General features: G+C 40.0%; 2 protein-coding genes across 2 annotated transcripts in view; both read left to right on the top strand.

Moving 5' to 3' along the window:
- Positions 1–25,539: 25,539 nt before the first annotated feature.
- On the top strand, positions 25,540–31,082 carry LOC308282861 (interferon-induced protein 44-like; the record flags this gene model as incomplete). Its single annotated transcript, XM_080723249.1, has 7 exons — positions 25,540–25,589; positions 25,684–25,708; positions 27,967–28,165; positions 29,760–29,912; positions 30,361–30,532; positions 30,735–30,823; positions 30,912–31,082. The coding sequence occupies exons 1-7, from the start codon at positions 25,553–25,555 to the stop codon at positions 31,080–31,082; spliced, it is 846 nt and encodes a 281-aa protein (XP_080579375.1). The 5' UTR covers positions 25,540–25,552.
- Positions 31,083–59,049: 27,967 nt separating this feature from the next.
- LOC308284395 (tetratricopeptide repeat protein 39A) overlaps positions 59,050–72,089 on the top strand; it is a 16,331-nt gene continuing 3,291 nt past the window's right edge. The window contains exons 1-12 of the mRNA XM_080724999.1: positions 59,050–59,275; positions 60,285–60,389; positions 62,480–62,611; positions 66,500–66,558; positions 66,957–67,024; positions 67,520–67,584; positions 67,880–67,979; positions 68,084–68,149; positions 68,813–68,921; positions 69,912–69,979; positions 71,071–71,130; positions 71,432–71,593. Of these exons, the coding sequence (XP_080581125.1) occupies positions 59,241–59,275; positions 60,285–60,389; positions 62,480–62,611; positions 66,500–66,558; positions 66,957–67,024; positions 67,520–67,584; positions 67,880–67,979; positions 68,084–68,149; positions 68,813–68,921; positions 69,912–69,979; positions 71,071–71,130; positions 71,432–71,593 (1,029 nt within the window). The 5' untranslated portion in view covers positions 59,050–59,240. The remainder of the gene's footprint in view (positions 59,276–60,284; positions 60,390–62,479; positions 62,612–66,499; positions 66,559–66,956; positions 67,025–67,519; positions 67,585–67,879; positions 67,980–68,083; positions 68,150–68,812; positions 68,922–69,911; positions 69,980–71,070; positions 71,131–71,431; positions 71,594–72,089) is intronic.

Here is a 72,089-nt window from a genome sequence, read left to right as displayed (position 1 = left end):
TATGGAAAAAATAAAAAATATGATTGTTAGTTGTGTGTATAGAACATCAGGATCCAACATTGAAACATTGATGTACAATATGGAAAGGTTGTTTTCTAATACACAACAAAAGGTACATTTTACCTGTGGAGATTACAACATTGATTTGTTAAATCCCAACAAGCATAAATTGACAGATGAATTTAGTTAATTAATGTACAGCATGGGTCTCTTTCCATCAATTACAAAGCCAAGTAGAAGAACATCTCATTGTGTCTGATTGATAATATATTTACAAATAATATGGAAGAAAATATTGTGAGTGGTTTACTAATGAACGACATTAGTGATCACCTGTCTGTATTTATAATACTAGAAGCTGGGCCGCCCTTCGGGCGGCCCAGCGTCTAGTCGGCGACCTGGCCAACTCGGGAACGATGTAAATAGGGAATGAATCCCCCGCCCTTTAATGCAAACCCCATTATACCTGTTGTCATAGAACCCGTTTTGACCATCTGTTTGCCTGTGTCCATTTATGCCCATATATGGAGATATCTGTATCTGTCTGTCTGTCGGCGTCCATTTTATGTCCATATATGGAGATCACTGCAGATATAGTTCTGGGTCCATTTTATGCCCATATATGGAGATATCTGTCTATTTGTGTACATTTTATGCCCATATATGGAGATCTCTGTATCTGTCCGTCTGTGTCCCTTTATGCCCGTATATGGAGATATCTGTTTATCTGCGTCCATTTTATGCCCATATATGAGATCTCTGTCGCTTTTTGTTTGTTTCTTCTTTAAGCATGTAAATAGGGAATGAATCCCCCGCCCTTTAATGCAAACCCCATTATACCTGTTGTCATAGAACCCGTTTTGACCATCTGTTTGCCTTTGTCCATTTATGCCCATATATGGAGATATCTGTATCTGTCTGTCTGTCGGCGTCCATTTTATGTCCATATTCATTTTATGCCTATAGTAGTAACAACAAGTACTCAGAAAGTCCTTGAATAACAAAGGGCCTGCAAAATGCCTGTAAGAAAAAGAATGCACTATATAGGACATTTATAAAACATAGGACAAAAGAGTCAGAGCTAAAATATAATTATAACTAATATTATGAGAGTGTGTAAGAATAATTATTATACAAAAATGCTAGAGAATAGCAAAAATAATATCAAAGGTATGTGGACTTTAAACGGTATTATTAAAAACGGACAAACCAAAACAAGCTTTCCAGACCATTTTAATGATGGTGATACAACAATTAGTAATATGAATGATGTGGTTGGTGGTTTCAATGAGTTCTTTGTTAATGTGGGTCCAAAGCTTGCACAAGAAATTACGAATGCACTGCCTGAGAAGAATTGTGATGACTATATAGAGAGAAATCCAAATTCAATCTATTTAGGAACTGTAGAAAAGAAGGAAATCATGGATATTGTAATTAAGTGTAAAGACAAAACCTCCACTGATTGGAATGACTAGAGGTTCGCGGCCCTTCGGGCCGCTCACATCTAGAGATCGTGCCTGCTTCGCAGGCGCTCACAGCTACGTTGCAGCAGTGATCCAGCTGATACGGCCCTGCAATGCCTACTTCATGGGGGCCCAGTCCGGCCCTGCAACGCATTCTGTGTGGGGGCCCAGTCCGGCCCTGCAACGCCTACTGTGTGGGGGCCCAGCCTGGCCCTGCGCCACCTACTGTGTGGGGGCCCAGTCCGGCCTGTTCGAAGTGGAGCGGTGAATCTGAGCAGCTATACCCTGTGTGTGTACTGTACTGTACTGTACTATACCGTACTGTACTGTACTGTACTGTACTGTACTGTACTATACCGTACTGTACTGTACCTTACTGTACTGTACCTTACTGTACTTTACTGTGCTGTACTGTACTGTACCTTACTGTACTGTACTGTACTGTACTTGACTGTACACTACTGTACCTTACTGTACTTTGCCTTACTGTACTGTACTTAACATTGCCAGCCAAATTTAAATATGAATGTGCGCTTATAACGCCAGGAAATAGCTATATTTAATCATCATAATCACATCAATTTACCAAGCCACGTTGAAATACCATACCACAAAATGACCACTAGAGCGAGCCATAGACCATAGACTGTGGAAGCCCCCATGTTAACCCATGTTAAAACCAAGGTTCACAACATTCAAGGATGGGACGATGACGTCGATCCCCATTGACATGAATGGGAGACCCGCGGGCCGCCATCTGAGCTCAATACTGTTCAATTCGTGCTTGATCGTCTAAAACCACCATCGGTATGAGCACCGGAACGTATACAGATGCCACACAGAAAGTTTCCGAATCAAAATCCGACCTAGTGAAGCTGCGTGAGGGTCGAATGGTTTGCATTGAGCCTAGCGGCTAGCAGAGGCCTACGTAAACAGGAAGCTATGGCTTAAAGGTGACGTCATAATCGTATCCTTTTTTTCACGGTTTACGTCTGTATACTAGCCGAAGGTAAGCTAACCGTTCCGCTCCGTCTATTAACCCAAATTAAAAGCTTAAACAATGCTTTTATATAAAAGTCGATTTAAGTCGCTTGGCAGGGAACTCCATAATGAGATAGTCGATCTAAAAGTCGTCCGGCTCTGACTGAGTTAACTGTACTCTACTGTACTTTACTGTATCTTACTGTACTGTACTGTACTTTATTGTACTCTGCTGTACCTTACTGTACTGTACTGTACTTTACTTTACTGTACTCTGCTGTACCGTACTGTACTTTAATGTACTCTACTGTACCTTACTGTATTGTACTTTACTGTACTCTACTGTACCTTACTGTACTGTACTTTAATGTACTCTACTGTACCGTACTGTACTTTACTCTACTCTACTGTACCTTACTGTACTGTACTTTAATGTACTCTACTGTACCTTACTGTACTGTACTTTAATGTACTCTACTGTACCTTACTGTACTGTACTTTAATGTACTCAACTGTACTCTACTTTACCTTACTGTACTTTACTGTACTCTACTGTACCTGACTGTACTTTAATGTACTCTACTGTACCTTACTGTACTGTACTTTAATGTACTCTACTGTACCTTACTGTACTGTACTTTAATGTACTCTACTGTACCTTACTGTACTGTACTTTAATGTACTCAACTGTACTCTACTTTACCTTACTGTACTTTACTGTACTCTACTGTACCTGACTGTACTCTAATGTACTCTACTGTACCTTACTGTACTGTACTTTAATGTACTCTACTGTACCTTACTGTACTGTACTTTAATGTACTCAACTGTACTCTACTTTACCTTACTGTACTTTACTGTACTCTACTGTACCTGACTGTACCGTATTGTACAGTACTTTGCTGTACTCTACTGTACCTGACTACCGTATTGTACTGTACTTTGCTGTACTCTACTGTACCTTGCTGTACTGTATCTTACTGTACTATACTGTACCTTACTGTACTGTGCCTTACTATACTGTACTGTACCGTACCTTACTGTACTGTAACTTACTGTACTCTACTGTACCTAACGGTACTGTACTGTACATATCTGTGTTCTATATCTATGAATTTTATATGTTCTAGATCTATGAATTCTATGTTCTAGATCTATGTTTTTGATTCCATGGTGTTCTAGATCTCTCTCTCCCTGTGCAGCTGACCCCCCCCCCCCCTTGTAACCTGAGACTTTGGTGATGATAATGACACTTCGCTACATCTATGTTCTAGATCTATGTTTTTGATTCTATAATGTTCTAGATCTCTCTCTCTCTCTCTCTCTCTCTCTCTCTCTCTCTCTCTCTCTCTCTCTCTCTCCCCCCCTGTGCAGCTGCCCCCCCCCTTCCCTCTTGTAACCTGAGACTTTGGTGATGATAATGAGACTTTGCTCTACAGAGGATTGCACAATATGTATTGCGAAATAAGCATATAAACACAAACTGTACGGTAATTATGCATTTTGAAAAGATGACATCAACTCTATTGCTTCCAGCATAGCATGCACTATGTATTTCTGCATAATGTGCGGTGTACCGTATTGTACAGTACTTTGCTGTACTCTACTGTACCTGACTGTACCGTATTGTACTGTACTTTGCTGTACTCTACTGTACCTTGCTGTACTGTATCTTACTGTACTGTACTCTACTGTACCTTGCTGTACTGTATCTTACTGTACTGTACTCTACTGTACCTTACTGTACTGTGCCTTACTATACTGTACTGTACCGTACCTTACTGTACTGTAACTTACTGTACTCTACTGTACCTAACGGTACTGTGCCTTACTATACTGTACTGTACCGTACCTTACTGTACTGTAACTTACTGTACTCTACTGTACCTAACGGTACTGTACTGTACATATTCTGTGTTCTATATCTATGAATTTTATATGTTCTAGATCTATAAAAGTTTGGGGTCCGTGTGTCTGTCTGCCTGGCTTAAGTATGAGCGAGTACAATAAGTGTTTTGCCATTGCATGGCAGGCACACTTAACTAGAATTGACAGAGTAAATTTTTACAAGTGTGCCTGCAGCTCACTAAATGTGCAACCTTGTGTAGAGGTTTGGACGGTGAGACCATCCGCCAAGTCGTCTGTGTTTCGTTTTGAGAGGGTCGTTACCCCTGAAAAACGCATTCTGGCACGAAACGGTTACATTTGGCGCGTTTGTGACGCCTCCTATGGGTCGAAGTGGAAATGCTTTTAGGGATCTGTTGAGTATGCCACCCGCAACCTGTGGTTAAGATTCAGTGTTGACTCGACCTTTGGTTTGTGATTTATGGCAATGTTTTGCCAAACGGGCCCCTCCCGCTAAATTTGGCAGCCCGTTACGAACGAACGGTATGGACTATCGAAATATCCCTTGACTATGTTCAAGATCATGTGTACCCATTTTTGTGACATTTGACGAAAATATGTAGGAAAAGGAGCAAAAAGTGTGTTTTGGAGAAAATTCAAGATGGCGGAAAATCTAGCCTGGCGCAAATGGGTGTGGCCTATATGGGGAGATGCGTCTTGACCCAAGGAATCCAGGGAAAAAAGAATTTTAATTTTCCGATCTATGGTTCAAGAGTTACGGGGCGAAACGTAAAGTGGGCCGTTATAGCGCCACCATGAGGCCAAGCGATGTAATTATTTTTCGATTCAGTATTACAATCATAATGAATCTCCTCTCCGAGGTTTGAAACTGTAGCTCCTATGGTTTGCGAGAGAAAAATACTTGAAAGTGATTTCTTGCATTGTCCCATTATAAGTCAATGGGGACAATTAAGCGTCGTTTTTTGCCGATTACGTCGGCACGGTAAGGCGGATCGGAACGAAAGGTAATAGCACACCATTCCCGGCCGAGCCGCACGTTTTGATGTATATATAGCGGGGGTGGCGTAAATGGTGCGCCACTAATTACGTGCCAAACCTTTTGTCTGTCCGTCAGTCTGTCTGTCTGTCAGTCTGTCTGACATAAGTACAGTATGAGCGAGTACAATAAGTGTTTTGCCATTGCATGGCAGGCACACTTAATAAGTGTTTTGCCATTGCATGGCAGGCACACTTAACTAGAATTGACAGAGTCAATTTTTACAAGTGTGCCTGCAGCTCGCTAAATGTGCGACCTTGTGTAGCGGTTTGGACTGTGAGACCATCCACCAAAATGTCTGTGTTTCGTTTTGAGAGGGTCGTTACCCCTGAAAAACGCGTTCTGGCACGAAACGGTTACGTTTTGCGCGTTTGTGACGCCCCCTACGGGTCGAAGTGGAAATGCTTTTGGGGAACTGTTGAGTATGCCACCCGCGACCTGTGTTTAAAATTCAGTGTTGACTCGACCTTTTGTTTGTGATTTATGGCTATTTTTTGCCAAACGGGCCCCTCCCGCTAAATTTGGCAGCCCGTTACGAACGAACGGTATGGACTATCGAAATATCCCTTGACCATGTTCATTGCATGGGTTCATAGATCATGTGTACCCATTTTTGTGACATTTGACGAAAATATGTAGGAAAAGGAACAAAAAGTGTGTTTTGGAGAAAATTAAAAATGGCGGAAGATCTATCCTGACGCAAATGGGCAGGGCCTATATGGGGAGATGCGTCTTGACCCAAGAATCCAGGGAAAAAATCATTTTAATTTTCCGATATACGGTTCAAGAGTTACGGGTCAAAAGGTAAAGTGGGCCGTTATAGCGCCACCATGAGGCCGAGTGATGTAATTATTTTTCGATTCATTCTTAAAATCATTATGAATCTCCTCTCCGAGGTTTGAAACTGTAGCCCTTATGGTTTGCGAGAGAAAAATACTTGAATGTAATTTCTTGCATTGTCCCATTATAAGTCAATGGGGACAATTAAGCGTCGTTTTTTGCCGAGACGACATATTTGGAGAAAATACGTAGGAAAATGAACAAAAAGTGTGTTTTGAAGAAAATTCAAAATGGCGGAAAATCTATCCTGACGCAAATGGGCGGGGCCTATATGGGGAGATGCGTCATGACCCAAGGACCCAAGGAATGAATTTTAATTTTCCGACCTACGATTCAAGAGTTACAGGCCAAAACTTAAAGTGGGATGTTATAGCGCCACTATGAGGCTGACTGACGATAATATTTTTCATGTAATCCTTGAAATCATTATGAATCTCCTCTCCAAGTTTTGAAACTGTAGCCCCTATGGTTTGCGAGAGAAAAATAATTGAATGTGAGTTTTTGCGATTCCCATTATAAGTCAATGGGGAAAATTAATTCACGAATAAATTAATATCAATTAAACAATACAACTTTTCTCTTAGCAAAAGAATAGCACACCATTCCCAATGAAGCCGGTCGATTTGACATATGGCGCACATAAGTCTCCCTAGAACTATAGTGTGTTGGGGAGATGGGGAGATGCGTCTTGACCCAAGGAATCGAGGGAAAAAAATAATTTTCATTTTCCGACCTATGGGTCAAGAGTTACGAGGCAAGTGGGCCGTTATAGCGCCACCATGAGGCCGAGTGGAAATGCTTTTGGGGATTCGTTGAGTATGCCACCCGCGACCTGTGTTTAAAATTCAGTGTTGACTCGACGATTTGTTTGTGATTTATGGCTATTGTTTGCGAAACGCCCCCCCCCCCCCCCCCCCCCCCGCTAACTTTGGAAGCGCGTTACGAACGAATGGTATGGACTATCAAAATATCCCTTGAGTATGTTCATTGCATGGGTTCATAGATCATGTGTACTTTTTGTGAGATTTGAAGAAAATATGTAGGAAAAGGAGCAAAAAGTGTGTTTTGGAGAAAATTCAAGATTGCGGAAAATCTAGCCTGGCGCAAATGGGCGTGGCCTATGCGTCTTCACCCAAGGAATCCAGGGGCAGTTACGGGGCAAAACGTAAAGTGGGCCGTTATAGTGCCACCATGAGGCCGAGTGATGTAATTATTTTTCGATTCATTTTTAAAATTATTATGAATCTCCTCTCCGAGGTTTGAAACTGTAGCTCTTATGGTTTGCGAGAGAAAAATACTTGAATGTGAATTTTTGCATTGTCCCATTATAAGTCAATGGGGAAAATTAAGCGTCGTTTTTTGCCAATTACGTCGCCATGGTAAGGCGGATCGGAAACGAAAGGTAATAGCACACCATTCCCGGCCGAGCCGCACATTTTGATGTATATATTGCGGGGGTGGCATAAATGGTGTGGCACTAGTTACGTGCCAAACTTTGGGGAAAAGCCATGCATGTCTGTCTGTCTGTCTGTCTGTCTGTCTGTCTGCCTGGCTTAAGTATGAGCGAGTACAATAAGTGTTTTGCCATTGCATGGCAGGCACACTTAACTAAAATTGACAGTCAATTTTTACAAGTGTGCCTGCAGCTCTCTAAATGTGCAACCTTGTGTAGCGGTTTGGACGGTGAGACATTCCGCCAAGTTGTCTGTGTTTAGTTTTGAGAGGGTCGGTCCCCCTGAAAAACGCGTTCTGGCACGAAACGGTTACGTTTGGTGCGTTTGTGACGCCTCCTATGGGTCGAAGTGGAAATGCTTTTGGGGATCTCTTGAGTATGCCACCCGCGACCTGTGTTTAAAATTCAGTGTTGACTCGACGAATTGTTTGCGAAACGGGCCCCTCCCGCTAACTTTGGAAGCGCGTTACGAACGAACGGTATGGACTATCAAAATATCCCTTGAGTATGTTCATTGCATGGGTTCATAGATCATGTGTACCGCTTTTTGTGACATTTGAAGAAAATATGTAGGAAAAGGAGCAAAAAGTGTGTTTGGAGAAAATTCAAGATGGCGGAAAATCTAGCCTGGTGCAAATGGGCGGGGCCTATATGGGGAGATGCGTCTTGACCCAAGAATCCAGGGAAAAAATCATTTTAATTTTCCGATATACGGTTCAAGAGTTACGGGTCAAAAGGTAAAGTGGGCCGTTATAGCGCCACCATGAGGCCGAGTGATGTAATTATTTTTCGATTCATTCTTAAAATCATTATGAATCTCCTCTCCGAGGTTTGAAACTGTAGCCCCTATGGTTTGCGAGAGAAAAATACTTGAATGTAATTTCTTGCATTGTCCCATTATAAGTCAATGGGGACAATTAAGCGTCGTTTTTTGCCGAGACGACATATTTGGAGAAAATACGTAGGAAAATGAGCAAAAAGTGTGTTTTGAAGAAAATTCAAAATGGCGGAAAATCTATCCTGACGCAAATGGGCGGGGCCTATATGGGGAGATGCGTCATGACCCAAGGACCCAAGGAATGAATTTTAATTTTCCGACCTACGATTCAAGAGTTACAGGCCAAAACTTAAAGTGGGATGTTATAGCGCCACTATGAGGCTGACTGACGATAATATTTTTCATGTAATCCTTGAAATCATTATGAATCTCCTCTCCAAGTTTTGAAACTGTAGCCCCTATGGTTTGCGAGAGAAAAATAATTGAATGTGAGTTTTTGCGATTCCCATTATAAGTCAATGGGGAAAATTAATTCACGAATAAATTAATATCAATTAAACAATACAACTTTTCTCTTAGCAAAAGAATAGCACACCATTCCCAATGAAGCCGGTCGATTTGACATATGGCGCACATAAGTCTCCCTAGAACTATAGTGTGTTGCCCTGTTAGGGCAACCACACTTACAGGCGAGCCCACAATAATGAATTGTTAATGGACAGTCAATATGGGTTTAGATCTGCCAGATCAACATCAATGGCTTTAACAGAGTTAGTTGAGGAAATAACAGAAACTATCCATAACAGAAAATATGCAGTGGGCATATTTATTGACTTGAAAAAAGATTTCGACACAATTGATCGTGGAATACTTCTTAAAAAGATGGAGGCATATGGTGTCAGAGGGGTGGCTTTTGACTGGCTGAAAAGCTATATTGAAAACAGGCAACAATTTGTACAGATGGGTCAGCATAAGTCCAGGTGTCTTGACATTTCCTTTGGTGTCCCCCCAGGGGTCAGTCTTGGGCCCTAAACTTTTTATTTTATATATTAATGATATTTGTAGAGGCTCACATGAATTAAATGTTGTTGTTCTCGCTGACAACACTAATACTTTTTGTTCCGGGGAGGACCTGTAACACCTTATAGATGTGGTAAATAAAGAGATGAGGAAAATAAAATGCTGGTTTGACACAAACAAATTATCATTAAATTTAAATAAAACAAAGTTCATGGTCTTTGGAAACCGTAAGATTTATGGAAATATTCATGTGGAAATTGAAGATGTGGTGATAGAAAGGGTGTATGAAAACAAGGGTTAGGTATGGGTAAAAGGTTTTCAAAAACCATCGCAAACAAGTTGGGCTCGCCCCCTAGTGGTCTGTTTGCAATGAATTCAATAGTAGATATGTCAGTATATGGTTGAAACCCCAAATAATTGATAAATCAATGGATTCTGTTATTGGGTATGATAAACAACATACTGAAAGTTTAGGAAAAAATAACTACCGGAAAGGCATCATTTTCAAGATGGCGTCTACGATGGCTGCCAGGAGCTAAAAATGCCTATTTAATGTGTAAAAATGTATATAAAATATGCACATGGTAACTAGCTTTTACATTTTGGCATGGTGTTAGGTATGTATAAGGTTTTCAAAAACTATCGCAAACAAGTTGGGCTCACCCCCTAGTGGTCTAAAATATACGGACCTATCTAATATCTGATTCATTGCAAACATGCAATGGTTTTTGAAAACCTTATACCGATACCTAACACCATGCCAAAATTCAAAAACTCTTCACCAAGTGCATATTTTTTACACTTTAAAACCCAGTTCATAGGCATTTTAAGCTCCTGGCAGCCATCATGGACGCCATCTTGAAAATGGTGCCTTTCCGGTATTATTTTTATCTAAACTTTTAGTATGTTGTTTATCATACCCAATAGTAACAGAATCCATTGAAAAATCTATTTCATCAATTATTTGGGGCTTCAACCATATACTGACAGATGTACTATTGAATTCATTGCAAACAGACCACTAGGGGGCGAGCCCAACTTGTTTGCGACGGTTTTTGAAAACCTTATACCCATACCTAACACCATACCAAAAATCTAAAACTCTTCACCAAGTGCAGATTTATTATGAATTTTTACACATTAAAACCCAGTTTAGTCATTTTCAGCTCCCGGCAGCCATCGTGGACGCCATCTTGAAAATGGTGCCTTTCCGGTAGTTATTTTTTCCTGATTTTTTTGTATGTTGTTCATCATACCCAATAGTAACAGAATCCATTGAAAAATATCTTTCATCAATTATTTGGGGTTTGAACCATATACTGAAGTATCTAATATTTGATTAATTGCAAACAGACCACAAGGGGGCGAGCCCAACTTGTTTGCGATGTTTTTTGAAAACCTTATACCCATACCTAACACCATACCAAAAATCAGAAACTCTTCACCAAGTGCACCAAATTGATGATTTTTGACCAGTTTGGCCTCAGCTATAAGGATAGTGCACAATGTTGGGTATCTTGAGCACACAAATTCATTGTTTCTACAGTCAAAGATTTTAAAATGTATGGACCTAGATAAATTTAAATCTATGCAGATGGTTTACAAAGCACGAACTTCTTTGCTTCCAAGAAACTTTCAAAATATGTTTAAGGATAAAGAAGAGGGAAGGTATGATTTAAGAACAAAGGAAGATTTAGAGCAACCTTTTGCACGCACTACCCAAAAAAATAAGTGCATTTCAGTCTGCAGTGTTCATTTGCGGAATGCACTGCAGGAGGACATAAGACAAAGCATTAGCGTGCCTCAATTTAAAAATAGATATAAAAAAAGCATTTTTAATATTTACAGAAATGAGGACATTTGAAATTGTTGGTGGTGATAGAAAGGATACTGAATTGAGATGTCAAGTGAAGTACAAATATGAGTGTGAACTTGGTTCATCTATTTGTTTTTCGTTTTACTTTTAATATATAAAATATATAGAGTATGAGAATGAACTATGAGTTTGCTATTACAGATCATGTACCTTTTACTTTTTCTGTTAATATGGAGCAAGTACCTACACTGTTGCCTGTGGACAGTAAAATGCTGGGAGGATTGACTGGTCTAACTTAAATGAGGACATCAGGGAATATACCACCTTCACTCTAACACCTTGTTGAGTAACATTGCTTTGCCAAGAGATGCTGCTGTGTGCAGTGATGTTAATTGTAAGAATCCTCAACATTGTACTGATTTATGTACATTGTATGACAGCATTGTAGAATCCCTCCTTTTGTCCAGTAGGCCTTTGTATAAACAGAGGAAAAAAATGTACAAGGCTAAGACAGGCTGGAATGATTATGTAAGTGAACTTCATGGTGAGGCCCTTCAAAGCTTGGGCTGATTCTGGCGGAGAAAAACATGGTCCTTTATTTGAATATAAAAAACTGGCAAATTTTAAATATGCTCTGCGTTTTATTAAAAAGAGCGAAAATACAATGAGAGCAGACTCTCTTGCAAAGAAGCTGCAAAAATGTGAGACAAATGAATTCTGGAAAGAAATTAAAGTACTAAATAGCTGTAAAACATCTTTTCCCACAAATATTGATGGGGTAACTGGTCCAGAGGAGATTGCTCAGTTGTGGCAGAAACATTATTATGAGCTGTTCAATTGTGTACAAAGCAACTCCTTCATAGTGGGCGACATTGTTGAAAATGAGAACGTGTCTGTCTACCCACAAGAAATTGTTCCAGAAACTACAGTGCAGAGGGGTGCCAACATTTTTAATAAGAATCCTGGCCTTTTGGTACGCACATCAGACTATATGTGTTAGATGGGGTAACTGTGTGTCTGCCCAATTCACTGTAAACAATGGCGTTAGACAGGGAAGTATTTCATCCCCTTTGCTCTTTAATTTATCCACGACTTTCCAACGCCCCATAGTGCATTGCGCAGACGCTGTACCGAGCTTCCGGCGCCGCAGCCGAGTGTGATTTACAAGCTCACAATGGTTGCATCTGCGACGCGACGTGAGCTTGTATGTCTGCTGTTAAACCGGAAGTGTGGTCCAAACAGGTCCAAATAATCTCCAGTAAACTCCCGCGGAAACAGGTGGATACATGGATGACCTATTGAAGAAGTTGAACAAAGCACGAAATTCTTTGCTTCCAAGAAACGTACAAAATATGTTTAAGGATAAAGAAGAGGGAAGGTATGATTTAAGAACAAAGGAAGATTTAGAGCAACCTTTTGCACGCACTACCCCAAAAAATAAGTGCATTTCAGTCTGCAGTGTTCATTTGCGGAATGCACTGCAGGAGGACATAAGACAAAGCATTAGTATGCCTCAATTTAAAAATAGATATAAAAAAAGCATTTTTAATATTTACAGAAATGAGGACATTTGAAATTGTTGGTGGTGATAGAAAGGATACTGAATTGAGATGTCAAGTGAAGTACAAATATGAGTGTGAACTTGGTTCATCTATTTGTTTTTCGTTTTACTTTTAATATATAAAATATATAGATTATGAGAATGAACTATGAGTTTGCTATTACAGATCATGTACCTTTTACTTTTTCTGTTAGTATGGAGCAGGTACCTACACTGTTGCCTGTGGACAGTAATATGAGTGCTGGGAGGATTGACTGGTCTAACTTAAATGAGGAGGACATCAGGGAATATACCACCTTCCAAGAGATGCTGCTGTGTGCAGTGATGTTAAATGGCATGAGAATGCTGCTTAAACTGCCACGTTGCAGCAGTGCAAGTGAAATGTTTGTAAATATTGGTGTACCCACCTGCTCTGCTGTGTTGCGGAACCTTATGTACAAATGTATGTGTAGGCTGTCTGATTCTGCCAACAGTGTAATTTAAATTTTGACTAAACCTCTATGGAGTTCAGTCAGGTTTTGTTCTAAACTATGGAACCATTGGCGTGTGAGCCTGTAGGCCTATATGCATCTGTGATGTTATGTGGACTATGTCCGCCTTTGTTTGTTTCTGTATTGTTTGTTTGTTTATTTATTTTGCTATGGACCAAGTGTCCTTAATAAAGTTTGATTGATTGATTGATATATATTTTGTTTTATATAAAACTGTAAAGGAGGGGTAGGATATTATAAGCATCAGCTTCGTCCTACTCCTTTTCGAACACATTTATGATTTATTGTTCATTGAGATGATTAGAATTGTTTTATATTATATTTTTACTATTGTTTTATTGATACATTTTAGTGTATGAAGTTCGAAATAAATAGAAAGAAAGAAAGAAAGAAAGAAAGAAAGGATGCTGTCATTTAGATACAACCTTTTGACATTTACTGTTTCCCCCCTTCATTTCAGTTAGAAGGAACGAACTGTGAGATTACTTGAAGTCTGTTGAGTTTTGCTTTTCTTTTTTCAACTCATTCAAATAAATCAGAGTTGACTGAAATGGTGAGGGTTTGCATGCATATGTAGATATGTAGCTAGTCGCTGGGTATGTGGGGGTGTAGAGAACCGCACTAGCAGAGGATATGCATCCTGTAAATCAGATCTGCAGTGTACAGATGTCGAAGGAGCATGGTGTGGTTTTAAAACCAAATTTAACTATACTCTAGAGTCTAGACGACGTGGCCCCCTTGAAAACCACCAGGGCTCATATATTGACGAATCACCTAAACTCAGAGACAAAAAATACGATGAAAAACAAAAGTGCAAAGCTGCAAAAAGCTCAGGAAAAAAATCAACCCTGACCTCAAAATCCACATCAAGCATCTTACTGCTCAATGCAAGAAACTTAGAAACCAGACAACCGCCCTAGTTAGATCCGCCAAAAAAAACTACATCGACGACAAAATCGCCGACCCAGGACTTCAAACTAGCAAAAGTAACCCCCCTGCATAAAAAAGGTAGCAAACTAGACTCTGGAAACTACCGCCCGTTTCCATTCTTAGCTCCATATCCAAAGTCATGGAGAAAATAGTCTACGAACAGATTGCAAGATATCTTGATGAAAATAATCTGATTTACGAGTTCCAATCTGGATTCAGAAAATCTCATTCCACTGACACACAGAGGCGGCCTGCAGGGGGGGCTAGCGGGGCACTCGCCCAGGGCGCCACTTTGAGGGGGCGCATGAAGAAGAAAAATAAATAAAATGGAAAAAAAATAAAAAATAAATGGATTAACGGCCGTCACGGCCGTTAATCCTGACTTTCCTCTACAAAACACAGACCTCTATCAGCCAGGATATAGGAACTCTATAGTCTTGTCTCACTGTGCGTGACTGTGAAAGAACCATTTCTCCTGACCAGCCCAAGGTAAGACTAAGACAGTCAGATCATGCTTTTATAAACCCTATTATATTAAGCCCAAAATGGTTCTGCCGCCGTGTAGCCGAACCGCTTTTAACTTTAAAAAAATTCATAATTTTTTTTTATAAAAAAAAAAAAAAAAACAAAAAAAAACGATTTTTCCGGCCGCGCATAGGGCGGCGCTATACTACCTCGCCTAGGGCGCAATACAGGTACCAACCGCCACTGCTGACACATGCCTTCTCTATTTGACTGACCAAATCAAACGCGAAGCGGATAACGGTAAATATAGCGGCATGGTCATGATGGACCTCCAGAAGGCATTTGACACCGGTGTAAATCATTCTATTCTGCTTGAGAAACTAAAAGCCATCGGTCTTGACAGCGCAGCAATGAGTTGGATGCAGTCTTACCTGGTGGGGAGGGAACAGGTGGTGGAGATTAACGGTACCCTGTCCCCCCCCCCCCTCCCAGTAAGCTGTGGTGTTCCTCAAGGTAGCATACTGGGACCTCTGTTGTTCCTAATATACGTGAACGATATGGCATCTGCTTGTGACTGCAACCTGTTCCTGTTCGCCGATGATTCGGCTCTCCTAGTCTTGGGGAAGGACCACTTGCAGGTTGAAAAGACACTTAACTCTGAACTAAGTAAGATCTGCACATGGCTTAACGACAAAAAATTATCAATTCACCTGGGAGTCCATCCTCTTTGGATCAAATCATAACCTCAAAAAAGTCGATAATGACAATGTCATAACGCGAAAAAACGAAATCTCTTACTTAGGATGTATCCTTGAAGCTAATCTTTCCAGCGAAAAGATGACTTCTAAAGTAATAAATAAAATCAACCAACAAACTAGTTTCCTACAGAGGATCGCCCCAATGGTCAATTTCAACACATTGAAGACCATAGCTGGTGCAATAATCCAGCCCCTCTTTGACTACGGAGTCCACGTATGGTATCGTGACGCCCCACAAGCCCTAAAAACTAAACTCCAAACAGCCCAAAATAAACTAATTAGGGTCCTGCTTAACCTTCCCTATCAGACTCACCTCACCGCTACTCACCAGTTAAGAGTGATGACAGAGTAAAGCAACTTGCAATGGGCCTGGTGTACAAGATACACTACACCACTATGATACCCAAGTACCTGTCTAAATACTTTATAAACGTTAAGGATGTCCATAATAAGCCCTTTTGCAAATCCCGCCCCATTCTGCCCTGTTACTATGATAGGACATTTGACCCTGGGCAGATTGTTTTTATAGTGGCAGTGAATGGGATTTTTTTTTTCCTTCATAGCCTCATTACAGCTATATAAAGTACCAAAGGAAAAACATCTAGGTGATATTAATAAAAAGGGAAGACAAAGGTACAGTAGTTACATTGCAAAACAGGGGGTTTACCCGAAAATATATGTTTTAATTTGTTTAATCCCAGTGGGACAGAATCCTCTTTGCAGATTCTTTTATAGTGGTAGTGGATGGGATTTTTTCCCCCTTCATAGCCTCATTACAGCTATATAAAGTACCACAAAAAACACATCTACGTGATATTAATAAAAAGGGAAGAAAAAGGTACAGTAATTACATAGCAAAACAGTAGTTTTCCCCCCGAAAATAAATGTTTTAATTAGTTTAATCCTCTGGATCAGAAAGAGAATAGACCGCGCATTGCATCCTGGGTAGGAAGAGGACAGAACTATAATCCTAACCTCACATAATAGGCTGGCTTTTCGTAATTCTGCCCATTTAAAATATATGTACCCAATCGTGACTCTTAGACCATTGATATGGTCCATGTGAACTAGTTTGTTGAAGCTTATTCATTATGATGAGCGAGATCACGGCCGAGATCGCGGCCGTACCGGGCGATCGCCGTGTCGCGCACTGCGGACAGTTTTGAAAGCCACATTTAACATTCTCCACTGCACAAACTCCACCCCCGATAGCAAAAAGTGAATGTTTTTTTCTGGTTGGCCAGTCAGGGAGTCTCAGGGACCAATCAGAAGGCTGACAAACGGTCTATTACAACACCAGAGGCAGTGCCACAGATCACTTTCAGCCCAGAGTCAAAACCAACAGAACAAAGGGTCAAACTCGTTCTTCTGCTATACCACCAAAATGTGGAAAGCCTTACCGAAGTCCATAAAGGAGTGTGGATCCCTAGCATCCATTAAAATTGCCCTGAAAAACCACTTACAGGCAGCAGCCGTTCGCAACTGGTAAAGAAAACAATCCTAGCCCAGCCCTACCCTCCCCTGCCCCTTCTTTGTATATACTTACTGTTTGTTTAGACTTACTGTTTTCTTTTTTTGTTGTTCTTTCATTTTATTTACATATCTACATAGTACTGTGTTCTATTCATCTGTCATTCAATGTTATGAGATACTTTAATGGTTTCCTGTGGAAATAAGCTTAGTCTTTTCTAGGATCTCCTTTTAGTAGACCTTGTACCAGTGAACTGTACCGTCATGAAACTGTACCTTTTCCTATGCAAACTTCTAATAAAGTCTTCAATCAATCAAGCCACCAATCCGCTCTTTTGGAGCGGATTTGACAGAAAGTCGGGATTTACACTCTTCTATGCTTGTAGGAGGCCTGCAGCAGAACAATGGTTATTAAAAACTGTGCATATAGATTGTTGTATCAATTTATTTTAACATAAGAACATATGAACACTTTATTATCATGTTTGGAAACCGTATGACGGTACAGTTACAGAAGTTATGCTAAATGGATAAGTCTGAAAGTCAAGAGGTTTTAACTTACAGTATTTTCTGGACTATAAGGCGCACCTGACTATAAGGCGCACTGTCAATGAATGGTCTATTTTCAAACTGTTTTCATATATAAGGCGCACCTGACTATAAGGCGCACATAATAGACGCTACCGTTGCGTTATGCATCCAACAGATGGAGCTGTGCTAAAGGGAATGTCAATGTCAATGAATGATCCATATATAAGGCGCACTGGACTATAAGGCGCACTGTAGTTTTTTGAGAAAATTAAAGGCTTTTAAGTGCGCCTTATAGTCCGGAAAATACGGGTACAAGTAATTAACTATCAAACACTGACCAAAAAGGAAAGTTAAGAACAATGAAAGCTATAAGATATAACAATAAACAACAAGAAAGATATCTTAATTTGACATTTACTCACATATGTAATCTATCATTAAAAACTGGCACTTTCCCAAATGCCATGAAAGTTGCAAAAGTATTTCCAATTTTCAAATCTGGCAATAAACAGCAATTCACCAACTACAGACCAATCTCCCTGCTACCACAACTCTCAAAGATATTAGAAAAGGTATTCCTGTTCAGACTGGATCATTTCATCACAAAACACAAACTGTGGCTTCCGAGCAAACAGATCACCTTCACTGGCACTTATTGATTTAACAGAAGACATAACAGATTATATAGATACAAAACTATTCACAATTGGAGTATTTATTGACCTTAAAAAAGCTTTTGTCACCATAAATCACAACATATTAGTCACTAAACTAGAGAGATACGGCATCAGAGGAGTTGCATCCAAATGGATAAGGAGCTATATCGACAACAGACAACAGTATGTACAAATGGGAGAACATAAATCAAATCTTAAAAACATCACATGCGGGGTACCACAGGGTTCAATTTTGGGCCCCAAATTATTTATTCTGTACATAAATGACTTGTGTAGAGTATCAAATATAACAAAATGCATACTTTTTGCTGATAACACAAATATATTTTGTACTGGAAAGGACATCCAGCAGCTTTTGAAAACCATGACAATGGAACTCAGTAAATATAAACAGTGGTTTGACAAAAATAAATTATCTCTAAACCTTGCAAAAACTAAGTTCATGATCTTCGGAAATCGTGCAATTAATTTTGAGCCTATACTCAAAATTGATAACATTGAAATTGAGCGGGTTTATGAAAACACATTTTTAGGTGTTGTCTTGGACCATAGGATCTGCTGGAAACCCCACATAAAGCATGTGGGAGTCAAGATGGCAAAGAGCATTTCTGTTATTAACAAGGTGAAACACATACTAGACACCAAATCACTACATATATTATACTGCACCATGATATTACCATATCTATCTTACTGCGTAGAAGTTTGGGGAAACACTTACAAAACAGCAATCCATTCACTATCTATCCTACAAAAAAGAGCTGTACGAGTCATACACAACACCGGATACCGTGACCACACAAACATTCTCTTTTATAACTCCAACATTCTAAAGTTCCCTGATCTGATCAAACTCAAAAGTCATATACAAAGCAAAACATAAAGCACTTCCATCCAATGTACAAAATAGATTCCCAGACAAGGAGACAACCTATGACCTGAGAAATCCTTCAGACTTCAAACAACCGCTAGTCCATACCACCCTCAAGTTTATGTGTATTTCGTCTTGTGGAGTGTCACTGTGGAGTGGGCTAGCCGATGAAATCAAACAAAGCACTTATCAATTCAAAAGAAAAAAAAAATGAGCATTACTTATTGTTATTTTTATTATTATTATTATTATTATCATCATCATCCTAGTCTAACATCACATCTATATAAATTATACCTATTAAGATATATGATATATATTATATAATATAACATGTATAATCATATTATAATATATCACATATAGTTAATTAATATTGTCATACTCCTGCCCAGTCCACGGTGACACTCATTCTATGTGGAGCTCTTTGCCATCTTGACTCCCACATGCAATTGAGTGAGTTGTGTGTGTGAGAGAGAGTGAGGATCAAATGTGCGGGAGTACATGCTGTATACAGTACGTAGGTGTAAAAGAACAAAAAAATACTGTATTTCTTACTATTTCTTACTATTTCTTACCTTTTGTTATGAGAACGAGCCAGGGGTAGGGCTCGATAAGCAGTATGCTTCTCCCTACTCCTTTTTTTGGCACCTTGGACACTTAATCATCAACTCAAACGAACTCTTAAACTTGAACTCTTTCTACATTTATCTCTTGAGACTATGCTATGTTCAGATGCACAGATATATTTGTATTGAACTGTCCGAAAGTGCTGAAAAATAAAATGAACTGAACTGAACTGAACTGAACTGAACATTGGACCACATTAAAAAGGTGATAGAAGGATAAGGCTGGCAGGGCACTGTGTGTCAGGCACCCTGAACTGTGGGAACCAACACAAGGCATAGCAGTGGTTTTCTGATGACACTGAAATATAAGCCATTTATGTTTTCCCATTGAGATTTACAAACATATTTATATCCATTATGTTATGCCTAGAATCAAGCCACCCATTATATAGGCCTATGTATACACACCCACACGCGTGCACACGCACGCACGCACACACGCACGCACGCACGTACGCACGCACACACACACACACACACACACACACACAAACAATTAGAGTAAGCGTAAAATGCTGAACGGGAAGAGAGGAGACTGAGGGCAGGGATGCTCAACTCCTACGTTTCGTTCTGTGGTCAGTGATGGTGCAGTTTCCATACCAGGTGGTGCTGCTGCTCTCCTGGATGCTCTGCATGGGGCTGTTATAGAAAGCTCATAGATACACACAGTCCATCTCTGACAGCTTGTTTCTAAGCCTATCCAATCTATACATTTAGAGTGGGACATAGGCCATGCAGGGGGGTGGAGGTTATGTGGACGACGTGGTGTTGAGGATTGGGGTGGTTGTGTTGGTGGGGCAGGTTGTGTTGGTGGGGCAGGTTATGTTGGTGGGGCAGGTGGGGCAGGTGGGGCAGTGTGTGTAAAAATACACAACTAGGCCTACTATAACACAAAATTGAAGAGCACATAAAATATACCACCCCAAATTCCTCGGAGTCGAGGGACAACCCTGGAACAAAAATAAAATAAATGAAAAATAAAGGGAGAGAAAAGAAGAGAAAAATAGACATTTAATTTATGATTGAAGGTCATGGTGTAACAGACAATTATGTGCAGTAAATAACAGAACTGTTTTATAACAGATATTTCCTTCAAATGAGTATTAAAAGGCCTGGGGATAAAATGGTAATTTTGTGCAAATCGGTCTAAAAGCAACACGTTTTGCACAGATGTAGCTGCCACAAGTGGCCAAATGAAGTTGGGCACCCATTGACACTACAGGAAGAAAATACCCAGAAAAAAAAACTGCTTTAATATAAGTAGGATGTGAGGGGTCTAACTAGAGGTTTGACATGATTCTCAATCCAAGCAAGCAATTGTTTTGCACAAACTTTCCTTGGGCTAAAAATGGCCCTACAAAACGATGGTGTATTACATTCCAGGCCACGGCACTTTGGCACACAGAATCTTTTTTTGTGCAAAACAAATGCTTACAATGGATTCAGAATAATGACAACCCCCTAGTTAGACCCCTAAATCTACTTAAAGCTGATTTAGATAGTGTAGATATTGATTTGGCCGCTGTGGTGACCCCGAAGGTCGTTGGCCCGGGCGCCCTGGCTAAATAATTAGAGCATGCCCTGGGCTACATCATCATGACCATAAAAAAGAGAAGAGAATATGAAAAGAGAATATCCCTAAAGTGATAAATTCAATAAGAAGAAAATAATAAATATTAACCTGTCCATGTCCAACAGTCTGCAGGACTTTACTGAGGGCTTTGTCATCGTGGCTGCACTTCAGGAGTTCACCTTCCCAGAACAGAGTGTCGACAGTGAGGATGACATCTTCTCTGGTCACATGTTTACTGCTGTCTTCTAGATGAGTTTCAACATCACGTCTGGGTCTGTGATGCATCACCACCAGAATCACTGGTTTACCACCTTTCAACAGAGAAAAAATTTAAAAATATAAATTACATAATGAATGTTGATATATCGATGAATCCAACAACTCTTTTATGAACATTTCTCACTTGGAATCTTTCTCATTGCCACACCGACATCAGTTCCAGTTCGTGAGGTGATTGGGCAGAAAGCCAGGATGTAGTCACTTTCTTCCACAGATTCTTTCTTAATCTGTCCTTTATGTTGAAGGTTTGTAATGAATTGTTCATGGGCACCAAGGGTCTCTCCAATCACAACGACGGAGAAATTGTCGAGCTGCCCTGTTACCAAGATAGAAAGAACTGTAAGCTGGAGAGATAGATAGATAGATAGATAGATAGATAGATAGATAGATAGATAGATACCTTTATTATCCCAAGGGGGAAATTCAGATCTTATTGAGGTAAAAATGTCTGTATCTATTCACAGAATTTACATGAAAGCGTATCAATCAATCAATCAATCAATCAATCAATTTCTCAATAGAAGAGCAGGGAGACAAAACACAACCACCCCGATCGTATAAGTTATATTGTATTAACATACTCTACCATTGATTGATTGATTGAAGACTTTATTAGAAGTTCACTGGTACAATGTCTACTAAAAGGCGATCCTAGAAAAGACTAAGCTTATTTCCACAGGAAACCATTAAAGTATCTCATATAACATTGAATGACAGACGAACAGAATACAGTACTAAGCAGTAGATATGGTCAGAAAAAAATAAGAAAGAACAAGAAACAGTAAGGCAAACAGAAAGTACATACAAAGAAGGGGCATTGGAGGGTAGGGCTGGGCTAGGTTTATATTTATTCCCAGTTGCGGACGGCTGCTGTCTGTAAGTGGTTTTTCAGGGCAATTTTAAAGGATGCTAGTGATCCACACTCCTTTAAGACCTTCGGTAAGGCATTCCACATTTTTGTGGTATAGCAGAAGAATGAGTTTGACCCTTTCTTTGATTTGACTCTGGGTTGAGCGTGATCTGTGGCACTGCCTCTGGTGTTGTAATTGTGGACATCCTTAACGTTTTTAAAGTATTTTGCCAGGGACATGGGTATCTTAGTACACCAGGCCCATTGCAAGTTGCTGCACTCTGTCATCTACTCTGAGCCACCCCACTTTTAACTGGTGAGTAGCGGTGAGGTGAGTCTGATAAGGAAGGTTAAGCAGGACCCTAATTAGTTTGTTTTGGGCTGTTTGGAGCTTAGTTTTTAGGGCTTGTGGGGCGTCCCGATACCATACGTGGACTCCATAGTCAAAGAGGGGCTGGACTATTGCACCGGCTATGGTCTTCAGGGTGTTGATTGTTGAAATTGACCATCGGGGCGATCCTCCGTAGGAAACGAGTTTGTTGGTTGATTTTATTTACTACTTTAGAAGTCATCTTTTCGCTGGAAAGATTAACTTCAAGGATACATCCTAAGTAGGAGATTTCGTTTTTGCGTGTTATGACCTTGTCACCCACTTTGATTGTGGAGTTGTCGACTTTATTGAGGTTATGATTTGATCCAAAGAGGATGGATTCGGTTTTACCCAGGTGAATTGATAATTTGTTGTCATTAAGCCATGTGCAGATCTTACTTAGTTCAGAGTTAAGTGTTTTTTCAACCTGGTGTTTTTCAAGTGGTCCTTGCCCAAGACTAGGAGAGCCGAGTCATCCGCGAACAGGAACAGGTTGCAGTCGCAAGCAGATGCCATGTCGTTTGTCAGATTGTATAAATTATATTTTATTAACATGCTCTACCATACAGATTGATATACCAGTATATGATATGATTTAGTACTTTCTTGTCAGTTCACACTGAAATTTGTCTTGCGACACAGCAGCCATGTATGCGAAACATATATACAAACAATTGACACAAAGGAACAAAGACAGGATTACATACATAAGGATAATACAGACAAGAGCAATGTCCTCCACCTAGCCTACCTCTGGCCAAACTCCTGATTAAGCCTTAAAGTCGACTGATGGACAAAGGACCTTTTTAGTCTGACCTTATTGTATGCTGGATTACGTTAATATTGTATTTAAACGTATTAATCTAAAATGTTACATTGTGCCGGTTTAATTGAATTAGTAAAAGTGTTGTGTCACATGATGTTCTTACCACTTGGTGTGTTTTCCTTTGGCATGATTCTGAGGAACAGACAAATAAACAGAAAATAACATCAGATGAAATGATCACCAGAAAATTAAGTTATTAAATATGGGATAACAGGACATCAAAGTATCAGAATACGGTTGTTGTTTGTTTTTTCTAATGGTCATCATATCCTACTCTAGCAGTGTCTAAAACAGATCATTGTTATTATATTAATACTGTTATAAAAAAAACTTTAAAGACAATTGATGCCGTTTCCAAATTGAAACACAATAACTAGAAATCTACTTGCAAAAGCCAAATTATTTTCACTCACCTGGTCGTCTCCTCTGATGATGGTGTCCGTCTAAACTTCATTGACTGACAAAGATTTTTGGTAACAAATGAGGAAATATTTTTCACCGAATATCTATTGTGTTCAATAGGTCTACTGTATACGTAGCCTTTCAGGCTGTCGACTGTAAGAAGTGATTCATTCACATGCTTCTAGTCTGATCTGTAAGGCTCCTCCCTGTTAACTGCTCTGACTAACTCTGCTCTCACTGCCTGTTGTTAATGAGGAGCTGGATGCCAGTTTGAAACTTTTATAAGAAAGATAATGTATTCCCAACAGAACCAGATAACCTTTGTTTAACGTGTGGTTTATACTGTAAAGTGCTTTCAAGATGTAAAGACCATGCTGTAAAGTGTGCCTTTTACAGTATTGAAAATCAGACCGTCAATACAAAACAGTAAAATATAGTAACAGTAAACAGATAAAACAGTTCAATCTAGAAATCAGGAACTATTTTATATTATCAGTATTTGAAACTATTGATCATATCATATTATTTGTTTAATTAACGTGTGTGTGTGTGTGTGTGTGTGTGTGTGTGTGTGTGTGTGTGTGTGTGTGTGTGTGTGTGTGTGTGTGTGTGTGTGTGTGTGTGTGTGTGTGTGCGTGCGTGCGTGCGCGCGTGCGCGCGTGCGCGCGTGCGTGCGTGCGTGCGTGTAATTGTAATCAAGTCAGAGTAATAAGTTAAAAAAAAAGACGTCACACTCAAGTAAAGTACAAATTCTCAGAAACTTTACTTAAGTACAGTACTCAAGTACATTTACCCAGTTACTGTCCACCACAGGACAAGATTCTCCTCCCACATGAAATCAGTATCTGTCGTCACATGTATGAAGCACAGCGGCAGAAATGAAGCGGATAAAAGGCCTCAGTTGCACTCCATTTTCTCCCATTTGGAGACTACACTTCTTAGGTAAGTTTTTTTTTAACTTATTTTCTACTTGTACATACCGGTATATAAGTAAAAAAAAAAAGAAGGAAAAAAAATAATACGAAATACTTGCCTCGCTTTTCTGACTAGCGCAAGTAATAATGTAGTATGATATACAATGTGATGTTATTATTATTTTTTTAATAATGTTAACTTTTCAGTTTTCACACTTTATTCTGCCAATTTGTTTCATGCAAAATAATTGACTTTAACTTTTACAGAAGTAAGATTGATATTTATTTTGGTGTCTTTTACACATTACCTTATTTAGGGACACATACTGTATTAAGTAAGTCAGTGGTTCCCAAACATTTTCACATCAAAGACCCCCAAATTGATATGTATTTGGCTATGGAAATTGAAAATATTTTGAGCAGGAACCCCATAACAGAAGATTCTACATGAGTCTACATGAAATAAAAATTTGACAGAATACAAGCTCAACAACATGTCACAATGTGATACATTAGATCAATTGTCAAATAGACACAAACAATTAAATACAAATAAATACAAACAGCTTACACTGTTGGCTGGGGACCCCCTGGAACCACCTTGGTTCAGACCAGAACCCACTTTGAGAACCACTGATGTTTATGTACGTTTTAAGAAACATACTTCTAATCAATAATTATCTTATACTTCATAGCTACATAATGGGAAACAAACAATCAACTAAAGATAAAGAGCAAGGTAAGAATGTTACAATGTTCAAATATATGTTTTGATGACAAACATTATTGAAGCTATGTTTTTGTAAAATGTTCTCTTCACTTTCTTTCCTCAGTTGAATGGAGAAAGATTAACTGGAAGTAAGAACATATATTTCTTAAATGTATTGAATACTTTATCTCACATAATGTGGTAAAAAGTTGATATGTATTCATCAATATGAATATGAAAATATACAAATGTTTTGCACTGTTCATTTTAAAGTTTAAAAAAACTTTACCTTTTATAATTTTGGTGGATTCTGTGGCTGTGGTGTGTGTGTGTGTGTGTGTGTGTGTGTGTGTGTGTGTGTGTGTGTGTGTGTGTGTGTGTGTGTGTGTGTGTGTGTGTGTGTGTGTGTGTGTGTGTGTGTGTGTGCGCGTGCGTGCGTGCGTGCGTTTGGGTAATCATGCAATTAATCACAAAAAGTAAATAAGTCCTCCGTTTTATAATCTGTTCACAATGTACCTTAGAGGGATATTTTTCAAGTATTTTATAACTTTTAAAGGGATATTCCACTTTCAAAATAACTTTTCGTCATTTCATCATTTAATCAGTCTTTTGGGAACACCCAGGACGGTTTTTGAATTTCTTCATTCAGTATTTAGATATTTGATAATTCATTTCCCTCCATTTTCCCCCTTCCGGGACCTTCCTATACAAACCCATTATAACTTCAAACTCAATTTTAACCATAATAGAATCAATAAAAACTACTTTTTTTCTGGTGACTCCTGACACCCTCCGAATACGTGAGCAGGCCGTGTTTCTTCGATAACATTTTTCAATGATTTCTATGAAAATTATTAAATAAAATAAAAGATTATAAAAAATAAATTAAAAAAATGTATAAAAAAAAAACACATGGCCTGCTCGCGTATTCGGAGGGTGTCAGGAGTCACCAGAAAAAAGGACAGGTGTTTTCATTGATTCTATCATGGTTAAAATTGAGTTATAATGAGTTTGTATAGGAAGGTCCTGGAAGTGGGAAAATGGGGGGAAATGAATATCAAATATCTAAATACTGAATGACGAAATTCAAAAACTGTCCTGGGTGTTCTCAAAAGCCTGATTAGACGATAAAATGACCAAAAGTATTTTTGAAAATGAAATATCCCATTAACAAGGGAGTGGGCAAATATGCTGGCTTTATGCGGATGTATGTAAATTATTTATTGGAAAATCAATAAAAACCCTAAATAAACCATATACAGATAGGTACAGTATAATTTGAGTAGGCCTACTGTATTGTCGACCTTTATGCTTTAATATAAAGGTTCACTACCTTTATGCTTTAACCGTCCGTCCGTCCGTCCGTCCGTCCGTCCGTCCGTCCGTCCGTCCGTCCGTCCGTCCGTCCGTCCGTCCGTCAGTGAGTCACACGTCACACGTCACACTTTTGCCCTGCTCATATCTCCACAACCGTTGCCCCCATCCATGCCACATTTTGCACACACACTCCTTACCTGCCAAACTACAACCTCCAAGGACCCCCGGAGCTACAGGGACCCCCAGATGTAAAAAATTACCAAATGTGCAAAAATGACCAAATGACCACCCCAACGGGGCTGCTCACGGGGAATTCCCGGGGACCACCGACTCCTGGTGCTCCAGAACGGATGCAAAAGTGGTGGCGCCCCCAGTGGAGGACCCCCTACACTGCAGGTCACATAAAATGCCGTAACTCCGGCTAGGAGCGACCGGGAAAGCCGGGGCCGGTACCTATTCGTCCGCCTCGGCGGCGCGGAGACCCCACCCCTCATTTCTCACATGGCCCTCTTCTAGCGCCACCATGAGGTCGATTCTTGAAAAACACATTTTTGGACACTGCTCCTAAAATTTTGCCCTAAAATCACGCAAATCGGTACACAGTATGTCTACACTCATCCCATCAACATGGATCAGGAAGATTTTGGAAAAACTAATTTTTGCCCTATTTGTGGAGATAAGCGACCTACGGTCGCTTAACTCCCGATTAGGGAGTCTTACTGGTATATATATATATATATATATATATATATATATATATATATATATATATATATTATTACTTTTGACCCAATTACATTTTCATAAATAAATAAATAAAGTTAAATTGTTCATAACTGTGCAGATATACCCATTATACATTTGTACTGTGTGTTGGTCTGTTTACTGTTGAGTGAGAAAACAATGTTGCAACATTGTTTTTAATTAAGGTAATCATGTGGGGACCCCCCCAACATAATTTGGGGACCACGTGTTTTGTGAACCATTGTCCTAAACTACAGGAAGGCAAAATGGCTAAAATGAAAAAATATGTGATTAATTGCGATTAAAATAATGAATTGTGAATTCCATTTCTATTTTATTTCTTCAGAGACAAAGACAACCTCCTTAAAACGGTGAAGGAATTCCAACCTGCAAATAAGAACATCAAACACGTCAGGATCATGCTCCATGGACCAATAGGATCTGGCAAGTCCAGCTTCATCAACACTGTCAGCAGCGTCTTAAGGGGGAAAATGGTCCAGAGTGCAATTGTGGCTACCGGTTCTGGTAGAAGTTTCACTCAAAAAGTAAGTACTATATTCTGATTGAACATATCTCCTGGTGAAATAAATAAGTCAATGCATTCAATCTTTAATGTACTGTACACCTTTAGACTCTATGATATGTCACCTCCTATGAGAGGGGTGACACACTGGCATTTAAATGCATCACAATGAGGTTTGAAATATTATCCAACCGACTTTGGTGGTGTAAATGTTATTATTATTATTATTATTACCCATTATATTTATTATAGTTATTACCCTTATTATATGTACTAGAAGCTGGGCCGCCCGACAACGTAAATAGGGAATGAATGCCCCGCCCTTTAGGACCCGTTTTGACCATCTGTCTGCCTGTGTCCATTTATGCCCATATATGGAGATATCTGTATCTGTCTGTCTGTCTGTCGGCGTCCATTTTATGTCCATATATGGAGATCACTGCAGTTATAGTTCTGGGTCCATTTTATGCCCAGATATGGAGATATCTGTCTATCTGCGTCCATTTTATGCCCATATATGGAGTATCTGTCTGTGCCTCCAACTGTGTTGCAGACACAGTGCCGGTTCCCCCTTTAATGCAAACCTCATTATACCTGTTGTCATAGGACCCGTTTTGAACATCCGTTTGCCTGTGTCCATTGATGCCCATATATGGAGATATCTGTCTGTCTCCGTCCATTTTATGCCCATATATGGAGATCTTTGACCATCTGTTTGCCTCTGTCCATTTATGTCCATATATGGAGATATCTGTATCTGTCTGTCTGCAATCCATTTTATGCCCATATATGGGGGCATTCATTTTATGCCCATATATGGAGAACGCGCGTGCCCGTGGGACGAACGGTTCTCGAGATACGCGGATTATGGAGATATCTGTATCTGTCTGTCTGCAATCCATTTTATGCCCATATATGGGGGCATTCATTTTATGCCCATATATGGAGAACGCGTGTGCCATTTATGCCCATATATGGGGGCATTCATTTTATGCCCATATATGGAGAATGCGCGTGCCCGTGGGACGAACGGTTCTCGAGATACGCGGATTATGGAGATATCTGTATCTGTCTGTCTGCAATCCATTTTATGCCCATATATGGGGGCATTCATTTTATGCCCATATATGGAGAACGCGCGTGCCCGTGGGACGAACGGTTCTCGAGATACGCGGATTACATACATACATACATACACACTCACAGAGATTTCATGTGGCGTACGTGATGTCAGAGCCTTTTATGAAGTGATGTCACAATGAGTCAGAGCTTTCGCCGATTTCCTCCGGAACAGCCTGATGTCAACAATCAACCCCGCATAAGGAGATTCCGAACGTTTCGCGCCGGTTCGGGAAAACCGCGCGTCGGGTCGGGTCGAGACCCGGCACTGCACTCCGTGCCGCGGCGGGGAATGCGCGTGCCGAATCTGAAGCCGGTGGGACGAACGGTTCTTGAGATACGCGGATTATAGACAGACACACACGCAGACAGACAGAGATTTCTCGCATTTATAGATAGATTATTAGTATTAGTTGTTGTTGTAAAATATTTTTTCACAAGTAATTTGGATGGAAAGAATTACTGACTTAAAGATGATATTAATTGTAATTGTACAGGTACAAACCCATAAAATCCAAATAGGAAACACAGGAAGCTTCCACCCATTTGTGTTCACTGACCTCATGGGCCTGGAGTCTGAGGAAAAAGATGGAATTCATGAAGAAGACATTAAACTGGCTCTGAAGGGTCACATCAAGGACCATTACACGGTAAAATTACTGAATTTCTTACACTCTGATATTCTTTCTATTGATTACTCATGCCATGGAGAGTATAGTTCAATAATAATTTTAGGTTTTTGTCGCATTCCTAAGACAAAAATTTGATAACAATAAATTTACCCCCATTCATTCCGGATGGTGACCCGTTTCGAAACGGGTCACCATCCAGAATCAATGGGGGTAAATTTACTCAAATCAAATTTTTGTCTTAGGAATGTGATAAAAAACAAAAAATATTATTGAACTCTACTCTCCATGGCATGAGTAATCAACAGAAACATTTTCATTTTGGGGATGAACTACTCCTTTAATGCAAAAATAATAATTCAAAACATACCGGTACATTATGTTTTGAATGAATGACAATTTATTGAGAAATAACTTTTTCTACCATGATGTCATAATTTTACCATACCATTTTTACATTTTTGATCAGTTCAATCCTGTTGCACCAATTGAGAGCACGAGTTCTTTCTTCAACACTACCCCCGCTCCAGAGGACAAAACGCATGTTCTGGTTTCTATCATTCCTGCTGACAAAGTGAAACTAATGCCCGCAGCAGTCATCAAGAAGATAAAGCAAGTCAGGCGTGCAGCCAGTGACCTTGGTAAAAAATAATTTTAGCTTGATTATTTGTCCTCACATGGTTATTTTCAACTTGTTTCATCTTCCTAAATCGGTGTTTTTAAGAACTATTAATAAGATTGATTTTGTCTCAGTGCCAAACAGAATGCAACACGAAAACATGCACTTGTTACTTGAGTATGTTGCAATTCTAATGTACATTAATGTATGCATTTCTTTTACAGACATTCCGCAGATCTGCATCATCACCATGATTGATAAGGTCTCTGGTGACTTAAGATGTGTCTACAAGATGAAAGATGTGAAGGAAACGGTAAGACTACTGGATTTATTTTGTGCAAAATATTGTTCAACTTTAATTGTAATAACCTTATACTGACCTGTCAATAATCTCAACACAGATGGAGGCATTCAGTGACAAATCTGAAATTCCAATGAACTGCATCTTTGCTGTGAAGAACTACCATGAAGAAGACGACCTGGATAATGACACTGATATCCTGATACTGAGAGCACTGAAACGCATAGTTGACGATGGAGAAGACTTCACCAATGAGAGGTTGAAGATGTAAGGTTAAAGATGGGGGGGATTGCCGTTTGTGCTATAAATCAACAATAAATATGTTCAGTCCATCTTTCATTGTCTTGGTCTTTTTATAAAACGTCTAATTGTTACAGAATAATGACATGAAAACAATGAATACATGTGGAGTATGACTGATGCTACTTTCTCTGCTCTACTTTTGTGTCTCATGCTGCCTTGAACTAAGTTTGAGATAAGCATGAATAAGACATTTAAATAGTCGACAATGAGAACCTTTTGGAATGTAACTACCTTAATATGGCAAAGTTGCATACAGTATGTTCATAGTTGTATAAATGGTAGTCTCACTCGAGAGAAACTGTGAACACAATTTGTAAAACAGATCCCCCAAACATTTATTTTTGTGTGCAGTCAAATAAATAAGTATACTGTATACAGTAAATCAAAGGTCAAAGCCTATCTAGCTTGCTGCTTAGAATAAATTGAAGATATTTTCAACAAATAAGTTCTTTCAGGAAAAACTCTATGTCCATGGGTCAATTTTCATTCTACTACTCATAATGCAGAAAGTGGAATGCTCTGACATCATCCATAATGGATGTGAATGACTGGGAATGCCCCACCAGTTTATTCCATCTACAATTACAATCTAGGCATTTAGCAGAGACTCTAAAACCTGACTTAAAATAAGAAAGGTAATCACATTCATAGAATGCAAAGACAGTGTAGTGCACCGATAATCTAGCATCAGTCTAAACAATATATCATCAAAATGGCAATACGTACATTGAAGCAATATTTATGTGTAGCCCTCCCATCCACCTTGCTCATTTACATTAATTACATTGATGAAAAACATGGGAGGAGCAATAATTGTCTAGGTTCTCACTAAGTTGATCAACAGAGGCCTCAGGTAGCCACATGGATGCCAAATAATGTAGCTATACTGTATTTGAACCATCTCCCATTCAACAAAATAATAGCTCTTGAGCCCCCACCCTGAATTAATTCAGGGAACTATAACACATGCGCAAGATAACAATTCACAGATAACATGTACTCAGCACTTTAACTCTAAGGTGTATATTTATTCAAACAAAATCAACACCTTATCACTTTTAAGCAGCAAGTCAACCCAAATAAACATTAGAGAGGGAAACAACAAAACAAAAGAAAGAAAAATACCCGGGGTTTTAGTTCACAAGTCTACACTCTAGCCTGGTGGCTTATGAAGAACTTCCCCTGTGCCATTGATGAAGAGTTTTGCTTCTGTTTTTGAATAAGTCTTACCTTTATTACAAAATAAAATAAAATTAGATTTTTCTATATTTAACGATAACTTATTAGTCTGGAACCAATATGAGACACAAGATAAACCATAATTTGCTTCCCTAATCAATGATGACGGATTACCTTTGATGAACACTCTATCCAAAAAGTGACGGGCCTCTGTTAAACTATAATCGTTTTACTTCTTTATCGTGGAAGAAACTCGAAGCACTGGGGTGATATGAAGACTTAATATCGCTCAAAAGAACAGCCGGTTCTGTGTTTATAGACATTCCGGAAGTTGCGGCCGCATAGGAAAACATTACTGCCTCCCCTGGTCACGTGGTATATATGTCACGGTTTGTTAGAGAATCAGGACGGTCGAGAAACGGAGCACTCGTGGTGCCGCACGGGGCGGAACAAGCGGTCGCCCACAACAACGTCCTCCAGGCGGAGCCACTCGATTGTCCACGACATTGCAAGCGGCGCGAAGGCCAGCGGACCTTGGTCCTGCTCTTCGCCCCGAGCGCCGCAGGCGCGAGTGGCCGCGAAGAGCGGGCCAGGGCCGCGCGGCCGCGTGAGTTACGAAGCCGTGGTGAATGCAATCGTTATATTTATGCCCAGGCCGTAAGGCCTGGGCAAGCCCACGATAAACGCTCATAGTAAGCTAATGGCTAAGCTAATGGCTAAGCTAATGGCTAAACACCGCCCAGCTAGGCTAGTAAATAAAGAAAGACAGTCGCAAACGAGTGACGTCAGCGCCTGCACTAGTGAATGGCTGTCTATGGGCTGTCGTCGCCATCTGGTGGTGATTAGTGTGTGGTGAACGACAAAACAAGCGCTCTTACTCTTACCGTCCTGAGTTACCCAAACATACTGTAACATATACACAAGTTACACAACGGGGAAAACACAGAACCGGCTGATCTTTTGAGCGATATAAAGTCTTCATTTCACCCCAGTGCTTCGAGTTTCTTCCACGATAAAGAAGTAAAACGATTATAGTTTAACAGAGGCCCGTCACTTTTTGGATAGAGTGTTCATCAAAGGTAATAAGTGATCGCTAACGGCGGATCGTCGATCCAGCAACAGGATTCCGGCATGCAACCAGTAGGAACCCCATCTCAGAGCTGCGTAGCAGTGGAGTGAGGGGTTCCGAAAGGAGCTAGTCCAGGAGGTGTCAGGCATAATCGCCTATAACATTTTCGCCTTGATGGATTAGGTCTTTTCGCGTGGCTTTTTCGCCGTGGAGGAGAGTGTTTTCACCTAACCTGTGTGGCCGTTTCACCGCCGTTGAAGAGCCATTCCGCCTACGCTCAATTCTGCTGTCAGACTGTCCATGTTTGCCTCACCTGTCTGCTGTCGGTGACCATTACACTATCCTATGCACTCCATAGAAATCAAAGTAATACAGATTAGAGCTATTGGAATCAGGTGTCTGTCTCTGTCTCTGTCTCTGTCTCTGTCTCTCTCTCTCTCTCTCTCTCTCTCTCTCTCTCTCTCTCTCTCTCTCTCTCTCTCTCTCTCTCTCTGCGTCTTCTGAGTGAGGGATGCATTTCGCATGTCATCTCTGGTCGAATCCCCCCACCAATTGACAAATATTAGAGGCAGAAATTGTGAAAATAGCTGATCTACATGCTCACCCCAAAATATGCACTGCACCTGCATAGGGCATATAACCATGCGCTTCACACTGCATATTTCCCATATGGCTAATTAATTAAATAGCCGATCTACATGCTCACATTGCAAGGTGTTGTGAGCATGTAGATCTGCTATTTTCACAATAGAACCATGTTATACAAAATTTATGCCTCAACTCTTAGTGCTTGTCAGGGTGGGGGGGGGGGGTCCCCAGTTAAAATATGCATTGCACTTGCATAGGCATAACTGTGAGATAAGAGCCATGCAAATGCTTCACATTCTTCCGTATGAAATGCATATGATTCCCATATGGTAGGTTATGTATCAATTAATTATTTGGACGCACCTGATTCCTGTATTGATGTGATTACTATGGAGTGCATAGCCGTGTGTAATGGTCACCGTTTGACAGGTAGCGTAGACATACAGATTAGAGCTTTGGAATCAGGTGCGCCCAAATAATAATTAATAATTGATACGTGCACTGCGCAAATAGGTCATGAGTCATGATGTCCCGATATACAGTAGGCTACATCATAGCATTTGATTTTGAATATTATCATAGGCCTACTGCTGCTATGCTTTATGGTGAAGAAGGTTTGTAAAATATAGATAGGATATGCAGCAAAATTGTTCTGGAGGGAGGCGCGCAACCCCGCAAGCATAAACTTTCTGTGTCTGGTGGTTATGGTCAATCTGGTGCGCTCTCCTCCGCTCTGTGCCAAATAATGTCTGTCTGTTTGTCAATTGGTGCGGGGATTCGACCAGAGATGACACGCGCTTGTTAAAATAAATGCATCCCTCACAGAAGACGCAGAGAGAGAGAGGGGGAGAGAGAGAGAGAGAGAGAGAGGCACCTGATTCCAATAGCTCTAATCTGTATTACTTTGATTTCTATGGAGTGCATAGGATAGTGTAATGGTCACCGACAGCAGACAGGTGAGGCAAACATGGAGAGTCTGACAGCAGAATTGAGCGTAGGCGAAATGGCTCTTCAACGGCGGTGAAACGGCCACACAGGTTAGGTGAAAACACTCTCCTCCACGGCGAAAAAGCCACGCGAAAAGACCTAATCCATCAAGGCGAAAATGTTATAGGCGAAGAGGCTGGTGACCGTCCAGGACCGTGAAGCCAGATGTGAGCGTATCGTCTCATATTATTTATTGCAATAAAATATTATAGCCTACACACTTTTCTTTGACTTGTCCATGCCTTTTTTTAACTGTTGAGGGTTTCAAATGTTGTACTGTATGTGTATTGTGTTATTGAGATGATAAGGAATGTTCCCAATGATGCTTTGAAGGAATGCTTTTAAACACTTGTTTTTTTGTATCTATTAATGCCAAATGTATTAATTGTTTTGACGTGACAGGTTAGGACTTAACGATTAAATGAGCATTAAATATGAATGGATATTTATATTGCCTTGATTAGGATTAAATCGATAATTTACAGTGATGTAGTGAAATGAAAACAACATAGGATGCACAGGATAGGTGGGCTAATGTTAGTGTATTCTGTCCATTCTGGAGTGGGTTGAGTTGTTGACAGGCCAAACGTTATGCATATCACACGGCAAAATCTCGATATTCCGACGGCCTGAAAGTCCGATGGCACGGAGATCCGAGAGAGAGAGGTCCGCCCCCCCGCCTGGCATGATTAAAGCCAAATCTGAGCACATATAAATATATGGCTAAAAAAAGTATAAAAGCTATTTGAGATGTTTATAGATTAGAATCTTTACACACCTGCTTCCAAATAATTAATTATATCATTCCGGTTCACTGCATATTATGTAGGTGACAGGTCATTTCAATTAAGCTCTCACTCCAGTCAGCGCTGGTATGAAAAGAGTCGAGCAGCTCCCTAGTTTAAACTAGGCTATAAAATGACATAATAGGCTATAGAATGGATCTTCAACCAAGAAGTTGTGAATGAAAACGTAGGCCTGTGCTTTGTTATGTCCTCACCTCAAGTATTATTTCTTCAAATTGACTGGATCCAATTGATCGCACAAGTAAGAGGTAACATCCAGGTCTTTATCCATCATGCATTCACATCAAACAAAGTAATCACTCAAACATATGTGTGAGTGTGACCAAGTTTAACATCTTAAACATCACATGCATGCAAGCGTTGCATCCTCAGTCAGCCGCCTCTCCTCCTCTTTCTCTCCCCCTGTGTGTGTGTCTCCGGCTCTCCGCTCTCATAGGCTACTAAATTGAACAGCCTTTCGGACATTAAGTCTCTCGGACTTTAAGGACATCGGAAAATCACCACCGCGCCCATATCACACAACACAAGCCAACGGTGACTTCATTGTGACATCCCACAACAGTAGAGAATGGAGAAGATGACGTTTGACATGATCAACCAGCTGAAGGGAAAAGGTTTGCTAGCTAGCTAGCAATCATACAACATTTGCTCCCATGAAATACTGGTTCAATGCTGCTTTCAAATACACCAATCTGTTTATTTATTTATATTATACCAATTCAATTCAAAGAAGCTTTATTGGCATGCATGAGAAAACATATGTTTATATTGCCAAACGTGTCAAATAAAATAAAAACAGTTTAAAATGGCGAACATATTATAATATGATATTGTCCAACTTTTTAACAAATCACACTATTTAGCATAATTAATTATACCCGTTGGAAAGGTCAGGGAGGCCAGGAACTCAGAAGTTTCCTAAAACTAAGAAATTGAAACCATCGTGTCTTTTATCTATTTATTTGCAATAACATACATACATAAACATACTATTAAAACACACAATCATACAGTAAACGCGTTAGTTCCCATAAACCAAGCAATCTACTTTGACAAGCCAACTTAGATGTCTGCTTCCTACAGTGAGTTTCCCTACACTGGAGCCCTAGCTCTAAGCCCACTAATGGTTTAAATTCCCTAATTACAGGAAGACAACAGGTTATTAAACCTGTAAATAAACAAGCATATAACAACAACTTAATACACACATCATTAAACCCTTTAGGGTAACACTTTATATTATAATGCATTATAAGCTCATTTATAATGCATTATAATACGCTTATAAGGCATTATAACATTCGTTATAAATGTTTATAATCATGTATAACAGCTTATAACAGTTTATAACCACGTTTATAACGCATTATTAAGTGCTGGTTATAATGCGTTATAATGCAAAGTGCAACAGCACATTATAACTACCATAACTTACTTAGCTATAATGTGCCATAATGCATTATAACCTATGTGTTTATTAAATATAATAATCACCCATAATATGCTATAGCATGACTTTGAGACCTTTAAGTAAAGTGATGACATTTATTAACGGTTATTAGCAATTGTATCATACTATAATACCTTATAGCACATCATAGTGACCTTTAAGTAAAGTGACAACATGATTTAATGGTTATTAGCAGTTGTATCATATCATATATTGACACTAAAATAAGACAAATAAATTCTCAAAGACATCTTTATTTCACGGATTGGCATATCTCAAATATGGCATGTGAGGTAAACAAAACTGTACAAACTACACAACAAAGTGTGAATAGAAATAGAGGTAAATAGTTGCTTTTATAGCTTTACTCAGGAAAGTGTGAAACTCTAAAATTACAAAATGACAGAAACTCAGAAATGATAATGATATACTATATGCAAATGAAAATTATACCACGCATGTTGTATCACTCACTACACAATAACATACACAAATAGTATGAGGCCTACAAAACATGTAACCAACACAAACATAAGAGGCCTAATTAGCTGTTATACAAAGTCTAAAACTTCACATAAAAGACCATAAGTGTGTCTACATGTCAGCATTACAACCGCTTTTAAACATGCTAACAACTAAAATAAAAACGAATTGTAACATGAATCAGCATACCTTATGGCTACTACAGTACATAGCAGCATGGCTACATAGCAGTTAGCATATTAACCAAACATACTGTACAGTTCACACATGAGAATTATGCACCTATGAACTATCAAACAATTGCACACTTCTATGCTAAAAAGCAGCTTACAGACAATGCCATGTGTAAACCATGAAGGACAGCATATGAAGGACAGAAGCAACATGCAGCTGTCTCAAGCAATATCTTCAGAATGAATGAGAAGCACTTCCTGTTTGCGAGGTTATCAAAATAAGATGCGTGTGCAAATACACAGAACAACCACCAGGGGGTGTCAAACGTAAAAGTATAGTACAAATATTAAGATATACATGAGTTAACACTCATCTGTCTTGTAGAAACAGTTGTGGCCTAGAACTGCGTCATGCTTACTGCTTTGAAAACCAAGTCGGAAGGTTTTTCAAGTGCTCAAACATTATGAATACACAAGTTTGATTTAAATGGCAGTTTCAAATTGTATGGGCAGGAAGTTACAATTAACCTTAAAACAAATAAATCTAATCTATGAGTATTAATTAATTACATCTTACAATTTAATGACACCTTAAATAAACAAATACCACTCAAATGCACATTTAATATGAAACTGACTGTACACGATTCTGGAGAATGCTTTTGTCAAAAAATAAAATGCGTAATGTATTGACAAAAGTTTCTTAAATGAGAATTTTAGTGGTACTAGTTATTTAGGTTGTTATTAGATTGTAAGATTGAATTATTTGCTTTGACTGCTATGATTAGTTTTAGAAAAAAAATGTGGATTGTCTCAACATTTTAAGGTTAATTGTAAGTTCGTGCACATTTATTTTGAAACTGGCATTTCAATTAAACTTGTGTATTCATAATGTTTGAGCTCTTGAAAAAGGTCTAATGTAACCTTCCAACTTGTTTTTTATTATATTTGACACCCCTGGATCTGTGTACTTGCAAACTTGTATCTTATTTTGATAACCTCGCAAACAGGAAGTGCAAACAGGAAGCACAACTCATTCATTCTCAAGATATTGCTGCATGTTGCTGCTGTCCTTCATATGATGTCCTTCATGGTTTATACATGGTTTGTTTACACATGGCATTGTCTGTAAGCTGCTTTTTAGCATAGAAGTGTGCATTTGTTTGATAGTTCATACTGTAGGTGCATAATTCTCAAGTGTGAACTGTACAGTATGTTTGGTTAATATGCTAGCTGCTATGTAGCCATGCTAACTAGGCATAAGCTAATTTATGTTACAGTTTGTTTTTATTTTGTTGTTTAGTATGTTTAAAAGCGGTTGTAATGCTGACATGTAGTCACACATGGTCTTTTATGTGAAGTTTTAGACTTTGTATATAACAGCTAATTAGGCTTCTTATGTTTGTGTTTGTTAAATGTTTTGTAGGCCTCAAACTATTTGTGTATGTTATTGTGTAGTGATACAACATATCATTTTCATTTTATTTTAATGTTGTATAATGTAACTATGTCATGAGTTTCTGTCATTTTGTAATTTTAGAGTTTCAGACTTTCCAGAGTAAAGCTAGGAAAAGCAACTATTTACCTCTATTATTTCCAGTATACACACTTTGTTGTGTAGTTTGGACAGGGGAAAGTCCCGAAAGCGCGAAGCCCGAAAGCGCGAAGTGGGGAAATGTCTCCTACCGCACCGTTAGCGCGAAGTGGGGAAATGTCTCCTACCGCACCGATATTGTATGGTAGTACAGCTCCTTGTGAACGTTGATAATATGCAGTGCTCGATATTGTATGGTAGTACAATGTCTCTCTTCCTTGTGAACGTTGATAATATGCAGTGCTGTCTGCACTCAGCTTGTCTCGCAAAATAGCTGATCTGCAAGCTCACAACACATCGCATCCACGAGACAACGTGAGCTTGTAGATCATTTCTCTGCCTTCAGCCCTTCACAATAAGGGTCCAGGAAGATATATTGTGTGGTAGTACAATAGTTTCGACAGGGGGCACCCTTTTTCATTTAGTCAAATATATTGTGTGGTTGTGTAGTTTCTTAGGGCTTAAAATGTCCTCACGCCTCCCCTCCCCCCGCAAAGTGAAGCCGATAGCCGAAGGGTGCTAATAGTCGGCTAATAGCCTGCATTTGCATGCATACGTATGAGACATTTCCCCACTTCGCGCTAACGGTGCGGTAGGAGACATTTCCCCACTTCGCGCTTTCGGGCTCTGCGCAAAAGGTACGCACCCTTGGACAGTTGTGTTTACCTCACATGCCATATTTGAGATATGCCAATGCTTGAAATAAAGATGTCTTTGAGAATTTCTTTGTCTTAATATTTATTGTCACTTAACTTAAAGTAAAAGTATTGCTATAGGGTATTATACTATATACAACTGCTAATAACCATTAAATAATTCTGTCACTTTACTTAAAGGTCACTATGTTGTGCTATAAGGTATTATAGTATGATACAATTGCTAATAACCTTTAATTCATGTTGTCACTTTACTTAAAGGTCACTATGTTGTGCTATAAGGTATTATAGTAGGATACAATTGCTAATAACCATTCATTAATGTTGTCACTTTACTTAAAAGTCTCAAAGTCATGCTATAGCATATTATTGATGATTATTATATTTAATAAACACATTGGTTGTAATGCATTATGACACATTATAGGACTTCTCTATGTGCCTGTATAACTAAGTAAGTTATGGTAGTTATAATGTGCTGTTCCACTTTGCATTATAACGCATTATAACCAGCACTTAATAATGCGTTATAAACGTGGTTATTAAATGTTATAAGCTGTTATACATGATTATAAACATTTATAACGAGTGTTATAATGCCTTATAAGCGCCTTATAATGCATTATAAATGAGCTTATAATGCATTATAAAGGCATCCTTAATATAAAGTGTTACCCAGTTGAGTATACATCAAATCAGGCAATTCTTTATCTCTCGTGCTCACCATTGGCCCCTGGCACTCTCTGCTTAAGGATGCTCTCTGTTCAGTGGTTTGGATGAATCTAAAGTTCCACATCCTGTCTGCTGACTAAACCTTACTAGAGATGACGTCACATGCCCCTTTATTGACCAATCGTGGTCAAACTGGTTTCTGTTAGTTTACTTGGGTCCTTTGAAGCTCCCACCCCTGTGGTGAGCTCTTTGTCTAAGATATCTGGGTTGTGAATGAATGGTCGGGGGTTTACAACACACTGTGATAGGCCGCCCGACACCTCTGGTTTTTGTACCAGTTGAATACCAGCCACTGGATTAAAGAAACAGATGCATTTTCAGTATATTAAAGTGGAAATACAATGATACAGTCATTTACACTGGATTGATGATAGCAGATCTTAATAACGACACATACAGTAAAATAGGTGAATGACAGTTCCTCAAATAGGTGAGTGACAGTTCCTCAATTCTATATACAATTCAACATCCATAATTTTAATACACTCATGACAGTATGAAAATAACTTGACAGATATACAGTTGGAAGAAGTACAGCATTGTGTAAACAGCTATGTCGCATTGCATTGTGACATTTTATATATATACAGGGTATAAAGCTTTTGGAACAATTTAAATAGCATTATTTTTTTAACTGTACTGTTGTACTTGTTGTCATGGAGAAACTGGTAAACATTGTTACCATGGCCGTCATAAGTATAAATGTCTATTGTCTACATATTGTTTGTACTGCAGACTGAAGTATTTATTAGAAGTTTGCATATGAAAAAAGGTAGAGTTTCATGACAGTACACTGGTATAAGGTCAACTAAAAGCATACGCCCAAGAAAGCCTATGGCTATTGTTTCAATTGAGATCCCTCTTTTTCCTCCAACTCATAACATTGAGTGACGGCAGAACGTGTGTGTATCGTCACAACTCTGTCATTTATCAGCAGAGTGGATGAGTGTTGCCATTTAAGTGACATTGTTAACATAAGTTAGAAAGTAAAATTACAAAGTAAAACAATACCATCTCACCGGTTAAGACGAGAATCAAATCAGATGAACGTAAACAGGAAATCGCTAGGAGATAAAGCCCAAATAAGGGCTTCCGGTCTGAAGTAGGGGGCGTGGCCTAGCCTGATTTCAAGACTCTACGCTGAAGCTTAAGAGTCTGAGCCTGTCTGCATACTATTTGATTGAAAAGGGGAGGGGATTTCAAATTTGAAATTCCCAATCACAAGCGATCTGGTGGGAGGGGTTGTGTTTGACTTTTGCACACAAAACAATCCCTCCTCCCCCTCCCCTCAATGACATGCACCCAACAGGTCACTGTCTTTGATGTTTCACTGATTAGAGAGAATCACTAACGAGCTATTCGACACTTGTATGGCTCAATCAATGACTGCCCTTTTGAAGTTCAAAGGGAGCAATTAAGAACTCTGGTGAGCCACGCAGCCACCCCTCCCTCCACTGTTTCTGTTGATTTTCACCCCACCCCCCCTCTCTCTTGCTTTGAATTCATTGGTCGGTTTCGCTCGGTTTGAGAGGTTTTCGTTAGCAAGAGCCACGTCATATGACACATCCAGACCAAGAGATGCAGTTCACTCAGAGAGTGGGCGGGTCTATTGGCTGGAGCCAGGCTAGGCGTGGCCAGGAATATTGTCATGGACATTTTATTTACTGTATCCATTAATATACATCCATATACATATATGGACTTAATATTAACGTTTTCGGGGGGAATGCCCATATATGGACATATATGGTCTCATGTGGTCTATGATGTCTCCATATTTGGGAAACGTTAAATTTTTAATTAAAGTCAGTGGGGAAATTTAATTCCCGATGAAGCCAGTCGATTTGACATATGGCTTGAGTGTGTGACGCGAAAACTGTGGGAGGAGTAGGAGGAGTGATTTTCTCTGGGGGGAAATTACATTGACCTTCAGGTCAAACTTTGTGTCGAACCAGAAATAGGATTGTGTAAAAGGTTGTGTTCTACTTTGACCCAGGATCTAAATGTCTCAATAGAAGAGCAAGGAGACCAAATACAACCAAATGTAACAAATGTATGTTATATTGTATTACCATTATTGGACAAAATACAATTGAATTAATAAAATAATAATTACTCTCAGTGTCCTGTTTTGGATTCTTCTCTGCAGTGCTGAGGATTGACAGAGAATAACATCAGATGAAATGACAACCATCAACAACACACAGTAAAATATGACAATCATGGTCTTCAAAATACAATATTACCATGTAACAAGTGTCTTAAGTATGCCTGGTTGTCAGGTGGGTGGTGACCAAGCTGAAGTTAGCCACACCCACAGTGCTGGGTGTATGGTAAAAATCAAACCTCGGTTCGAATTGAAGCGGTGGACAGATAAAACTTCTATTCTGAATGTATTTGGAGAGCTGGTATGACAGTTGGTATAATAGGTTTAAAAAATAAAATAGATTAAAACACATACATTAAAATAAGAATTTGTAATTAAATAAATACATAAATATAAAGTGTTTAAATAAGACAGATAAACCCTGAAGGCCAAATTATCATGTGAAGCTTGACCAATCCTCAAAGTATCCATTCATCTGACCGGGAGGGACACCGCACACATATTCTAGATGTACAGGACATATAAATCCTATTCATTCTGAACTGAAATGACCATATATGGACATGGGACACACATTTTGCTTTTTGAAAAAGCCTATTCATTCTGGACTGATATTTTACACGTACGGGACAGGAAAAACCTGTTCATTCTGGCCTGGAGTGACCATATATGGACATAAGGTAACGGACATTCTGTTTTTGAAAAACCCTGTTCATTCTGGACTGAGATCACCATATATGGTAATTAAACGGACATTCTGTTTTTGAAAAAGCCTGTTCATTCTGGACTGAAATGACCATATATGGGCGTGATACACACAAAGCCATTCATTGGAAGCGGTTTCCACCGCTTCAAAAATCACACCCACTGTGAAGTGATCAGTGGTCGTGCTTGCATAACATCTTCAGAATAGGATTTGAGTCTAGGATGTACAGGCTATGCTACACACACACGTTTTGCTATGGCAAAACGCTGAGGAGAAAGGCTACAGACACATGACATATGACATCACTAGACAAACATGATGCTACGCACACACATTTGACTATAGCAAAACGCTGAGGAAAAAGGCTACGGACACACAACATATGACATCACTAGACAAACATGATGCTACGCACACACATTTGACTATAGCAAAACGCTGAGGAAAAAGGCTACGGACACACGCACAGCCACTTATAGGAGCATTTTACTATGGCAAAACGCTGAGGAAAAAGGCTACAGACATACAACATATGACATCACTAGACAAACATGATGCTACGCACACACATTTTACTACAGCAAAACGCTGAGGAAAAAGGCTACGGACACACGCACAGCCACTTATAGGAACGGTTTGCACCGCTCAAAAAGGGAGGGGGAGATTTTATGATGTCATTAAATCTTTGTTTTTCGATTGGGCCTTTTTACTCAGTGGCTTTCAGCTTTGAGGAAGAAATAAAAATACACTGGGAAGGCATGTGCACATTATAACCCCACCCGGTGGTCTATAAGAGTAACTAGACATATACAAAACAGAAAAAGTACAAAACTATGGCACCACCTCTTTAAGAACTGAGGATCAGAATATACAGTAAGTAAGACGCCCTAAGGGCAAGAAGCGACTTCACCACTTTTCAACCTGTCTTCATATAATAGGTCCTCACTCATATGCATGATAAAATAGCACACTTCTTTTTTTCTCCATAGGAGAGTTGTGGGCAGGTCAGAAATGCATCCACCAGTGACATCATCAATGGGGAATCCAAGCTAATAAAAACTGCAGGCTCTCTATTCCTGAAAATGTGCAATGTTTGAAGCCATTGCCATTGTTCTTGCGATAATAAAAATCTAAACATTATTTTCAAAAATCGCACCTGTGCGAAGTGAGCGGTGCAAACATATTTAGGGAGTATGACAAACTATGAATAGGCTGGACTTAGAGGAATGACTTCATTATCTACAGTTCTTTTGTGTTTTTAGTTATTAGTAGAGTATCATGGTCTATTGCTGTGTAATACGAACTATATCTAGACAACATTGTGCATTGATGTTGTTCTTTTTTTTATAATTAAAAATGTTATTGTTTTCCACATTATATAAAAACAATAACAACAACAACAAATTACAAGTAATAAATCAACTTCAATATCAATCCCCCCTCCCAACCCACCCCTCCATTGTCCACGTACAATTCACATATCCGATCCATAGAATTATATATTCAGCAGGTTTTTCAGTTCAGATATCAGGTCTGTCCACAATGTCAATGTTCCTTGTTGTGCTTGATTAATCCTTGCAGAAGAAAGCTCAAGATAAGAAATATCCAGAAAACTCCTCAGCCAATGTGTCTCTGAAATGTCATGAGGAGGATTCCATCTCTGAACGATAATCTTTTTGGCTGCTGTCAGACCCGCAAGCCAGACTTTCCGGGTTTTTTCCCTAAGATGTAGTTTAGAATCATCGTTCAAAAGATGCACGAATGGGTCTACTGGAAACTGTACCTCTGTTAGGTCCGATATAGTCCTTATGACCTTTCCCCAAAACTCAGAGATTCCCGGACATTCCCATACCATATGAACAAATGAGCCCAATGTTCCCGGGGCACAGAAAGTGCAATATGGGTTTGGTGCTAATCCCATTCGATGCTAACCTGACTTGCGTCAGATGGTGGCAGTAGTGCGTAGGCTACCGCTCTACTTTACCATCTGAGATCTCTCGGTGGGAGTTGATAACACTCGTAAAGCCACGTGGATGCAGACAGGCCAATATGAGTGGTTGGAGTTGGCACTCCCAGACTGTGACAGAGAGACGGCCACATCCAATCACCTGCTAAAGAATTTCGAGAAATGGCCCGCCCCTTACATCGAGTCTGCCCGAGAGGTCCCAGATGTAAGGCAGAGCGTTACGCACTGCTGCAACTATATGGCTCAGTCAGGTTAATTCGATGCCTGATTCTGGGTGTTACATAGGCTCTGTGACAAAACTTGAAATGTATGTACTGATGATTTGGGTTTTTCGATGCCCCAGCCACATTATCCCAAATAGCATCCCAGTCCAATTCTAGTCCCACATCTGTTATATCACTATTCCAGGCTATCATTCCAGCTGAGGGAGAATATTTCTGAGAATTTAGATGATCATACAAGTATGATATAATTCTTTTAGGAGCTCTATGAAACCAATAAAGAATGGGACGATCTTTTAGTTCTGCACCCCAGGGAACACTATAGGCTCTACAAGCAGATCTCACTCTAAAATAAAAGAACAGGGAATTCCTATCAATACCATATTTTGTGATGAGGTCTCGAAAGTCGAGGATATTATTCAACCCATTGATATCTTGAAGAGTCCTAATGCCCTTCTCTTTCCAATTCCTATTAGTAAAAGGTCTCCCTCCAGACAGTATGTTATTGTTATTCCATAGCGGAGAAGATTTACACCATTTACTTTCAAATCCTATACATTTCTCTACTGCTCTAAACACCTGAAGTAGACATGTAAAGATTGGTCCATAGTACAAGTTACATTTCTTAGTAGAAATACCCATTAGGAGGAAAGCATTGATGTTGTTCTTATTAAGGAAGTATGCGTTGTCTGTGTCCTCCGTTAAAATGGGTTGGTTTTTCTGTACGATTTCAGTGAATCTAAGGTTTTTGATTGCATGTGAAATGTGGTTGTTGGGTTTTTCAGCTGGGCATATGTTGAAGTCTCCGCAAATCACAGTTTCATTTGAGAAATGTCATCTCTCAGATTAAATTTAATTGGTTAATAATAATGATGTATATATTGAGAAACACATTTAGTAAAGCCTTCAAAATATTATTATATTTATTATTATTATATATGAGAAGCTATGACATACGTAAGTGTGACATCATTCACGATATAAATAATAGAAACGCTTGAATTAGTCATTAAGCCATTCAATGTCGGAGACCCAGAATACTCCCAGAAGATTCAGAAGACACGAACCAGCCATTGACCATGGTTGAGCCTTTGGAGCAAGGTGGTCTTTATTGTCATTTTTCGTCAGTTAGTCGACCAAACTACAGATTGTAACTTGTAAAGCCTCTATCAGAGTCCAGGGTGAAGAGCTATTCACTTCACTGCGGTGTAGTTTTCTAGCTATCACCTAAAAATGCATAACAAAGCCTAGTTGATAGTTAGGAAACTACAACGAGGTGAAGTGAATACCCCTTCACCCTGGACTCTGTTACCTGGACTCTGTTAATTAAATAATCATGAAATCTGGTCGTGCACAAACTCTTGTCTTCTGTAGAGGCCAGAGCATCTCTCCGCTCCGTGCTCACGCTCATTCAAGCACTGACTACTAAAGTTTCGCACTTCTGTGAAGCACGTCAGCGATAGTTCGGCTGTAAATAAGGTCACATAATGATATGTGACCTTATTTACCTCCAGAGAGGCCTCCAGAGAGGCGAGAAGTCTGTTCATTTGTATTTTAAACCTGTATTAGCTGCCTGTTATTTATAACCTGTGAAATTATCCACAGTCTTTCTAAAGGTGTGGTTATTTTATCGCTTATCAGTGATATTCATCTAATACAATTTTTAAATTCAAATTCAATGGCCTAAACAGTGAACCAATCGGGTGCCTCCGTGTCTATGACATAGTTTTTTTATGACGTATTTTCTCCGGCCTAAACGCGTTCTAAATCAGGATGAACCAATCATGTGCCTCTGTGACTATGACATCATGCACAAATCAACAGAATCGAAGTGTTTCATTGGTCTAGCTAACTCATGTCATCATCATTAGTGACATCATTTTTTTTCAAAAGCTGTTTATTTGTATTTTAAACTTGTATTAGCAGCATTTATAACCTGTGAAATTATCCACAGTCTGTCTAAAAGTGTGGTTATTTTCTCTGCTTAGGGGTGATATTCATTTAATACAATTTTGAAATTCAAATTCATTGGTCTGTTCAGTTTGGTCAATTCATAATAAAGTAAGCATTTGATTGGACACCATGTTTATTTTCTCCGACAATAGTCAATGATGCCCCCCTCTGCTTTCTCTTCAATGGTACAGCCGAACTATCGCTGACGTGCTTCACAGAAGTGCGAAACTTTAGTAGTCAGTGCTTGAATGAGCGTGAGCACGGAGCGGAGAGATGCTCTGGCCTCTACAGAAGACAAGAGTTTGTGCACGACCAGATTTCATGATTATTTAATCGGATCGTTAGAGCATTTACACTACACGATCCTCAGTCTTGAAGATTATTGGGTTGTGTTGTGTGTCCCGCTGTGCAAGAGACCTGCGAGAGACCCATTCACACTACAATACATGTGCACACATAGACATCAAAGGGGGCTTGAGCCCCTGCCCTTTTATCCTTCTGTAAAAAGTGCCCTCTCCAGACCATGAACGCAGTTTTTACTATGGTGAAAGAAATGCAAACGCCCTTTTCCGTGCCATACCTCAACGCAGCTCCTGAACTTGAATGCAGCATCTTAGGTTGAAAGAATTGCCCTCTTTTAGAAATGTCAGCCCTGCTTTTCTAACATTCTCTGCACGTCTCTGGCACACAGCCGCACGCACATGTAGCAACAGCAGGCAGCGGCCTGCGTCGCAGATACAACAAATCTACAGATCCACCGCCCACAACAACACGCTGAACTGTAGACAGTCCAACAGCAGCTAGTCTAGCCCGTCAACGTGACACGTTCTGAGCTTGTACTGTAGATCTGCTATTCTCAGAGCGCAACACCCGAACGCAACTGGGTTGATCTCTTTTCCACTAGTCCCTCTTTAACATTTTAATCTTTCTTGATGTTCAAAAAGCAATTAAATGTATCATTTTCTTCATTAAGCAGTACAGTATGTGGTAATGTGGATTATCAAAGATCATACTATCATAGTGGTATACATTACATATAGCCTAATGAAGAGGGGAAAATAGACAATATATTCGTCAATTGTAATTGTTTTGTATGACGATTAATCGTCTCCAGAAATTCCTAACCGCGACAGCCCTAGCTAGACCAATGAAACACTTCGATTCTGTTGATTTGTCCATGATGTCATAGGCACAGAGGCACCCGATTGGTTCACCCTGATTTAGAACACGTTTAGGCCGGAGAAAATATGTCATAAAAAATGATGTCATAGGTTCAACATTAGGCCGGAGAAAATAAACATGGTGTCCAATCAAATGCTTACTTGATTATGAATTGACCAAACTGAACAGACCAATGAATTTGAATTTCAAAATTGTATTAAATGAATATCACCCATAAGCAGAGAAAATAACCACACTTTTAGACAGACTGTGGATAATTTCACATGTTATAAATGACAGGCAGCTAATACAAGTTTAAAATACAAATGAACAGACTTTGAAAAACTAAAATATTCATCTTCTGGCCTCTTCTTGCCTCTCTGGAGGCCTCTCTGGAGGCAAATAAGGTCACTTATCATTATGACACTCTTACAAGTTACAATCTGACTGTAGCTTGGTCGACTAACTGACGAAGAATTACGATAAAGACCACCTTGCTCCAAGGCTCAACCATGGTCACCTTGTCCTAATGGCTGGTTTGTGTCTTCTGAATCCTCTGGGAGTGTTCTGATTTTCCCCCCAATTGAGAGGGAGGGTCAGGCATTTTATATCAGGCCCTTCAATAAAAAGCGAGTGCTCCCTAAGAGCCCCAAACTGAGTAGAATAAAATTGTGCTATTTTATCATGAACATTAGTGAGGACCTATTATATGAAGCCAGTTTGAAAAGTGGTAAAGTTGTCCTTTAAGTACATTAAGAGTGATGAAAGATTGTACCTGGTGCTGGTTGGGGCTGAGAGAGAGAGGTCTGGGATTAAGGCTGAGAGAGAGAGAGAGAGAGAGAGAGAGAGAGAGAGAGAGAGAGAGAGAGAGAGAGAGAGATAGAGAGAGAGAGTGAGAGAGATACAGATCATACAATGAACATACAACACATCACTTTCACAGATGTGTGCATCTACTATACTGCCTGTTTGAAAGGTGCATATGTAGTGATGCACAGAAGCTCCCACCCGGGGTTCCCACTCACCAGACCAACACATAACCTGCCGTGCCAAAAACGCAAACCCGATTGGCAGGGCTGCGAAAAAAGAAAAAAAATATACTTTTGGGAACTCAGATTGGCAGGGCTGTTGTGCGCTGGGTCTTGGCTGTACAAACTATGGGGCTACACATACATACACATAAACAAGCATGCCCACAGGAACGCATGCACCGGCACACGCACGCACGCACGCACGCACGCACGCACGCACACACACAAACACACACACACACACACACACACACACACACACACACACACCCCGTCACAATTGGACATGTATTGGACATGTATTTGTAGTCGAGAAATTGGCATAATTCTTCCGTTGCAGACAACAGTGTGTCCGTAAAGAAATTGTGTTCAAAATGGTCTGACATTAGAATATGGTTTATCTTCATGTTTGTAATGCAACTTACATGTTGTAAAGCCTAAGCCCAACACACGTGTGTGTGTGTGTGTGTGTGTGTGTGTGTGTGTGTGTGTGTGTGTGTGTGTGTGTGTGTGTGTGTGTGTGTGCGTGTGTGTGTGTGTGTGTGTGTGTACATAATATATATACACATAATGTTTATTTTATATATATATATATATATATATATATATATATATATATATATATATATATATATATATATATATATATATATATATATATATGCACACTTAATCGTACTTAGCTGGATGTGTGTGCGCGTGCTCTGGCTGCGGCCCAGCTCAAGTCACCTTTTGACCAATGTGGCCCTCAACCCCAAATGAGTTGGACTGCTTGGACACCCATGTTCCAGATGGATGGCCAAGATGTCTGTAAAGTTTAAAAAGCATGTTATCAGACAGAGCACAACAGCTGGTGTAGTTCTCTGTGTGACATCATTATATTCATGCAGATGTATTATATACTGGTAAAGTTATGTAACTGATGTTCTGATCCAGTATAATAAAGGATAAGTACAGTTGAGTTTAAGCCCCTTCTGTGCTGCCAACGTGTCCTTAAGCAAGACACTGAATCCCTGACAAGCTTAAAGGAGCATCGTTCTGCACCTGACCTGTACTCAGACCTCCATGTAGTGGAGACCTCTTTAAAGAAGCAATAAGAAGATATAACAATAATGATGTGAAAATTTTAACTTTAACTAACCGAAGAATAAATGCCTGGGTTTCCGAGGCTAACCGAAGAATGACCAACAGCATCCAGGACTTTACTGAAGGCTTCGTCATTGTAGCTGCAATTCAGGAATTCACCTTCCCAGAACAGAGTGTCGACAGTGAGGATGACATCTTCTCTGGTCACATGTCTACTGCTGTCACCTAGATAAGCTGCAACATCACGTCTGTGATGCATCACCACCAGAATCACTGGTTTACCACCTTTCAACAGAGAGAGAATGTAGAAATGAATCTGTAGCCTATGGATGATTTATACATAAATTAATCCCACAACACTTGTAAGAGAATGTCTCACTTGGAATCTTTCTCATTGCCACATCGACATCAGTTCCAATTCGTGAGGTGATTGGGCAGAAAGCCAGGATGTAGTCACTTTGGTCCACAGACTCTTTCTTAATCTGTCCTTTATGTTGAAGATTTGTAATGAATGTTTCATGGGCACCAAGGGTCTCTCCAGTCACAACAACGTAGAAATTGAGGAGCTGACCTGTTGGTTGAAAAGATAGAGATATCTGTAAGGCCAGAGATCTTATTGAGGAAACATAACTAGGAAATGGGGGGTAGGAGATCAGGTCATCATGAACATACAATGTGCCACTTTTGCCGATTTGTGTCTCTACTATACTGGAAAGGGAACACACACACACACACACACACACACACACACACACACACACACACACACACACACACACACACACACACACACACACACACACACACACACACACACACACACACACACACACACATTCGTTTTGGCTTGTTTTTCAATTCCACTTTAGTTTTGAAGTTGCTTTGCTCCTTAAGTTTATATTTAAAGGCTTTAGTTTTAGTTTTGTTTTTGTTAGTTTTAATTTAGTTAGTAATGTGTAAGTTTAGTTTAAGTGCTGTGTATTATTATATAGGTTAGATTCAACAACGTTAGAAAAAAGGCAAAGATTGCAGATCTACAAGGTCACAATACATTGCATCGTGGCACGTTGTGAGCTTGTAGATCAGCTATTTTTTAAAGGTTAGAGAAATATTAAAACAAATTAAATAAGATATTCAAATGAGTGCTTTTACTTTATTACTGTATTAGCATATAATGATGCCAATAAGTTTGCACTTTCACTCAACTACAATTTTGTATTACAGGACTTTTATATAATACATTTTTTTATTGCGACCGTAGGTCACATTTACTATTACAAACCTGCAGATCCAGTCTGTCACACATTCAGGTCACGGCAGGCACAGATTATGGCTTGTGCAATCTGTGCATGTGCACAGGGCCCAGAGCCAATAGGGGCCCACCGATTTATACGTAGGCTTTTTATTTATTTATGATCATATAAACACACAATGTGATTAAGAAGAAGAAAATCAGAAATTCGCCTTTTTTTACCCTTTGAAGCACCCATGACTTCTAAACCAATCACAGCGAATGGGGGGCGGGAGGTATAGGACTACTGGTTTCTCAACCAATCACAGTGACTGTCTGAACCTCTCTCTGACAGCGCGCTGATAAACAAACATGGCACCGGCTTTATCTAAATAACAGAATTAAACAGTTGTTTCACAGTGGAATATACTACCTGGGGTTAACCACAGACATCCATAGGACATGTGGATAGCTTTTACATTTACCATACGTGAACTAAAGTTTTTGACGCTGTTCAAAGCTGGATGACACGTTGTGTTGTGTGCCTCCAAGGAATAGCACTTTCTATAGACATCTCGGCACCACAATATAGTGTGTGTGTGTGTGTGTGTGTGTGTGTGTGTGTGTGTGTGTGTGTGTGTGTGTGTGTGTGTGTGTGTGTGTGTGTGTGTGTGCGCGTGCGTGCGTGCGTGCACGCGCGTTTGAGAGTTATAGATGCTTGCTTGTAAATATTGGTAGCTGCTGGTTGCAGATCTTTGGTCTGGTATGGTTGTGGTCAGTGTGGTTGTGTTGTGCGCACATTGTGTGTTGGCTTGTTGGGGTGCCCCGCGGACCGCGGTGCGTGTCCGAGCAGTGCTCGACTCGTGTGGTACGCGAGTCCAGTGGACACGCTGGCCACCAGAATGTCGTCTAAATAAACAAACAAAAACGGCATGTCTCGAAAAACGGCGCTGAAACGTCTGCGCTGCCCCTTTGAGGCCAAACGGCATACTAACAACTCAAAAAGGCCAAAGGGTGGGATGACGGCTGTCTTCGGGACATCATGTGGGTGGACCGGCACCTGGTGGTACCCTCGCACCAGGTCCACCTTGGAAAAGATGACGGCAACCGGCAGGTGGTCAGAGAAGTCCTGTATGTGTGGGACGGGGTACCGGTCAACAGTCGTGGCATTATTAAGGCGACGGAAATAACTGCTAACAAGCGCCGGCCCTGGAGTTTCCCTGTGGCTTGAAACTGCATGGTTTACAGCACTGCTTGGCCTTGGCCCAAAACCTGGCATGGTAGTAACAGAGCCCGTCGTCGGGTTGGCGGCAGGCCATCACCGCAGCCGTAGTGTCCGTATAGTCCTCCATGTGCAGGGGTGGGGTGCCCTGGTGGGCAAGCAGGGCATGAACAAACTGCTGCCGGTTGGCCAGGAAACCCTGTCTGCTTCTGCAGGCAGAGCACGATATTCCTTGGCATCGGGAGCTGCCGCAGGAAAATGTGCGTAAAAAGGAAGGAGGGATCAGCTGATCACAGCTAGCATTTTTTCCATCAACTCTGACGGTCTGCTGTCACCGAGGCCGCTGAACAACAACAACATTAAGCCGGAAAACGGAACAATGATGACTCAACCAAAAAAGGCCCGGCCCTAACTGGGCCGTCCTGAGGTCCGGTCTGGCCTTACTAATTAGTGTGGTTGCCCACCAGGGCAACACACTATAGTACCGCTACTTTATTCTTTCTTCTAACCAATCACGAAGCCGCATTCTCGGTGACGTCACCTGTATAGAATAAGTCCATTGAGTTCAATGGGGGAGTGGTGCTAGCTTGAGAATTGGTCAAGATTCACATGACAATTTAGGCAACCACACTCGCAATTTCCCAGAATTGCATCTTTCTCGTTAGCATACAATTTACACCCTACCCGACCCGAAAACGTCAATATTAAGTCCATATACAGTATGGGCAATTGGGAATTCCCAGATGATGCCCTGTTAGGGCAACCACACTAATACAATCCCTTTCATGCCAATACACAGAGATCCCTGATGTCATCAATATGAATGCCAACTTAAACAACCAACCAGGTCTGTGCACTTTTTGGGTCAAAGTTGATCCCATGCCAAAGCGCCAGTGCTCGCCCAGCAGTCTGCTGTCACCCAGGTGGATGGGTGCACGCGCCCATGTGCATGCGCCTGCACACATGTGCACACGCCCATGTGCATGCGCCTGCACACATGTGCACACGCCCATGTGCACGACCTCACCGTTTGCTTCCTGCCCTTGGGCCGTCTTACTGGTATCCCAGCAAACATTTTTAGGTATATTAGACATCTAATATACATCTAAACTTATACTAGACATCTAAGTTTATACGTATAAAAAATGGTTTACCAGAGGTATAGATATGCAAGTTTTTTAGACGTCTAAACTTAGACTAGACGTCTAAGTTTATACCTGGGTCAAAAGTAGTGAAAAAATCAAACCTCGGTTCGAAGTGGAGCGGTGAATTTGAGCAGTTCCAGGTAAATATATATATATATATATATATATATATATATATATATATATATATATATATATATATAATTGAATATTGAATATACATATTTTGGGGACCTCTCTGCGGGTCTTGACCCACAGATTGACAACATTAACTTCCCGTGGCAGGGGGAAGAGAATAGAATAGTCCCTGACTTTTTTTTCACCAATTTATATATTGACATGTGTCAATTCTTGATTGGCCGTGGCTCGCTACGGTGGCTGCATGCTTCGTGAGCCTCCACTCTAGCGGCTATCACGGTGTGTGTGTGTGTGTGTGTGTGTGTGTGTGTGTGTGTGTGTGTGTGTGTGTGTGTGTGTGTGTGTGTGTGTGTGTGTGTGTGGTAAAAGTCTGCGCATGCGCAGATGCCGCCGTGCTGACCAACACAATTTGGACACGGTAAAAGTCTGCGCATGCGCAGATGCCGCCGTGCTGACCAACACAATTTGGACACACAAAGCCACACAAAGGGAGCTGTGCTAGCACACCACTCCAAAAATGCAGAGCATCAGAACAGAACTCAAGCACCAGAGGCATGAGTTAGACGTATATTAGATGTCTAGACTAAGTTTAGACGTCTAAAAAACGTGCATATCTATACCTCTAGTAGACCATTTTTTATAAGTAGGCTATAATATAAACTTAGACGTCTAGTATAAATTGTTTAGATTACTGGATACATAGCTTTTTAGCAGATGATTATCTTACCATGAGGTGGTTTTGCGTTTTGCTCCGATATGATTCTGAAGATAAAAAAAAGAAAAGAAAAAACATCAGTTGAATGAAGCACACCACTAAATTTAGTGTTGTATTATGTTGTAATATACGAGTATTATGCAAATGCAAGTGATGCAGTTTCTTAGATCATATTGGCTTGAAACTTTCAAATCAGATGTCTATACTTGAAAAAGCCTAATGATTTTCACTCACCCCTTATTGGACCCCTCTGAAGTCTCTTCCGACATTGTCTGACAACAGCAAAAACAAGACAAATAAATATATAGGCCTATATATATTTTTTTTTTTTTCTATTTACCAAATATCTTTCGTGTCCAAGGTCTGTGTACCACTTCAGGCTGTCGACTGTAAGAAGTGATTGTTCCACATGCTTTTAGTCCACTCTGTAAGGCTCCTCCCTGTGCTCTGACTCACTCTGAACTGAAGTCAGTTTGGTTATAATAAATATAGATAATTATGCTTAAAGTAAAGCATGAAATAAAATGCAAACAGTGAAATGAATACAATACATTTTGAAAACCCCTCAATATCCTTCCTTACTGACTGTGTTACTTGTTAATGCCATATTTACTGTATAGTGCAATGTCCTGTGTTTTTGTACATGTGCTTTTACTAATAATTACAATAATACTAATACTAATACTAATACAATGTGTAGTCTATACAGTGGCAAAATTGCAAACTATACAATCAAACAACAAAACAACTGCCTCATGAAGTTCATGTAATGTCTGCAAGGTAGTAACAGTAACGTATCACTTTGTATTCATAAATTAGCATCTAGTGACATCTAGTGGCCACTTTTAGCTAAGTCAATCAAATGATGGAAGGAAGCAGAAGCACTTTAGAGAAGACACTGATATATTAGACGGAACATGTGGGTAAAATGAAGATTCATTCAATCTAAAGATTAGACCACCTTCAACAAACGGTCATTATAGAGTATAAGTTCATTAAGTTCAACCACACTCGAAATTCCCCGAAGTTAGAAATGATCCAGGAGCAGCTACTTTCAATTTATAGCTGACTGCTCAGACTGTAATTACAGCATTTATCCACATGGTGTCAGATAAGCCCTTGTTTCTGTGGTCTTGGTGGTGTAATTGTTCATCTGGAATTCTGGAGTTCATTGTTAGTTCTTTGTTTTCTGGTTATTATTGTGGTCTACAATTATAACCTATTAGGCCTAATTGTTTTTAATTAAAGGGATATAACACTTTCAAAACTTTTTTTCGTCTAATCAGGCTTGTATGAACACCCTGAACAGTTTTTAATTTGCTTCATTCAGTATTTAGATATTTGATGTAAATGTTACCACCTCCAACACGCCCAGGCCCTCTCCACATACACACCCATTGTAACTTCAAACTCCATTTTAACCATGATAGATTCATTAAAAACACCCATTATTTTTTCTGGTGACTCATAATACCCTCCTAATACATGAGCAGACCGTGTTTTTTCAATAACCTTTTTCTTTTATTTTATTTTATTATTTGGGAAAATGGAAAACATTAAATACAATAATATTTTATTGAAAATAAATGAAAAAAGTTATTGAAAAAACACGGTCTGCTCACGTATTAGGAGGGTATTATGAGTCACCAGAAAAAATAATGGGTGTTTTTAATGAATCTATCATGGTTAAAATGGAGTTTGAAGTTACAATGGGTGTGTATGTGGAGAGGGCCTGGGCGTGTTGGAGGTGGTAACATTTACATCAAATATCTAAATACTGAATGAAGCAAATTAAAAACTGTTCAGGGTGTTCATACAAGCCTGATTAGACGGAAAAAAAAGTTTTGAAAGTGTTATATCCCTTTAAATGTAAAGAACAAGAAATAAGTACACTTGGTGACTCGTGGTCTGTTTTTTTCCCCACGGTTGGAGTGCTTTTTTTAAATGTAAAATACAACACTTTGTGGGAACATTTGAGTGAAAATACTGTAGTAGGCTACTGTAGTACTTACAGCCTCCTTAACAGTATATGTCATGACAAGAAGATCAAAAGAGTCAAGGGGGGAAAACCCCATGCTCTTATCTGTAAATGGTCACTGATTCACTGGTTTGAGTAAATAGTTAAATATTCTATGGATAGCTATTAGCTACTGTTCACTGGCAGGGGCGTCACAAGGGGTAGGAAAGTGGGACTGAGTTACTAGGGCCCAAGTTGGAGGGGCCCTAGTAACTTTAGCTCGGTGCCGCGCTGTGAGCTTGTATATCTGCTATTTTTGAAAAGTCGTGAAAATGTGTGCAAATCTTTGAATATATGTATTTTTTTAAGCGGACATTTGTAACTCAAATTTTGCTTCTGGGGTGTCCCTGGAACTAAATATTTTGAGATGGGGGTCCCCGTGGCTAAATACATATAATTTTGGGGGTCCTTCACATGAAAAAGTTTGAGCATCACTGACATGGAAACATAGGTTTCTTGCACACATTTTCACAATTTTTCAAAAATAGCAGATCTACAAGCTCGCAGCGCGGCACTCGGTGCCGCGCTGTGAGCTTGTATATCAGCTATTTTTCAATAGTTCAACATTCATGGGGGGCCCACAGTGAATCCTTGTACCCAGATCCCAGAATTTGGTGTGACGCCCCTGTTCACTGGCATGAAATAATGGGAGTGCTCAGTTCAGGCTCCATAAAAGCTTTGTAGGTCTTTGCGAAACTTCTTTCATGAGTATTTACTTTTAGGGTTCTCCTTATTTGTTCTTTACCAGGTCAGAAGGTGTACATGTGTGACAGAGACAGAGAAGGCTGTGGCCCCTCATTTAAAGTGATATATTTTATTTTAAATCTCTTTAGTAAATAGGGAAACATTGTCAGGTCCGGATACCAATTTCACAAGGGAACTCAACTCATACAAGATAGATGATAATCAAGTAAAATTTTATGAGCGGATAATATTACAATTGGAACATAAAAAGCCAGTAAATGATCTTCTTGGGGTTCTCAATTAAATTTGTAATATACCTGAAAATGTATTTTCTGTTGACTAAGGAGCTGGAATGACGTCTTTAAAGCACCTTTAGCCTCCACAGGAGGAGTGTTTACTTTACACAGAAGGCATGCAACATGGCGCAGCTTCAACGCCCTCTGGTGGACACATTTGTAGCTACATTCTTAATGACAGCCTCGAGGGTTTTAGGATGAACGGTGATGAATGATGATAAGAAGAAACCCAGTCAGTGCTTATTATTAAAGTGTAGAACTAGAAAGTAAGAAACTATTGCAGGTTTACATCCCAGAAATAGAAGCGAGATCGGACACTTGATTAAAGTTTTGTGTCTAGTAGGCTACACAGTATAGGCTATCACGTGTGGACTGGACACGTTAATGCACCTCATCAAAGTGTGGCAGACAGACGAGACTCTAGTGTGCATGCGTGGCACTGAGTCAGTGTTGCTAAGGAGGAGTCAGTCAGACAGATCAGAGTTTCACTTCCACTTGTGAGTGTGTACAACACTCCACTTCAAGCGCTTTACCTTTGGAGTACCTCAAGTTCAAATCGAATAAGCTGCAGTAATCAAAGGTTCCATTTAGGCGACTTTGTGCAAACGGTTCGCATTAATCCAGAGCAGGCGTGTAGGTTTGCAAATAGATTTTTTCCCCTCCACCTTCCTGCAAGTGGCTCGCATAACTTTTTTCCCAGGTGTTTGGGCACGCTGCCCGGAGCTAGAACATGTCCAATGGGAAACAAACAAGTGCGACAGAAAGGTAAGTTAACGCTTTGCTGTCAGCCTGTCACACTAAAACATTCATTTCCACTCTAAAACTGTTTCTCGACTTTCGTTCCGGTGTGCTGTCATTGTCAAAATTCAATGTATTTAGTTGATGAAAATAATAATAGGCTAATAATAATAATAACAGTAGGCCTAATAAACATTTAATTAACTAAATACATTTCATAAATATAATGATGTTCAACTTGGGGGAGCTTGACATTTTAAGTTTTAGAAAATAGCCGAATCACCCAAGAAAACCCTTATTTCCTTTTTCTACAATGATCTTGCGCTTTTCTCTTCCTTGTGACAAAAACAGGTTGGTTTTCATTCATGAAACAGCTGCAGTGAGAAAAGGACTTGTTGTTAACAAGTGATCAGATAAGAAACGTATATTTTTGTATTTCATAGCCTAAGATCGATGCCCACAATCTGGATTCAGAAAGCACTATATTCTAGCCTACATGATGATGGGGCTGCTTTGGTCTGTTACTTTGCATAAGCTAAAATGTAACTTATTTGGATTTGGCCTATGTGACATTAGGCAAACACTAAGGTGCTTTTGTAGATCAATAACTAACAGTGAATTATCTGTTCTTCACTGGACATGACAGATAGATTCTGTTACCAATTTCCATAACTGTGCACATGCTCATATGAGTGTTTACTCTGCAGCAGCCAGGCAAGGTTACCTCACCTGTGAGATCAGCCCCCCCACCCTACCCCAGGCGGTGTCTACAGTAGCCTAGATGTTTGCACACGTGTAGGTTAGAATGGCAGAGTAACACAGAATATGAATAATGGTTGATGTAACAAGGCAAAGACATTTGAATCGTATTATTGAAGTTGCAACTTTGCCTGCGTTCACAAGTTTGTGTGTGTGTGTGTGTGTGTGTGTGTGTGTGTGTGTGTGTGTGTGTGTGTGTGTGTGTGTGTGTGTGTGTGTGTGTGTGTGTGTGTGTGTGTGTGTGTGTGTGTGTGTGTGTGTGTGTGCGTGCGATCAGCTCCTCACAGATGACCCTGAACGAATATTTGGATGAGTGCATGGAGGCTCTGGACCTCTTCCTCAACAACCACTTCAATGAGAGCCTAGAGAGACTTCGGCCACGGTAATGATTATGTGCTGAACAATGGGCCACTGGGTTTTGATAGCTATACACCAACTCATATCCCTTAGTCCAGTGGTTCTCAAACTTTCTAATTACAACGTCTCCCATTAACTCTCACAGTGTACAAATGGAACCAAATAAACCCTTCAGGGTTCATTTGGTTCAATATGTACACTGTCAGAGTTACAGACTTGGATGGGTCAATTAGACCCCCCTAAAGGAACCCACAGAGTCCCTGGAATCCACTTTGAGAACCACTGCCTTAAATTCTGATTCTGACCTACAGTAGTGTAGGCACACACACACACACACACACACACACACACACGCACACACACACACACACACACACACACACACACACACACACACACACACACACACACACACACACACACACACACACACACACACACACACACAGATAGATAGATAGATACTCAACCAACCTCATGTAGTTTCTTGTGTTATCCAATTTTTGTTTCTGTAGTGTATTATATTTGTTTAATCCTTTTCTGTACGTACACAGGTTATTATGATGTCAGCACTTTTGGGCCCAAGGTGTTTAATAATAGTGTAAATAGTGAATTGCACTGGTGTTTCCTTCTTTTCCTCTCTAATTAGTTGTCACTCACAATGAATATGATGTTGTCAGATGCTTCTTTTCATCTGACACTATAAGTGAAGCGCGTAATGCGTCCAGGGACCCCAGTCTAGCTTTACCCCTGCACCACTCGGATGCCCCAAGGTGCAACACTTTCTGTCAGATTAGGTGTGATAGGCCAATGGGGTGTTCATTTCCTGTCAGCCGAAGCGTCATGCCAGTCCTAGTGAAAACAGCAGATCTACAAGCACACAATGCCTCGCATTGCAAGGCGTTGTGTGCTTGCAAAACACGCGTTGTGTGCTTGTAGATCGGCTGTTTTCACTAGTTTTGTGCGACAGTCTTTACCAAAAGACGTACACATTTGAAACATTTGAAACTGCCGTCACGGCACCCCAGGGTGCCCTGTCACCCACTTTGAAAACCCCTGCTCTATGAAAATACAGCACAATTTCCTGTCAACTGAGGCATGATAGGTCAGTCCTCGCGGATCTGAAGTATTTCCTGTCAGTCGTTGATGTGATAGGCCAGTCTACCAGGATATGACGTCCTGCACTTCCTGTCAGCCAAGGTATTATGGTAGGCCAGTTCCTCCAGGATATGAAGTGTTTGCAGAAGCTGACGCCCAAAGCTCAACACCAGCAGAGGCGGAGGGGGGGGGGGAGTCCTGGAAAACAAACAGCAGGCTGGGTGGGAGGGAGGAGGAGTTACAGATAGTGAGAATAATGACAACGAGATAGCTGGTGTATGTAGTACACATATCTTTTTGCAAGCAGAAATATATATTTAAAATCACACCCGAACTTCACACTAGAAAAATCTCCTGAAGAAACAGTGTGAGTTAGAGTAGGTACAGTATGATGATGATGTATGATGACGATGATGTATAGACCCACATGATGTCACAGGGGGTTGGAAAAATAAATAATAGTGAAGATAACATGAAGATAACATACAAAGTTTGCTTTGAACTACCTGTCCTCTCTTGGCCCTCCTACTCCCCATGAAGATAACATAGTGGTCTCACTACTCGGACATATGTGCTCAACATTTTATTGTCCAATTAGAAATGGGAAAATTACAGACCTCTTCATTGTGCAATTTTCTCCATTTCTATGTAATAGAGAAATCAAATACTTATTCCCACATGGATGTACACACAAAGTCATATATTGGAGCGGCTAGCACCGCTCAATAATACATGTATAATAGAGGGTATGCGCGTGACATCATCATCATACACAGAAGTTATCTGGGAATGCCTACTGAGTGGCAAAAAACGACTTTCTGGCCTTGACAGCCCTTACATCCAAACAGAAAAGTCCTGTCTGATTGTGTTAAACAACGTTAAACTCACTTTGCCACTCTATTTGCCATTCACTTTCATATGTATACCCTCTAGTCTATTGTAATACAGTTGCACTCTCTCTTTCTCTCCTGTATTTTACATTTGTATGATGTTAGCCTTTTTTCATTTCCCATCCAGGGTGAAGGAGAGTATGTACCATGCTCTTATCTATGCCACGATCCTGGAAATGCAGGCCATGATGACTTTCCAGCATGATGACATCACCAGTGCAGGAAGCACCATGAAGACTGCCCAAGACGTCTGTCAGAGGTCAGTTGCTGCATGCTGAGGGTGGCAGTACAATGCCTAAATGACCAGATCTCATCTGATCAAAGATATTTGTTTTTCAAATGGGTTTTCTTAAACAGCCCATACGTAAAAATTGCCCTGAATGTTGGCTGCTTTTATAGTAAGTTTCCATACATAGTATCAGCTTGCCTCATCTCTTTAGGCCTAGTACACACTGCACAATATTTGCTCTAATTATGCTCTAACGCCGACCATTTTTGGCACTCGCCGACAAAACCCCCGATCTGACGCAAGATCTGGCTTTGCTCGCCGAGGTTTTGCTTGCTGTGTGTGAAAGGCTCTGCGAGAAGTTCCTTGCACGATTCCAGCGCTTGCAGAGGCCTTCCAGAGCGTTTCTCTAGATATCTGGCAGGTTTGATATTTGGCTCTGACGCAGACAGGGCCTGTGATAAGCACTGCGAGAAGCGAGCATCAGTTTCAACCAATGAGAGCACAGTACCAGCCGATCCTCCCTTTCTTGGGTCCATGTGTTATTGTGATGTGCATTTTTTGTTTTCATCAAAACCAAAACAAACAGCAGAGACGATAACAGCTCGGCTCCAAAGAAAGTGACTCAGATAACCAAAAAATCGCACCTGTGCGAAGTGAGCTGTGCAAACACGACGCACGTGCATATCTCCTTGTATGGGCCGTTCTGTCCGTGGCGTTGGTTACTTTATGTTGAACTGCTTGAGAATTGGAACTGCTCATACATTCTTTGGGTGAATACACACAAAGGGAAACGTCGGTTTGTAATGCACAACACAATAAAGCATAGATGTAATCCTCAGTTTATCATTCCAACTTTATTCTCTGGTTTTAAAAACGGTTTACTGCAGCAACATGTACGGTACATCTGGCACGACACTCACACAAACTCCCAGCAGCGCACTGAGCGTGCACACTAAAACATCCATCTCAACCAATCCCTGACTCCCCAACCACTTCAAATATCTTAAAGTGTGAACCAGACTTTAATCTGTTTACTTTGACTTTCCACTGCACTGGATAGTACCCACCCCCGGAGCGGAGCTCATCGTCTTAAAGCAACGGCCAATGGGCCATCAAACTGGATGCCATCCGGTGCTAAACACTAAGCAAAATTTCTATTTTCACTTACATAGCCCAACAAAAACAATTTCTGTTAACATTAACGCAAAAAATGGCATGCAGTTCAACATTAATTGACAATTTTCTGTGGATCTGAGCAACACAAAGAGTCTTGTTACTGTACTGTTGTTTTTAGCTGCACACAGTGCAGTAGTATATCCAAAACAGTAATAATGTTTAACATCAGGGGTGAACATGGCCAAAACAAACTAGACAAAAAAGTACCCATGTTTGGCTTTCGGGCCAAAAAAGCCTTTTTATCCGATTGTTATCTGCTTTCCCATGTATTTCTGGACCAATTTTTGCAAGGCTACGCCCACATCTCAGTCCATAGATGGGGTTTGTGCGCTTGGGGAACAGCAGGAAATACGAGGAAACACGGAAAAGGATCGGATAAAAAGGTTCTTTTTAAAGAACACGGAGGGAACGGGTAATTATAGAATGCCGTACCGTGTTTAGACAGGTGTGAGACTTTATTAAGCACTTTGTTTGTGAAATCTGAATGTTGCTGTAGTTGTAGGGGGCTAAATAAGTCGCTCTGCCCGAACCCATGTAAACCCGGGAACATGACGGTCAGGGCATGGTCTCTACGACCATGCGTGAGCTACGAAGGGCTAAAATCGCTTTGGGAAACCCGGCCAATGTAATTTCCCCCCCTGACGGCCTGGTGGAGTGATTTGACCAGCCTTGATGTCTATTCCTTTATTTTTATTGTTTAAAAAAGCAAATTATGTTGATGTTGACTGCTTTGTTTCCTGGTCTAATATTTACAAAATGTTTATCTGCCAATGCTCTTCTAAAGTTATTAGTATATATTATGTATAACACCAGGATTCAAATCCTTTATTTACCGTAATTCTCTAAAGTGCTCCTGCCCTATATTTTCTCTCTCCTTGAGCAATAACATGCAAATGAAAGCCTTTATATGGTAGCGTGGCCAGATGAGACCATGTCAGAATTTGCCTGTGTTTGACTTTCGACAGACAGGGTTGGAATTTACGGTCCCACACAAGACCTTATTAATGTTTTAACTGGAATAATTGTACCTGTCTTATATGGAAAGTGTGTTGATATTATATGTAAACAGAGAGTGGCAAATGCAAAATGGCTCATCTCTCACCATCGTTTGCTTGCAATATGGAAATGTGTAATGTCAGAAAACCCGCAACATTTCATTTGTGGGGCCTTTTCCAGGCTGTGCTAGTGTTTACATACAACTGGACCAAACAAGTGGTCCAAGTGTGGTTTCATTCTCTGAGAGTGTCACAAACTGTCACAGCAATCCAGCCTAGATTTTGAGAAATCTTGTCAAGTGCAAAGAGGAAAGGCCATGGGGTACCAACATCTGTTGATTTCATCCTGTACCCTTTACCACTGGTAATCCAGCCAGTAGTCTTCGAGATACAGTATCTTGTTGAAGACCAAAATGTTGCCTGAACCAGACAGAACCAACATATCCATCCTTGGAGCACCAATGCTAGCAAGGCTAAAAACAGACCTACTGAAATTCTCAGGTTGCTTTTTCACGATTGTTAACACACAAAAATCTAAAATTCGGCACAATTGTCACAACCTTAACTTGATGTACCTATAGCTTGACCCGATTTGGCACTACTTCATATTCCCTTTTCTGCATTAGACTCAGATTTTCCTTCTTTACACACTGATATCAATTACACATCACCTTATTGTCTACTTCTATACAATACACAACACAATGTTCGGTTGTTGCACACACTTCTCACGTAAAATCTCAAAGCATCAACCTAAACACACAGATGTAAATTACTGGTATAAATCACCTTGTTGTCGAAACACTACACACAATGTTCAGTTGTTGCATACACTTCTCACATAAAATCTCAAAGTATCAACCTACAACACACAACTATTCAAAACTCTACACATTCTGGTCTGATCATGTCAATTACACATCACCTCGTTGTCTAAACACTAGTATACACAATGTTCAGTTGTTGCACAACTGAACGCAACAACTGAACATTGAGACAGGAACTGGAGGCAGAGATGGGCACAAAATACAAAAATAAAAAATAAATAAATACAAAGATACAAATACCAGGATATTGTCACCAGGACAGTATCTTGGTGATAGTATCCTGTTCAGCATTAGACCAAGTACTGACCAAGTATTTCTTTGTATGTTGTGCCCATCTCTGACCGGAGGCATGATGCCCAAATAAAACTTTTTGGATGCATATTTGTGTGCTGTTTTATGTTTGACTAGTAAAAAAGTAAGCCTACACTGAGTGATTTTACAAAAGAAGAAATGGCTAATTCTCCAGAGTCATTGTCATTCATATGGTGTGTTCCATTTTGACGATTGTGTTTTAAATTTTGCACTGCAGTGTGTTGTAAATGATTGGTAGTGTGCAGCAAATGCTTAGTTGTGTGTACTGAATGAATGGTATGTGTTAAGTGATTTGATGGCCATGAGTTCCATTTTGTGAACACAGTTAAGTGATTTGATGGCCATGAGTAATCTTTCGGAAGGGAGTGTGAGGTTTAGTATTTTGTGTGTGAGGTTTTCAATGTTGTGTGTGCAGTTTTGAGAAAGCCGTTATTGTATTGAGAAATGTGTGTTAACAATCGTGGAAAAACTGTAATTGAACCACATGGAACAGTCATTGGTTCTCTTGTTATATAGTAGACCTATGTTGTGTTACGTCTGTTGATAATTGAAATGATGTAATGTGATAGTTATGATAATTACATTGTGGCTCTATTGCTATGTTTCAGGTTTAGACGGAAGTCCTCGGGTTTGGGTCACAAGTCATCTGGAGAGACACTCACAGAAGGTAAGGATCCAGCGTCCCATACACCATTATACAGCTGCGCACACACAATCACACATAAATAAGCAAACTTCACACACATACTGTATGTATATTTGCACAGTTATTAAGGCAGGACATACGACATACAGTACACACAGCACCTTGCACACCTCACAGTGACGTATTTAAACATCCCGCACACAGGCACCTTTCACTTTATAATGTAATTGTACACATAAACACATACTGATAAATGTACACCCTTATAAATGTGTACACCTGTACAGATGTAAAAGAAATTAATATCGACTGTTGAAAATGACGTGTGTGTGTGTGTGTGTGTGTGTGTGTGTGTGTGTGTGTGTGTGTGTGTGTGTGTGTGCGTGTGCGTGTGCGTGTGTGTTTGTGTGTGGTTGCAGAGCAGCTCCATGCTGAAGTGTGTTATGCAGAGTGCCAACTCCAAAGAGCTGCTCTCACATTCCTACAGGTTCAGTGACATACTTTACTTCCTCATACCAATACAGAGTTGTATGTCCCCTCTATTCTTCCTCATACCAATACAGAGCTGTATGTCCCCTCTATTATCCAAGTGTTATGATGTTTGTTGGAGATATAACAATTTTAATCTCTTTCAACTGTTTCTACATTTGTGTAATTGAACCCCATGAACCTTAGCGTCCCTCTTCTGGGCTTGTCATAATAGGTGAACATTTGCCAAAAATAGGAGAACATTTGGAAGAAATAGCAGATGTAGCAGATATAACACATTGTTCATAACACATTGTAGATCAACTATTTTTGTCAAAGAGATTTGCTGTAGAGAAGAATAAATGAGGAGACAATTATAGACCCCAGGGGGACTACAGTCAATGAAGTGTATATGTATCAGGGATTAAGTGGTTAAAACTGTTAAAAATATTGCTTGGAACTAACTCTGTCTTAATTGGCTTGGTTTACTTACTTTCACTCAAATCTAATCTAGGACGAGAACATGGTGAGTTTTATCAAAGGAGGAATGAAAGTACGCAACAGTTACCTGATTTACAAGTAAGTCTTCACTTTTCAGAGCTGCTTTAGGTGGGGTCTGAAAGGTTGTGTATGTCATATTTAAGGAGAACTCACAGTATATTTATATTGAGTCATGTACATTATTTAACTTGCAAATAGCTCAAGAGACCTCCGACAGTTGTAAAAACAATAATGGCCTTTTTACAGCTTAAGTGCATGCCGTTATCTGTACAGATTTGTTTTTATTGCATAATGAGACATAATTATCCTCTATTATGCTATTATGCATAATTGTGTTTGTAAATATGTGACATAATTGCCTGTTATCACCCAGAGAACTGCATTCCTATGTCCAGTCCCTCAACTCTCTCAAAGGACCCAGCCACATTCAGTTGGAGGGAGGAATCTCATTTGGAATTGGAGCATTTAATTTGGTACATCCCACAAGCATCCCAGTGTTCCACTAATTGGCTTGATGTTTTCTGCAATGACCAGTTCGTATCACAAAGAGCTTGACTTTCAGTTGTACTTCTTTCAGGCTCTCTCCCTATTTCCTCCACGGATACTCAAACTGTTAGAATTTGCGGGCTTTTCTGGAGACAAGGTATGATGTGAATAAATACTTTCTGTACCTCCCACATCATCACCACAGTATGTCATTCTCCCTCAGGCTTAAAGCCCATCGCACTCAAATGCGCTAGGGCATTCACCAAATATTAGAATATCAGAATATCAAAGTCACTATTCGACATTGTTCACCGAAGTCGAATATTCGCTTTTTTTTTCTCTTCAAAAAAATAATAATATATATATATATATATATAGGCCTATATATGGTTTATAAAGCTTGGCTAGATAGGAAGTAAGAATGCATTTTCAATGCCCCTGGTGGATGAATTTGATAACGCTCTATACCAGGGGTTCTCAAACTTTTTTAGGCCGTGACCCCCAAAATAAACATATTTGAACTGGGGTCCCCCACATTGACAAGCACTTGGAATTGTAGGTATTACATTTAATGTGACTCGGTTCCGTAGATAAATATTGTGAAAATAGCAGATCTACATGCTCACAACGCCTCATGTGAGCATGTAGATCGTCTATTTTCACAATGTTCGCCTCTTGCTTACTTAATGTTTGGCCAGTTTGGCGAGTCCTGTCGAATATTCGACTATTCGAATACTTTGAGGTCGAAAAATTTGAATACTAAAAATCACTCTTCGTGAATGCCCTAAAATGCGCGTTGCATGTTTGTGTCCTGTTTTAGGAATATGGCCTGTCTCAACTGCATGATGGTGCGATAGGGACGAACCTGCGCTCCATGCTGTGTGTCCTGCTATTGCTCTGCTACTACACCTTCCTTAGTTTCATACTAGGTACTAACTACTGTATGCTGAATGGGTGTATGCCAGCCACCATGGGTGAGATGCTATGGATCATTAGCCAGAGTAGGCCCATGAATTACAACCATGGTCATTTATTCGATCACGTCACTGTGCTATAATTCTCTACAAATCACATGCGATTCATGTGGTCTAGAAACCAGGATGAAAGAAAATGTTATAGGTCTCATAAACAAAAAGTATTCTACCCCGTGGCAGGTAGGTATTACTGTCATATCTATGACAAACCATTAAGAAGTATTTTGCATTCTCAGTGAGCATTTGGCCTGTTTAATTTGTAAGGTGAAAGATGTGTACAGTGAGTCTGGTGTTTGGTGCAAGAACTAAAAAGTCAGCTGAAACCTTACATGGACGATGACATCCTTTTTCATTTAAAAGCTGACAACTGAGAACCACATTAGTGCATGAGCATTTAAATGGACTACACTAAATGCAAGCCGTAAGTGTAGGCATTTAGAGCTACAGTGTAGCCTCTTTGAATGTTGTTATTGTATTTCATTTCACTTATTAAAAAATCAGACCTGACAGCTGATTACAGCTGGGGCGTATTACTCCTGCATGAACTAACGCGATGCTTCATTAATTTCGGTAGATTCCACAGAATCTTCAAAACACACAAGTCTATTAAAAGCATATTGATATCAACCTAACCTCAAATTAATAGCATCACAATTGCAGCTTTTTATATGCTTGTTTATAAAGGAACTGCATTACTGTGTATACGTGTGTGTGTGTGTGTGTGTGTGTGTGTGTGTGTGTGTGTGTGTGTGTGTGTGTGTGTGTGTGTGTGTGTGTGTGTGTGTGTGTGTGTGTGTGTGTGTGTGTGTGTGTGTGTGTGTGTGTGTGTGTGTGTGTGTGTGTAAATATTTATTTATTGAAGATGCATATTACATTTTTTAGGGCACTCATTGCTTTTATGCACTGACTACAGTATGCAGTTCATCCTTCTTTTCCTTCTCTTAGGGACGGGGGAGGCAGACGTCTCTGATGCTGAGGAGTTGCTGAAACCTTTCAGGCTCCGCTACCCACGGGTGAGTGAGTGGCACTTTTTAATCACCCCCTTGTGTGCTCTCACAATCTTTCTGTGTCACTCCTTTACCCCAACACGAACCCTATTTGTAGCTTATATCCACAGTCCTTCCATTCCATAAATCCTTCCATCCACCCACGGTCTCACACTCCGCTCATTAGTACTGACTCACCCTCCGTTTCTCCTGTTTGCATACTTGCATTCTTTACATCCTTAAGTCTTATTTTTAGGGCATGGCTTCTGAGGGGGGCATCTAGAAAAGCATTTCCGTGTCTGTCTGTCTGTGCCTAATCTTGTCAACCACTGTGCCGAGCAGAGCCAGATTCTTGTGCACAAAGCCAGTAGGACAAGGAAGACTGAATGCAGTACATACTGTACCTTCTGATGTAGAAGTTTAAGTTACGATCTTATAATGACGCCTATTGGGGAACCCTGCCCTAGAGCTTAGACCATTGCCCCATAGCTGCCATCTAAAGAGAGAAAACAAGCATCTTCACTCAGAAAGATTTTGTCTGGTATTTCAGTACACTTATTCACACAAAGCTTCACTCAATGCACTCAATGCTTAGCCTGACACTCAGCCTGAATTGACATTTCGTTTCACTCCATTATTCAAATTTAAAGGGGTGTGGCTAGCGATTCAGGTCTGGAACCAGGCTACTCAATGCTCACTCTCGTCATCATTGAGGAACGCTGACTAAACCATACATTTTCATACTATATCAAACTATTCTTCGGTTGTCTTCCACTTGCATACCTTCCGTCTATCACTCCTTCTGTTCTCTGCTGCTGTCATTATCCCTTTTCCCACTCCACCTTGGACATACAGTACATGCATGCCAGCCCAGCCCACAGAGCAAACTTGCACAAGGAAACAATGTCTTGACTAAATACCGTCACATCTGATAGGTGTATAGTATGGGTGTTTGTTGATATACAAAACACGCTTGGTTGGCATGTGATGGCTGACATACTGTACCTACAATGATCCTTTCTTCTTTGACAGCTTTTGTTTGTTACAGTCAATTTTGACTAATCATCACTGCAAATGTATGACTAAATATTGTATCTTATCTTTCCTCTTCTGTCCAGGGAGCAATATTTCTCTTCTTTGCAGGCAGAACTGAAGAGATCAAAGGCAATATAGATGAAGTAAGATGCACAGCTCTATATCAAATAAACCCATAAATGGAAATATTAAAGTGTGTGGGTGTGGGTGTGCGTGCATGTGCATGTGCGAGCGAGCGAGCGAGCGAGCGAGGGAGATACTATAGATATATAGACATAAAATCCCAGAATTCAATGTCATGTCCACAAGAAAGTTACAATGCTAGGCTAAATGTGGTTCAGCCACAGATAAACACATTGCTGTCTTTTCTCATTAAACTCTGCCAAGTCTGGAGAGCTTTGATGCTAAAAGGGTGTAATGGGTGTAATGTTGCTGTGCCACCAGGCAGTGGCACTGTTTGAGGACGGCTGCAAGGCTCAGCAGGTATGGAAGCAGTTCCACCACATGTGCTACTGGGAGCTGATGTGGTGTTTCACCTACAAGCGAGTGTGGAAGATGGCCTACTTCTACGCAGACCTTCTGAGCCAGGAAAGCCGTTGGTCCAAGGTACAGAGGACATTACTAAGTACAGAGTATGTTATTACATTAACTATCAGCCCTGGTGTCGGGTAGGACACCGACAATATCAATAACGTTATTTAAAGCAAATGGAGCATCTGATTGGACACACGCTTATTTCCTCGTTTGTAAATAAAAATCCCACATTCTCTTGAATATACTCCATATGATTGCTGAGGTGCAAACATTTTTCCAAAGTTTTGCAAACTACTCAGAAAGTATTCAATCAATCAATCAATCAATTATTTTGAGCAATGCTATTCTATTTTAAGTCAATGTTATCTATTCTGCTGTTCCTAGTCACCGGTTTGCCACAGAAGCTTGCACCTTACCATGGGATAGCGAAAATACACATGGAATACATCCTCACACATTGTAAACACATCGGGAGGCCTAGAGCAGTAGCCTAATGTTGAATCCTTAAACAAATGAAAAACTGAAAAACAACCAAACTACTGGCACTGTGTATTTAATATTGTGCTAT

Source organism: Nannobrachium achirus (assembly GCF_963921795.1).
Source record: "Nannobrachium achirus genome assembly, chromosome: 4".
In the NCBI taxonomy this organism is placed as follows: domain Eukaryota; kingdom Metazoa; phylum Chordata; class Actinopteri; order Myctophiformes; family Myctophidae; genus Nannobrachium; species Nannobrachium achirus.
The sequence above is the reverse complement of the archived record's forward strand: the minus strand, read 5'-3'. Positions and strand labels throughout refer to the sequence as shown.